This window comes from Phaseolus vulgaris, chromosome 1 (assembly GCF_051622355.1).
Source record: "Phaseolus vulgaris cultivar YP4 chromosome 1, ASM5162235v1, whole genome shotgun sequence".
Lineage (NCBI taxonomy): Eukaryota > Viridiplantae > Streptophyta > Magnoliopsida > Fabales > Fabaceae > Phaseolus > Phaseolus vulgaris.
The window spans coordinates 48572490-48628803 of NC_143498.1; the positions used below are offsets into that span (position 1 = coordinate 48572490).

Here is a 56314-nt window from a genome sequence, read left to right on the forward strand (position 1 = left end):
AGGCACCAACCAATAGAGGATGAAAAACCCTAAACAGAGGGGGAGAGAGAACAGAGAACAGAGAGAGGGAAGAAGTCTGAATTGTGAAACTTAATGGTACAGAAAAAACTAATTATTATTGGATCCATAAGAGTATATATATGTACATGTCAAACAGCAAAACACAGATTACAAAGAGAAAAACAAAAGCCCAAAAAGGAAGGCCCAAAACAAAAGTGTGCAAAGGTGTGCAGTTATTAATAAAGGGTACAATTATTTTATCACTTTGCCTCACTGAATACAAACATGATTAAGGAGGTTGGTCATTGTAGTAGCCATGATATTTAAGAGTTATATTTTATGCTTACAAATATATATAATGGGTCTTGATATAGTAGTAGCATATGCACATGTAAGTGTATTTACTTTAGTCTTGGCTGAGGTTAATAGTCATAAATTGTGCATCTCTTTTTTCGAATTTGTTATCTAATATTTTTGTTTAAGTGATATTATTGTCACTCAAGGAAAATTAGAATTGGGAGTTTGAGTTGATCTCGAGTCAATTTTCTTCAACGATGAAACAAACTTTTGTTATAGTAATAAAATTCTCATTCTAGTGACGAAATTTTCATTTAAGAAACAAAATTTAGCAAAAAAAAATAAAGTATAAAATTATCTTATTCTCTACTTGTTTATTATATCATTAGATGATGTGGTGGGAAAAATAAGGATGTTACAACTTTTATTATTAATAAAATTTATAAATTAATTTTTAAATTGATATCTAATTGAGACTCAAAGTTAAGTCTATTGAGGAATGTCCATAGAAGCTTTAACCATTACACCAATTAAGTTTTGTTGTCATGTTATGATTATTATTATACTTATGAGTATAATGATCAATATTAATATAATTAATAAAATAAAAATTAATAACATTATTCATATATTTAATATCATTATTATTATTAATATTGTTAAATATTCTTAATATTTATAAATATTCTTAATATTATTAAATATTCTTAATATTATTAAATATTCTTAATATTATTAAATATTCTTAATATTATTAAATATTCTTAATATTAATAAATATTCTTAAATTATTATATATTCTTAGTATTATTAAATATTATTACATATTATTAAATATTATAAATATTATTAAATATTATAAATATTATTAAATATTATAAATATTATTAAATATTATTAATGTTATTAAATATAATTAATATTATGAATTATGATTTTATAATTCTTCATATTATATTAATATTTTTAATATTATGTATATAATTATTATGATAACAAGTGGTAGGTAATAGAGATTCGTAGGTGATAGTTCGTAAGTAATAGAGATTCGTAGGTAATAGAGATCCGTAGGTAAAAGTTGGTAGGTAATAGAGATCCGTAGGTAAAAGTTGGTAGGTAATTAGATTCGTGGGTAATAGTTGGTAGGTAATAAAAATTCGTAGGTAAAAGTTGATAGGTAATAAGATCTGTGGGTAATAGTTGGTAGGTAATACTGAATTTACCTACGGATTCAGAATCTGTGGGTAATATCCGTAGGTAATGTTGTTCGTAGGTAATGTTGAATTTACCTACGGACTCAGATCCGTGGATAAAAATCTGTAGATAATACGAATTTTTTTTGCAGTGTTTTGACAACAGTTTGTGATTTACTTCATATCTTCCCTCTCTCCATATAAAGTATAAAAAGTTTTATATATTTTTAAAAATTATTTAATCCTTCATTAAACAAATTTATTTTAATGTATAATATAGTTTTAAAAAACACAAGTAAACATTGAGTAGAAGATGTGGATGTTTAACTTAGGACTTCGATATCTTGAAATCATAACTACTTACAATTAATTATATTAATATTTTAAATATTTTTTTTAACTTAAACTATATGAAAATGTTATTAAAGAGTGTAAAAAGTTTATATTTGTGCATACATTAATTAATTAAAAAAAAATATTTTGACACCAACACATTTTCATAATATAATGATATATATTAATATTTTAAATTAAAAAAATAAAATAAAATATGATCAAAATAGTATTGGTTATCAAACGAGTGTTTTTTTGTTAGAGGGTGTAATTAGTTTTTGTTATTTCCTCTTCTTGATTTCTGTTTCATCCTTACAAGTTTTATATTACTTGATCAATTTTAAAACATGAATTCTTATTACTAGTTTATTTAGAAAGCAACTAAATTAAATGCGAGATATTATGAAAGAAAATAAAACCATATACATTTTTTTTCTTATCTTATGACTGGAATTTGTGTTTTATTTCGAAAATTTGTATGACAAATATTTAAGTTAAATCTAGCGCGTAGGTTTTTAAAGTTGCATTTAATTAGAGAATGGTATTAAAATCATCTAAAAAAACTGCATTAAAGTTTGATATGATATATAGTGAATATATGCATATCAGATTTGCATTATGTTGAAAATACAATTTAAAGTATCTCCATTAATTTAATCAGAAGATGACATTATGGTGATCCAATTTTGGCAAAGATTTTAAAGACATAAATTATTTTATATATTTTTGTTATCATCAATAAAAAAAATAATAAATATAAATTATTTCAGAGATATTCCAATCCTGTAAATAATAATAGAAAACACCTAAACACCTATATTAGAAAACACCCCTGACTCAATAATATATCAAGAAACCATCTACATTAATCAGAAAAACAAAAGAATTCAAGAAACCATCTTCAAAGGTGAAGACATCAATCAGAAAAAAAAAGAAAAAAAAAATTGAGAGAGAGAAACTTGAATGTAATACAATACCAAACCTTCATTTCAACACGTAATCAATTCAAGCACCAACGTTAAACCCTAAACCAAGATCAAATTGATCTCTTGTGAAGAAGAAGAGGGTGTTGTTGTTGTTGTTGGGTACCTTGATCACGAACCTTTACGCGGAGGCCGGAACTTAAAGTGGCAGTGAGGCCAGGGGAGAAACGCGGGGTGCGATGATCTGGTGCCACTAGTTCAATGTGGAACCTCCGAAGAACCGAAATGGCCACACTCTTGAGCTCCAACAGAGCCATTTCTTTGCCCAAACACACTCTCATCCCCGCTTGAAAAACTGGGTACTTGAACGGATTCTCTGGGCAAAACACCCCATTCTTCAACCACCTCTCTGGCCTAAACTCCAAGCAATCCCTTCCCCATAGTTCCTCCAAACGACCCATTGCGTAAGGATGATAACTAACCCTAGTCCCTCTCTTCACAAAAGTCCCATCAGGCAACACATCATCTTCCAAACAAAACTTTGAATCCAATTGAATTGGAGGGTACAGTCTCATGCTCTCATACGCCGCCGCTTCTAAATAGTGCAGTTCTTGAAGCTCCTCGAAGCTCGCTATATCTTTGCTCTTCTCTCGCCCAATTACTCCCTCTGCTTCCACAACAATCTTCGACACCACTTCGGGGTGTTTTGTCAGTAGCCAGAAGAAGGTGGTGAGAGCCGAAGCCACGGTGTCACGACCAGCTAGTAAGAAACTTACGATAATGTCTTTCAAGTACGTGTCGTCGTTCACACAACTCATGAACCGTGACAGCAAGTCCTCGTGAGACCAAAACTCCATTTTTCTTCTTTGTCTTATCACCTCTTTGGCTAAGATGTTGATCGTTTTAACCGCTTCTTGTAGCTTCTTCTCCGAACCCACGTTGAGGAACCTTTTGATCTTCCAAATTAGAGGGGACACTGACATGGCTCTCTCCGCGGACAACTTTGACGCCATGTCAAAGGAACGAGCGAAGTCCGATATAGGCAAAGACTGCTCAAGGCACATAGGGTCCAACCCGAAGGAGAATTTGCAAATGCTGTCGAACGAGAATCTCTTGAAAACGTCCTGCAAATCCAGAACACCGTCGTTTTGTTTCGAGAGAGCAAGGAGAGGGATGAGTCGGTGTTGGATTTCGAATCTGACAACCTCGAAAGCAAAGGATCGTATGGAGGTCTTGCTGAGTTCTAAACTGGCTATCTTCCTCTGGAAGCACCAGGACTCTCCGTCGACGTTGAAGATTCCTCCGCCCAGGAAATCGCCGAGGATGGCGGAGAAGGTTTTCCCCTTGGGGAAGTTGTTGAACCTGGTCTTGAGAACATACTCGACGTTGTCGGGGTTGGCGGTGATGGTGTTTTGGAGGACGTGGATGTGGATGGTTTTGGTGGGAGAGTTTCGGAGGAGATGAGCGTACCAATCACAAAGATTGTGGAAGTTTTTGGACCAGCTTGAAGTGAGATAGGCTTCGCAAGTTTCGCAGTTACAGAAGAAGATGTTTATTATGGGCCAGGCAAAGGAGAGAGATGATAAAAGAGTGAGAGAGAGAAGGGTGATTATGGCGAGGGAAAGACACAGCGTGCCAAAGGACACGCTAGAGAAGAGCTGCATCAGAGAGCAGACATTAAAAGGCTGAAACTCCATTTTTCACTGATAAAGATGAAACAGCAGGGACTGAGAATATAAGTAGGAGTGTGTAAGTGTTCTTGGAAGAAAAAGAAAAATGTTTTGTTGACCACCCTCTATGCCCTCTTTGGCATGACATACGTTTCAGGCTGTGCAGTGGCCAAAGATAAGATAATGATGTGCCAAAGACAATTTTGTAACAATAATATTTTCAGAACTATGTTCGTTTCTCCGAATTCTTGTTTACTATCAACAGGACTCCTTTGGTGACGTCATTCTCTCTATATTTTGGCTTTGCCGCCTCCTCAACGAGTTCTTCTGCTACGAGTTGAAAGTTGTCGTTCTCATGGGTTGTAACCCCAGATCGTCAAATCGCTGCTCAATAAACTCCTCCCCTTTCGTCAACGTCGTCGCTCTCGGCTTCGACGCGGTCAAGAACCTTCAGCACCTCGTTGATATCGTCGTTGCCGTGCTCGACGTGACGGCACATTGACAAACTCTCTGGTTCAACACCATTGTCTTTGAAACAACCTTCTACTTCTTCTAAATATGGGTCATACATTACCGCGGTTAGATGGCTTAACCGATGTAATATGTTATTCTGAGTAAAAAATATATATTACACTGGTTATTTGTTATTAAGAATTAGTGTAATATAGTTCGCATTGTTCATTCGTGCACAATCTCACTTTGCTACGTCTGCAGCGTAATGTGTGTTACTGTCGGAGGATGTCAATATATGAGGACTCAATATGACATAGAGCAATGGCTAATTATTTTTGAAACAACCACATTACAACTCTCAATACTATTATTTTAATATTTTTTCATATAATTTAATTCCAAATCTACCATTTATTATATATATTTATTCTTAAACTCATCACATCAAGAATGGTATACAACTTTATAGTTTGTGAAAATATCATTTTCCTAGAACTATATATACTAACATGTGATCGTATTTTTATTATGATATAATCAAATTTTAATTATCTCAAAAATTTAAATATTTTTAATTAACTTTTAAAAAAAATTGTTTAATTAAATATTTAAAATATTTTTTATTTTAATTTAACTATTGTAATTTTTTATTTTTTGTTGTAAACGTCATCATTATTTCATATTTCCTTCTCTAGTATTATTCAATTAGTAATTACTAAACTTAACTTTACACTAGAGAACAAGAAATAAGCAATTGAAAAGAGAAAAAAGTATTACGAGTTAGAGATAAAAAAACAATAAAATGCTTATATTAAAATAAATATTTGAAGTACTTAATATAACTAAAATTTTTAAATTTAAATAAATATTCAATTAAAAATATTTATAAAATACTTAAAACTTAATTAAACTTTTTATTACTATAGCACTAGAAAAAAATTATAGATGTGTTTTCGCTCAATATACTATATATCAAATTTGTATTTATAATGCAAATTTTGACTTTTAGGTATAACACGGTAACAAAATCATTGAATAAAAGTTAATTTTAAAAATTAAAAATAATTAATTATTATATTAATTAAATTAAATATTATTTTAAAATTAAAAAAAATATTAATACCTAAAATAATTTCTAAATTTATATTTAATTAGTTATCAAAATTTTATTTATTAATTAGTTTAAATTTTAAAGTTGATACTCAAAATAACTGTATTTTTAAAATTCAAATCATATCAATAAAATTAATTTTAATTTAAATATAATGATTTTATATAAATTATAATATATTTTTTAATTAATTTTTTTTATTTATTAAAAAAATTTAAAAATATAATTATTATTTCCTATCTAAATTTATTTAAATTGTGAATTAAATATATTAAATAATCAATTTAAACTACAAATTTATATTTAACCCGATCGATTTTCGGAAATCTTCAAGTTAGTTGATCTGACCAATTTCATTTTTATACTATAATTGAATTTACAAATTTAAAATATGTAATAATTTTTTTAGAAGGCAAAAATCATATAGTAGTTATGATTAAAATTTTCAATATCATTTATTATTTTTAATAAATTAAATTTGTGTCCCATAAAGATTGACTATATTATATGACTAATGATTATATTATAAAATAATTTATCGTGAGAAGAGCTGGCAGTCAAGTCGATAATCATTTTGTTTTAGAAATAATTTGATATATAGGTCGCATTGCATATAAATATCTTTATTTTTACTATTTTGTGTATAAGAATCTTATAAAATATAAATGCTCACTAAAGTTAAAGCCAACTATGTTGTCCACTTTTCGTACTCATAAAATATTATTGATGTTTTTTTAATAAAACATTATCGATGTATACGTGACTGAAATTATTCACGAGTATGTATATGTTACAACTTACAATTTTTACTGGTTCTAGATATTAGTGGGAAAAAATTTTCTGTAAAAAAATATTTCTTTTACTCAAGAGATTCCTTACTAAAAGAATATTTGTTTTAATCAATGTAAAAATGTTAATTTTTTATTATGATAGTGTCGATTTATTGACATTTATGTTTTTAAAGTAATTCATTGAGCTAATGTAAGAAAATTAAATATGTGAAATAATTTTGTATTTCACACTTTTTTTTTATTTAAAATTTCGTTCTTTCTCATTTTTCATTTCTCTCTATTTCTCTTCTCTTCCAAATCTTCATGTCTCTTGCATTTTTAGTATTATTGATTATCTTTTAAGTTTAGATTATTATAAATCAAGAAGTAAGTAAAATTCAAAATTCTCAAAGTTTATATCAGTGAGTAATTGACAAATTCTAACAATTCCTACAGCATGATCATAGCAACAAAAAGAGACACCATTGTTATGTCATATTTAAAATAATGTTGGAAACTTAATTTCAACTTTAATTTTATTACTTAATGTATTATTTTGAAGGGTTGGAGAAGAAAACTTGCTAATAATGATTATTTTTTTCTGATTAAAAAGAAAAAGAAAGTTTTAGAAACAAGTAGAGTTGAAAAAAATTTCATTTTATTTTCAATTTCTCTTATGCATTCTAAAAGATGCAAAAGTTGTATGTTTTTCATCAAATATTACATATTTTTTTTATGTGATATAGGAATATTTATTAGTTAGAGATGCTATTAGTTAAAGATGTTTTTTTATTATTTGAGAGAGTTTTTCTAGTGTTTTTTTTATATACAGGTTAAAACATCTCATAAATATTTTATTTAATTTATTAATTTTTTATCGATCAAATGAAATATTTAAATATTATTGAAACTATAAATTTGAAGTCTAAATCTTAAATATTATAGGTACTATAATCAAAATTATTTTCTGTGGTATGGAAACTTGTGAATGATAATCACATAGATGACATGTAATCCAAAACATATACAGTCATCATCACATGGATTATTGTTTGTGGTGATGATGAATGTTTAGAAAGTGATTATATTATTGTTATGAAACCTGATTTGAATTTAATTCTGTGATTAAGCCAACTTTAAACGTCTCTAAATAATTCTATGAGCATAACGTATTTATCTTCAACATCTATTGCATCTTTTATACTCAATTCAAAATCAACTATAAACTAGTTCTATTTTACTTGATATTATCAATCAAACAAGAAATCGATAATCAACATATATATATATATATAACATCCAATTATTTTTGTTCTCAAATTAAATTATGAGATTTTAATTTTTATCAAGAGATTCTTACATAGAGTATTACTCATAAAAAAATTATTTTGCTATTTAGCAAATGAAAGAAATTATTTAAAAAAAACTGAGATAAAAGAAAGAGGTTATGGGAAAGAATATTTCTTTTAATTTCTTTATCTTATTTAAATTTAAGCAAAAAGTATGAATATTTATCAACAGTATACACATTTTAGGTCTAATTAAAGAAAAAAATGTATTTATTAGTGAAATTAGAATAAGAAAAGACTAAACATATGTAGAAAGAGAAACAACTAAGAATTAAAAAAGATAAAAAAATAATATTAATTTTCTTATAACAACCTTTTATCCTTTCCTTATAACTTTAAATAAATTATAACATGAATATATTTATTGTGAATACATTTCAATGTAGTTTATAGATTATTTTCATACATTTAAATTATAAGATATTCCTTATGAAGTTATTAACTATAACAAAGCAGAATATTACATTAAGATCACACTAAAACTAAAACCAAAGAAAATAGGACTACCAACCAAAGAAAATAGGACTACCAAGATTACATTTTCTAGATTCAAACTAAAATTATATCAGTATCTCAATAAGACAATAAACCATGTGTATAGTGTATAAAGTAAAAGTAACATTTATCAAAAGTACATATCATTTCCTAAAATCATTATTTTTTGGATAAAATTCATCAATCTTCCAATAGTTAACTTATCAACCTATACCTATTTTGATGGCAGATCCCCAGCCACACACAACCACATAATAAGGATGATGAAAATCTAGAAGTTGTTTATTGATTTATTTGTAAAGATGGATCTAATTCGGCTTTTGTTTCTTGTTGTAGGTCCAATCAAAAGGACAACTCTAGGGTGAAAGAATGTACAAACATATCCAAGAAGACCTCCAAGTCATCAAAACATAAACTAAAGTTTTGGTCAGAAGAATATAAGAAGACTGAGTTTTTGCTGACTAGTCAACATTATTTGCGGGTCGAGCTTTAGCTTAAATAAATTGTATAAAGTTGTTTATGATTTCATGGGCCTAGTAGCATAAAATAATGGCAATTGCTTCCTGCACCCAATACTTTTGAACCTGCACCCAACACAATTCCAAAATTCCAAAAATACCCTTTATTTTGGAAATGAAAATCCAGAATTGAAAATAATGCATTCTAAAAAAGTAGATCCGGAAGAGATTATTGTGTTCCGGATATAAAAATCCTTAAAAAAATCAAAATCTCATTCTAGATAAAAAAATCCGGAACTGAAAATAATACATTCTGGAAAAATTTATCCAGAAGAGATTATTGTGTTCCGAAAAAGAGAGTCCAAAATATAATTTTATATGTACCCCATTTTTTTTAAGAGTATTTTTGTCTTTTTTCCTATAATTGGGTGCAGGTATATGGTGCAAGAAGCAATTGACTAAAATAATTAGACCAAATATTTGGGTCAATAGTAAAATATGAATTGTTAGGGTTAAAAGTGACTAGTTAGGGTAACAATTGGGCTTCTTTGAGCCCAATGTAACCCTAAAACGTGTAGAGTATATTGGAGAACGAAAATCCCATTGGCATGAAACACATGGACGTCCACATGGCAACATAGGAGTGGAGAGTATTTAGCATGGAAGGTGTGAGCTAAACATGGAAAGCATGACTCCACATGACACCTTCTAACTGGAGAATTTTATTTTGAATTTTCAAATTTTGGCTCCAAAATGTTCAACCCTCTCTCTTATGAATTGAGGTGCTTGACTCTCATTTTACAAGATTAATGAATGAGTGAATTGTTACCCAAGTTGCTAGCCAATCTCCCTCTCTTGTATTGCCTCCTTAGGATAAACACTTTAATCTTGTTCTTCACCTAACTAAGTGATATGGTCCAACCAATCACTATCCATACTTAGCATGCACATTCAAAAAATCCGTAAACTCCAAGTGAGTCTCCTTACACGCCTCCTCCATTGATGTTTCCACCATTCATCTATAAAAAATTCAAGAATCCAAAACGGAATGAAGACACAAATCCATCGTATTTTTTATTCAATGGTTAAAATTGAAGAAAACAAATTAATTTTACGTATCTTAGATCTTCACTGTGCTTTAAGGTATACGCGTTTTTGAAGGAGGGAATGAAGTAAAAGTATTCGAAAAACTTCTCGATCACCTAAAAGAAAATCTTAACTATTAACACGCATCAAATCAAGTTTTAAATTTCATATAGCCATTTTTCTCAATAACCCTGTGAATCATTCATGACGAACCTTCTATAAAAAAATATAAATAAAATTGAAGAGAGAAGAGAAGATATTACATAAGATTACAATTCAAATGAATGCTTAGACTCTTCCTCTTAGCTAGCCTCTAGTCAACAAAATCAATAAAGGAGGGGAAGATAGTTATGTTTCAGGTTTTTAGAGAGAAGAAATGAGATAGAAGAAAAATGGTGGGTGATTATTTAGAAATTTCTATTCATATTCTACTATCATTAAGCAAAATAGGATTAAAAAATTAAAATTTATAATTAATTATTTAAATAATTAATTTTGAAGATGTGAGATTAATTTGTATGCGAATCTCTTTTTATAAATTAATATTGTAATGTTAAATTAAACTCAAAATCTACTTCCTATGAAAACATAGCACATAATTATTATTTTCTTTAATATTATTTATAATATTATAAAATAAATAAACTTTTAATTATTCAAAATTATAATATAAAAATTAATGTATAGAAAATAATTTATAGGAGCAAAAATAAATTATAAATAATTTTTATTAAAAATAAAATATTAAAAAATAATTCATTCAATAAAATAATATATAATTATCTTATTTATATTAAATGAAAATATATTACTTAATTAAATTACATATTAAAAAGTAAAATTATTTTAATGTTGAAATATTTTATTATCTTAATTATATTAATCATTATTATTTATTTATATTATTATACTAGTCATAATTTATAATAAGGATAAGAAAGGATGGCTAAACAATTTAAATATTTAAAATTAATACTTTTTAGGAAAAAAAAGATAAAATTACATTTAGAGGAACTAAAAATATATTTAAACTAGCTTTTAGTTTTATATTTTGTTGTTTCCACTTTTGAGAAAGTTATTGTGGAACAAAAAGTATCTTTTGCTGCACTAATATTACTTTAATTAGCAATAGATCTAATAGGCACCAAACTTTTAAGAGCAACTAAACAATAATTTGTGTATATATTGTCGGCAGAAATTTCACTTTAATAACGGCATCTGTAAGTGTCAGTAAAAACAATAGTTGTAATTTTCTGTTTTTCTTTAAATTTTCAGTTATAATATATGGTCATACAAATACATTTCCTCGGTTATTGTCAGGAAAAATCATACCATTTTTGTTTAAAATCATTCATAATATTATTTAACAATAATAGATTACATATAAACCTATATGCTTTTACCATATATTTTCTTTACCTCCTCAGGTTTAATTATAGTCAAAATGTATATAGGTTAGTTTTGGCATTAATAATTTTAAAAAAAATAAGAAGTAAAACAAAATATTTTTTTTGTAAGATAAAACTAATTCATACATAAATTTTTCAAAAAATATAATTTTAAAAGTTTAAACAAGATAATTACTATAAATTAGTTTATATATAAACTATTTTTATACAGAAATTTATTTTCTTCTTACATTTTTGTAAAATGGTTACAAATTTTTTATTTAAACATATTTAATTTTTTAATGTTTTAGTCTCTCAATAAAAAAATATATTTTAGTACTAACTTAAATGACATAACAATACACTTTCATCTATGCATATATATAGTTAACCCCTATCAATCGTTTTTTTTAATCGATTTTGATTTAATCTCTTTTTTTATATTTTTTTTAATAATTATGTGATGATCAATGATTATTGTTATTTGAAGTGTCTTGCCTTACCGAGATGTATATGAGTAAGATTACAACTTTTTATAAAAAGAAATTGCCATAACAATAGAGTGAGGTGGGCAAAACTTGTCACTGAAAGCATCAGTTTATGTCGTAAATGGTCGAATTTGGTGGAGAAAATTATATTAAATTAGAAGGAAAACTATATTGCTGTGTATCACTTAATAGATAATTTTTTAACAATACGAATGTATGATAATTTTTCTGTAATATGTTTTTATTATTTTCATTTATCATCTTCCTTTTCTTCTGTATTCGAGTCGCCTCTTTCCTACAATACCTCTGTTTTTGCTGGTTGCCATTCTTAGATCACTCAATTTCTGTTTGATCATTTTTTTTTCTGACATTTTCAAATTTGTATTAGACGTACGTTGGAAGTAAAACCGACCATTTAAACGAAATGGAAAATGCTATCTTGATAATAACACAGTTGAAAGACACCAATTTACTGTATGATTTATTCAATTTTTTTTAGTTGTAAATGATGATGCAGAGTTTTCAACCTATGATCACTTAAACGAAATATTGTTTGGAATGAAAAGAAACAACATTGTATTTGCACATTGCACCCACCCATGAACAACATTGGAATAAACAGAACACAATGAAACACAAAGAAAACAACTAACTATAGAGCTAGCCACAACATTATGAAGCCCTTCCTTTATGGGAGGAGCTAGTCAAGAATCCGATGAAGATCATCCATGGTTCGCAACTTGTTGTACACTGCATGCCATCCAGCTTGTGTAGGGTGCACAAGATCCCAAAAGAAAGCAGATTTTGGGTCATCACATACCCTATATTTCCTAACATTGTTCTCCACACTCCCACACGAGTACTTACTGCTCACACCAACACAACATGGCTTCAACCCGTCCCGAATGTTGTTTGTGGAAGGGTGGTTCAACACCGACATGAAGCTGTCAAAAAGGTTAAGAATTAGAAAGGTGGAACGGTCCTTGGTTTGCTGGTTTAATTTGGTCACTGCTTGGCTCAAGAGGGTGTTGTGGAGAAGCACGAAGGCGTTGTTGGTTTCATTGCAACGTTGGAATGAGGTTGCGGCTGTGATCTCGGGAAGGCATCCAAGGGGTTGCAGAGTACCCACCACTATTTTCTTCACTCCCACCTCTCTCATGCGAATCATATTCATCACTGTTTGATTAACCACTGAGGCCACGAAAGATGCTAAACCCTACACACATTCATGCAAATTAAGACTGCTCATTGGTTAAATAATCACAAACACTGCCAACACAGTCTTTCACAACATAGTATCTTCATAAGAAAGTGGTTATTGGAATTTCTTGTAAGATGTGTTAGAAAGAAAACACCTCTCAACAAAATAAGTAAGACGTTCATATTTCAGTCACGAATAGATCAAACGTCATTGTTGGTCTTATTCATCGAAAACAAAACTCTTCCGTGTGGCTTTGATTTCATACATTTTTGCTTTTTCCTTAGGCTGTTCTTACAATTTGACATCATTGAGCCCAAAGTAAAGGTCGTTTTCTTGTCAAAATAGTATATACCTAACCCACTTAAAGATGTATATTGGACCTAAAAGTAAGCCTAGTATATAGAAAATTTGAGTTTTCTTATTGGAAAGCAACAAACCAACTTGCCCACAATGAAATATTAGCAATCCAAATACTTCTATTATAATTTGAAAGGCACAGAAAACACTATATACAGATACAATGAAAAGTGCATGAATTTGTTTACCTGAGAGCCATTTGTTTGTGTGAAGTGACTGTAGTCATTGCCAGCGACAGAAACAAGGGCAACTGAGTTGGTGAGATCTAAGGCAGAGTAGACTTTGTCTTTGATGAGCTGTTGCAAGAAATCGATTTGGGTTGTCATGTTTGGCAATGGAATCAACGTGTTAAACACACCGGTACCTCCAAACGCAAAGTTCATCCCATATTTTACATGTTGTGGCATCAGTTTTCTATATCTGTAAGGAATTGGTGATTTCACTCTCAAATACTTAGCTGCAACACAACCACACCTACTTTTGTTATAATACGTTTTGGTTTAGCGTTATGCAAATGAATTCCAATATAAAATTATAAAGTTCAATGCATAAATTGAAAATTAAAGGTTTGTTAATGCAGTTATGACTGTGGAATCTCAATCAAGTGTATCACTGACACGAATGGCATGTTGATGCACGTTGAATAATTTAATGTTGTAAATGAATGTTTAAAGAAAATTTGTTAAAAGGCAGTAAATCTTTTTTATTAAAAATTATGATAACATGTATTAACAACACACTTATCTTTTTTAAACTCAAGATTCTTTTCTTAATTGGCTGAGCCAGCAACAACTACTGATAATTAAACAAATGAGAGAAAGTAAAGTTATTAATCAGTATTTGAGCAGCAAATACTGTTTCTAGAGTTGAGGTGTAATCCTGGTAAAGTAACACAATGCTTTTACTTTCTTGACAAAGCTGCAGAAGTCTAGATCAGAACAACTAGTGATGAAAGGCTTTGGTATTTGACCAAAGAAATGATGATGGAATATGCAACTTACACACCATAATAGAGTATCAATATTCAATTTTAGTTCTATGCTTCAAACATGAGAAAGGATCCATAAAATGAATAAAAACATGAAATTAGGAAGATATGAAGAAGGAAACACGTAATTAAAAAGACAATTACTAGGTGATTATTAGACTAGTGGAGCACTGAATGTTGAAGCAATGATTACTAATAGTAAGGATAAGGACAAAAGTGTCTGCATCCAAAGCACGGTGTCACGCGAGAGAGTAAAGAACATGCCACAAATAATTGTGAGATGAAAAAGCGGGATAAAACGCAGTTCCAACGCGACATACAAAGGGCAAAGAGAGTAAAAAAAGGAATTGAGATAAAGTGACAAGTTGCACCATAACATAAGCACAATAAACTGCAACATTTTAATGGCAAAAAAGAAGAGCAAAAGGTCAGAACCAATAGATAGACAATTAGAACGACAAAAGGAAAAGAGCGAGGCCAGCAGAGAAATGAGCCCCACCAGTTCATCTTCTATAAACAATAGTATGGTCAAGCACACTGCTGTTGCATCATACAATAGTATACAATAATTTCATATGAAACCCAACAAAGCAGGTCCAAAAGCAAAAACTTTTATAGAGAAAGAAAAGCTAAAGATAAAAAAAAAAGGTATGGGAGTTGATGAGAGTTGAGTTCACATACCAATGTAATCGGTGAGGACTCTACCGTCGGAAAATCTGCCGGCGGGCTTGCCGGGAAAGGTGATGCCATAAGGGTCTTTCCATGAGTTTGAAACAGCTTTCTGAATGTTGCCTGTGTCAGCATACGAGTCTCCGAAAACGAACAACTTTGTTGGACCATGATCATGATGATGATGATGATGATGATGGTGTTGATGGGCAGCCTCCGTTTGCAACACCCTTTCTCCTGAAATAATCAATTTTTAGTTTCTGATCAATCCTTTAAGGAAAAAAAAAACATGTTTGTTTATGCTTATGTTGTCACCTGAGAGAAATAGAACAGAGAAAAGAGTGAGAAGAAGAAAGAGTTGGTTGGTGAAGTTCATGATGAAGAAGTGTGAGAAAAATTTGAAGAGAAAAGCTTTAGTACGAGGGAAGAAGTTTTTGGTATCTACTATAACAAGAGTTGTGAGAAAAAAAGTGAAGAGAAAATCTAAGACATGCGTTTGTATTTTATAGGGAGTGAGGCCATGCCTAAGCAAGTTTTTTCTTCTTCTTTTCTTTCTTTTTCATTGTCCACATTTACTTTTATAATTATTTATTACTTTTATAATTGTTTATTACTTTTTAAAAAATTGTGCACATGTGTTTAGTTTAGTCATTTTTCATACAATTTTTTTTTTCATTTATGGTTAGTGGAAAAACTTTGGAAGTCAATTAATTAAAGATATTTTAAAGTGCGATTTTTTTAAAAAATAATTATTATAAAATTAATGCATTCGTAAATTAATATATAATCATTTGCAATTGAATGACAGAATACTTACCTTTTGTAAATATTATTTCCTTGCTTTTGTTTAAGCATTTCAAAAAGTGTATAGATTTTGCAAACTTATAAATTCGTAGAAACATAAAAGGGTTGTATTTTATGGATTAGAATTTAAAAACTTTAAAATATAGTAATATGATTATTTCAAATTAATTTTTTAGAAACTAAAATATATACAAGTAAAAGTATTTTTAGATGAATTGTTCCAGTTAAATTTAATTAAAAGTTAAAAAATTAAAGTAGTTATTGACTGTAAATTTTAAATTAACTAAAAGTTTAAGGTGATCAATTTTACTTTTTAATTAGCAATAAAGAAAACGTTATTTTTTAGAGGTGGAAATTGTGTTTATACAGTGCTTTGTGGACCTTTAGAATTAGAAATACTGAGAAATAGGTATAAGAAATAAATATTTGACTGAATTAAATTTAAAAATTAACTAAAAAATAATAATTTTCGTAATTGTTTTAAATTGAGATTGTTTTCTATGAAAAAAAAAGTTTGACAAGAGAAGAATATAACTGTCCTCACGATTTTCAATATTGCTCTCTGAAAATGTGAATATATTAGCTATTTTACTGTGTCAATTTAGAAATAATTTAATCCCCAAAATGTTAACTTGTATAAACTTTTTTTTATAATAAAGACAATATATAAGTTAACATAATTAAAATTATTTACCAAATCCCCTTTTTATTGTTTGTTTGTGGCATGTAAAAAAAAACGCACGTGCCGCGTGGACCGATCCATTTGCAACGACTTTGACTTTCCTTCTTCCATAATCATTTCAAAAGTTTATTCAATTCCTTAGTGGCCATATTCAATGGTGTTAATCACTTAATCCTTAATGTGAAAAGTAATTAAAAAAATAAAGTTAGTGTTAATAAAATATGTAATTATTTCACTCCATGAAATCTTACAACACTAATCAAATAAGGTGATTTAATCACTACAATAAAAAAATTGTTTTAGAGTTGATAAAAAATATACAAATATAAAAAGTCGATGTTAAAAGTATGATTAGTGTTTGTTACATGTTTAAATTGTGAATATTCTGTCTTTGAAAGCTATTGAATATCCACTTATGAAAGAGACGTTAGTAGTGTCGGCTTATGAAGAAACGCTAATAGTGTTGACCTTTGAAGAAAATGCTAGTAACGACAACCTAATAACTTAATGAACACAAATTAAACTACTAATATTTAATAATAAAAGGATACAATTAGTTAAGTCCACATTACTTAAAAAAAATATAAAATATTTGTATCGATCTAGCCAACGTTATAAAAAGATAAAAAGAAATAAAGATTTAGAGTGGTCTAACTCAATCTACTTAAATTAAATATAAAAAAAATTAAAAGATTTGTGTTTTTCTAAATCTTAATACTTAAACTATACCTATACAAATGCATCAAAGTACTTAGATTTTTAATATACAAGTTAATCATTAATACTCTGGTTCATATTGATATTTTTAATGTTCTTTTTTATTATTATTATTATAGTATTTCTTCATCATCATATTTTTTCAATTTATTGATAAGATAATTCTACCTATTCATTTAAGATACTCGGATCTAGATACTCCATCCCATTCAGAACATTTTTGGCTTAATTCTAGTAAAAACATCAATTACTAGAATTTGGCTATTACATCTTCAGCTCAATTAAGGTAAAAATATATATCCTTTCATACTAGAACATATTCTGGTTGCTCTTGACGAAAATTGGTTTAAGATTTAAAATCAATTTAAAAAATATATTTATAACTTAAAATGGATTTAAAACTAAAATAATGTTAAAAGATAAAATGGTTTTAAGGTAAATTTAAAACTTTTAAGCCAAGTTTATGCAATTAAATAAATACAGATTTGAAATCCAATGGATTTAATTGAATTTGGATTATTTTTTTAAAGATCCAACCCATGTACACTCGATGTTGGGCTTTGCCATAAACATTGGCAAATTCTTCCTGCAACCCATGCGATTGGGATGACGAAAATACCCTTTTATCTTTAATGAGAAAATAAATAAACCCTTCAACACTTCCTCTTCATCAACTTCTCAGACAAACTCCCTTCCTAGAGTCGCAGACTAGAGATTGATAAAACATATTAAAAGTTTTCAGAATCTATCGGATTACATAATTACAAATACATTTTGAAAAAATAATATATTTCATAATGTAAAATTTATAATGTAAAAAAAAATCAAAAATATTATCTTCTAGATTCTATAATTTGGATATCTCCAAATTTTATATTCCAAAACTAAAAAACCAAAAAGAATAGTTTTAATATTTAAAAAAAAATTGAAGGTGAAGAAGGAAAACATGGGTACAGGAAGAATTTGCCCTTAAATATTCTTGCGGTCCGAAAATTCCTTCGATTAGAAGGGGAACGTTTCTTTCTACTTTAAGAAAAATTATCAAATTAAATTCCTTTAAACGTGCTATAACATATCCTAAAGTTAAGTTTATAAAATAAATAATTAAGTAAACTGTTTAGTTCAAATATAACCTTATACCAATTAGGAAACAAATTTTTCCTTTTTTATAATAAGTGATTAAATAAACAATTAGTTCAAAATCACTTCTTCCTGTACTTTTAGTATAGAACCGAATAATTAATTCATCTATAAACATTAAACAAACACACACACTCATACATATATATATATATATATTAAAATCTTAACTTTAAAAATATTATAATTGTTTTTATTTATTAAAATAAATAATAAATAATAATAATTATAAGTAATTTAAATGTTTTTACAACTAATTTTGAAAATTGAACTCATATTCTATGTAGCACTATATATGTAAAATTAAAAAAAAATGCATTTTTTTTCTTTAGTTCAATAAATATGTTTTACAAACAAATGAGAAACAAACAAATAATTATTTGTATACATATTTTATTCTAATTTTAATATTTTAGTAATAATTTTTATTGTAATAATACTTATACAAAAAAATTAATTATATGAATTATATTTTATCATCGTAAAAAAAATTATACCTACAACGGTACTACACGTGTTTGCATTAGTTATAACTAAAAAATAGTTAGTTTAGTTAATATTAAATTTGTATGAAATTATATATTAAAATTACTTCTAATATTAAAGGGACGTAATCTTAATTTTTTCAAAATATTAGTTTCAAAAATTTTAATTTCCCTCATTATTGATATATTTGTTGTTTTAGTTTTAAAAAATATATAAATGATTAAATTAAAGTTTAAATTTTTTTTAAAAACATTCTATGTAATTAATTTATTCTATATATAACTCGAAAATAATTTATAATTAAACGTATTTTTAAAATTTGAGTTGGTTGAAAGTTTATAATTCTGCATGACATTTAAGTAAAAATAATATGTTAAATTGGAATTCTCGATCCAGGGAATATTATATTATCATACAATGTATTCTTTTTTTTCTTTTTCTTAGAAGAGGTATATTCGAATATTTTGTTAACTTCATAGACAAACGTAAGCAGTTGGTTAAATTCTAAAGAATCTTGCATAGCCATATGAAAACGATAGCATACGCATAGCCAAAGAAGTTACAGCACGTTTCGTGTCCTTTCATCAGAATTCAGAACTAAGATAGTAATGGAATTACGAAATTTTCTTGCCACACGAGCGAAGAAGTCTTTTGAGCGATACTCACACCGAAATTCTATAATACCAGTGTAAGAAGCAGCACGAGAGTTCAGAAGTAGGAAAAGTAAAGAATGAATGCTATCTTAAGGAAAAGGAGCGAAATTCAAACACAAATAATTTCATTTGAAGAGAACTTCATTGGTCATGAACTTTTTATATAAATGGGTTTAGAATTCATCGGCTTCAGGGTGGAAATGGAAACCATGGTGAATTCTAATATCCAAAGTTTTGATTGCACAGAATGAAAATAAAGAAAATGACCTTATACATAATTTTTTTGATTAAGAAGCTATCCCGTGCTATAACTTTCCAAAGCATTGAAAGCTATGGGAAGGGTAGTACAAAAGTCTATACTTCAGGGTTTCATCACCAGCTCCTTGATATAATCAACAACTCCCTCGACATCCACGGTCCAAACAACTGAAACAGGAGAATAACCTGTCCATGGGTTGCTCATATTCCAACTGCATAAATGAATCCAATTATGTTGAGCCCAATATGAATATTTGTAAAAGAAAATAGTGAAAAATAGTAGTTTTAAATTTGGACAAACTTTTTCAATCCTTGATCCAGAAGTGTATGCCCAACACAGATGCCTTGTGTCTCTACCCTCACAACCCCTTTCTGGTATGTAAAAAGATCTGGACGCACAAGGGCCACAAAACTGACGGGATCGTGGAGGAAAATTCCTGAAAGAAGCCAAATCATCATTCCCAAGGCAACTTCAATAGTTGACTGTATATGTAGGAACCACAACTTGCGGCATCGAAGTAGAATGAAAAATTACCATGGACACCATCAGATTTTGCATGCCAGTCCCTATAGAATTTGCATATGTCACTCAAGAAGGGAGCATACTTTCCTTGAGATTCCTTCAGTTGAATGAGATCAGCATCTGAAATCAGAAGACAATGTTCAACTTATGGTGCCTGACCTAGAATAAAAGTAAATAACTCAATATAACCCGGAAATTGGAACAATCTTCGATTGCAATCCGACCTGTGAATTGGACTTGGGTTGTGATGTTTATTCCGACAACAACAATATCTGCTCCAGAGGTAAACACAACATCTGCAGCTTCTGGGTCTCCATAGATCTGCAAGTAGAATAGTCATAATTTATTGAGATGAATTACTATTACTGGAATTATACTAAAATGGAAATCCATTTATTGGCAGTTATGTCCATTAATTGCTAGCAATATTATTTAAGTAGAACAGTGGCAATCTATTTTGCTAAGTGTGTTAACTGTAAAGAAAACAATGGAAAATTAGGAAATGCACAATTTCAGTAAACGTTTACAAAGAAATTAAGGCTCAGTTTTAAACCGATAACTTGATGAGACTATTAATTAGATACATAACTGCATTGATATTGGATTTATAAGATTTCTGCTCCATATTTTTTTCAAACGTATGAAGCTTACCAAATAAAAAATGGAAATGCCCGTAGAAAATTAATTCGTTTTTTTTCTTATTCCAAGAAGCATAACAAACAGAAATCACCACTTACATTTGCTTCTGCAGCAGGGTTTACATTGCCCAAAGCAAAGAATGAACCACCGAGTATAACTATTCTCTTCACTTTGCTTGCAAAGGATGAATCTCTTTTGATTGCCTAATAATGGAAGTGACACTACTAAATCAATAAATATACACAGCTACAAAATTTGAAATTATCAAAGGACAACCATAGAGTACAAGAATTAGTGAGCAACTTACCAAAGCCACGTTTGTTAGTGGCCCAAGTGCTAGCACAGATACTTCGCCAGGATTTTCAGAGACCTTCTCTACCAAAAACTCACAAGCGCTCTTCTCAATCTTCTTACCTTTAGGTAAGGGTAGGAATGTGTTCCCTAGACCATCTTCACCGTGAACAAAATCAGCAATACGAGGCGTTCCACCCTTTTATAGAAAATAAATCATAATTAATACCAGCAAAACGAGAAGCTCTAAAAAGAGATGTAGCACAAAATAAAGCCCAATTTCAATTAAAACTGAATTTGACCGAATCCACATTAAAGAAGCTCAAAAGTACATATTAAAATACCTTCAATGGCTCAGAGCTGCCCTGTGCAACTGGAACATTTTCACGGCCTGCGATCTCACACTATCCTTTTTGCATATTAAAACAACAATCAAAAACACTTTTACACAAACACTAAAGAAATGAAAAGTTTCTATAAACTAGTGCTTAAACACGTATACAGGAAAAAACAAATCAAAAGATAAAACAAATTGAGGTTCCCTAACAAGCTAAGTCAATGTGTGCATATAGCATCTATATAAATTACTTTTCTTTTAGCTTCTCCGATAATTAAATGCACAAGTTGATTACAGCTCGGAAATGTTCCCGAAAAAGTTGATCCGAACAACGCGATATTAAAATTGACAATGAACACGTACCAACAGCAAAGCATTGCGTGTGGAAACTTCCGTCATTGCATTGCCAAAGATGCTTGTCAAACCCAGAACCTCCACATCAGGACTTTGAAAAGCCATCAAAATGGCCATGCTATCATCTGCAGAATCACAAAAATGCCAGTCCTATTTTAACTAGGAAACAAGTAAATAATAAAAAAAAACACCGTTCAAATACCAATGAAAATTCACCATCCAGATACCAACACAAGGATCTCAAACACCGAATCCCACCAAAACTATCTCAAATCCAAAACACAGCAAATTAAAACTCAAATTTCACATAATTTTTTACGTGTTAATGAAGGAAAGTGCAGAAACATCAGGCTGGGGTTTTCTCAAGCGGTGACGGAGTTTTTTTAGGGAAGAAAATGAATAAATAACGAAACTATTAAAAGCAGAGTTGCGAGACGTGTGAAAAGTGAAAAACTAACCGATCCCAGGGTCGGTATCGATAATAAGCTTCTCGGCGTTTCCGAGAACGCCGTTGACGGCACCGTTAGGGCTGTTCACCTGCGAGGCCATGATCTGATCGGAGAAGAGCTAGGGCTTGAACGAATTACCGGCGACGAAGAGGAATAGGAAAAGTGGAGAGACGTAGGAATTTATATATGTACGTATGAGAATATACGTATGTGTGTATGTATGTATGTAGATACTGGAGGGAGCATACACACATACACACGAGGGGAAAATGCAGGAAGAGGATTAGGAAGATGAAGAAGCTGAAGCGAAGGTTTGAAGGGTGAATAAAAGAGATAGATTCAGGATTATAATATATAATGCCTTGGCTGGCTTCGAGTGCAACCAAGCTTTTCACCCCCTATGTAATTCTCCAATCAAATCCTGCCACGTATCATCCAAATCGCATTTTTTAGAATCCTTTTTCGCATCCTCAGACACAACTTCCAACGCTTAAAGCTACCAATCATACAAAATTTAATACTCATAATAATTTTTTTTCCTTAAAAACATTACACCTTTAAATAAACTTTTTTTTTTCTCATTTACTATTAATTTTTTTTCCTCTTACATATGCTATTTTTTTAAGTTAGGGTTAAGACAAATGTTCAATGATTTATCTCATTTAAAATGCATGTGTGTTTATCGGGGTGACATAATTTCAACATTATATTTAAAAGAAATAACTTATGAATATAACCTTAATACATTTATGTGGTTTACACATGGAGTCCTGTTAAAACTGATGTTATTTGAAAAAGTTATGAACTTTTCGGGTCCTTTTTTATTCTCTTTAAATGCTTTATTCTCCTTAGAGTAGAGTACACCTGGAATAATTTTTAAAAGGTTGATTTGCATGCCATGTACTTATAATGATATGATTCTATTTTCAACCTTTTCTTTAAATAACATAAATTAATATTAATAACTGAAATGATTGAATAAGTGTTAAATTAATTATAAAATTTAACCTTTAAAAATTTATTTAATTTTTAAATTATTTATTAAATAATTTGTTTATTTAAGATAAGTTAGTCATTTATAAATTGTGTAAATTATAGTTTGTTTGAATTATTAAGTGTGAAATAATTTAAAAAATGTAAATATGTTTATGGTAAATATTAACATTATAATTAGAGTAATGTTGATAATTGTAATAGTTCATAAATTAAGCTTGATGATTAGAATTTGAAGAAGATAAATTTGATGTCATTGAATTAAAATTAAGTTATAAAATTGGAAAATTTAAACAGAATGAAAAGACAGCATTAACATTAATAATTAAGACATTATTACATTATTTTAAATGTCGATACTTTCGAGAGAGTGAAAAAAAAACTTACATTTCTTGCAGCCTCGTGTAAGCCTTTTTTCTTCTAAGTGTATCTTTAATAAATACTTGTATTGATTGTTGTTGTGAACAATAAATAATGTTTAATACAAATATTTACAGTGTTGTGTTTTATTATATTGATATAACATTTGGCTAACATATGAAATGGAGCTCATAAGAGAATATCATAACTTCCATAAATATATATATATATATATATTTATTTATTTATTTGTATTAAACATAGAAATATGAGAATTTTGGTTCCTTTCAACCAATTCCATAACATGCACAGTTTAGAAAATAATCCAGCTGATATGTTATTTAGGTAAATAATAAATTAATTTATGTTGTATAATAAAAATCATGATCGTCCTCTACAAATTAATAAAGAAGAATATATTTTATAATTCATATTGATTTTACAATTTATTTAAAATGGCCATTAAGTTAATTTTAATATTTTTAAAAGGGTACCTGATAAAATAGTTCTTTTATTGTCTAAATAAAATGAATTTTGTATTTTTTCTATTTTAATTTAGTTTCTTATGTTTATATTCGAAATATTTTGTTTTTTGTCTTTATAAATTTATTCTATTTAATATTGAGTTTCAATGGCGCTTTATATATGTCATGACAACACAAAGTATGTTTAAGAGAAAAACAATACCGATTTATAAATTTATTGCGATAATCAAAACTTAAACGTAATGAACTATATAGAAATCAAATTTCTTAGACATATAAATAAAAAATAAAACAAATTATGGATATAAAAATATTTTACTTTATCATCCTTATGTAGAAATGTCCAAGAAAACCATCAATTATATTATTTTATTAAGAATCAAGTTTAACTTCTTTCGAAAAAGCTTTTACACAACTCACGTGTCAGAAAATTCCAATTAAAATTAACCTCTGTTTTATAACTTTATAAAGACTAATCTTTGTCAGAAAAATCAACTTTTTAATGTTGTGTTTTCAAACACGGAAATCATTATTTTAATTTGAATTTTCGTCATTTTCAACCTTTTTTCTTTTTAAAAGATAATATAACTGTCTAGAGAATGTTTTGTCCTCAAATCCAACCAAACAACACGAAAGGAACAGAAAGTGAGGTTTATGATGAACTTATTTATTAATCATAATTACTTACAAATTAAAACAACAAACACAACATTACCACGTTCCATTTTTAAGGTTAACTTATGTATTATATTCTAAAAATATTTTTTTTAAAAGTAGTTTAATTTCATATGAAACTAATAATATTTCATTCTCAGAAATTATTTTCCATGTCAAGAAAATAACATAATATTACATTATTTAGTTGGATTATTTTATAATATAAATAATATAAAGTGTAAGATTGAATTAGAATTAAAATTTATAATTAAAATATTATATTTTATTAAAAAAATACAAAATTATTGAAAAAAAAATATCCATTTTTAGAATCTTAATATGTGTTCTATAATATCTTACCAGATCTCATGTTTTATACTATCTGTTAAATTTTATTATTTTATAAATTTGTTGACCTTTTAAATAATCTGTATTTAAATTCCCTAAATTGTTTAAACAAAAAATAATTTGAGAATTTTATATACAAACGAAAAAAAAAAGAATAAAAATGTAATGAAAAGAAGCCATCCCATTACCATTTTAAGGAGTCAATAACTTTTTAACTCTTTCGAATTAAAAAATAATCGTTTTTTTTTGTCTGATATTATACCAGCTAAGGATGACATGGAGGATAAGACTACGAACCAACGTGTGATCCTTCCTTGTTATGAAATTTAAGATATATTTTTTGAAATGAAAGATATATTAATAGGGTTCTCATGCCACCACGTTTATGTTACAATTCTACGATATAATAGAAAATTCATGCTCATATTACAATATATTATAATTATAACTTTTTAACATTTATAATTAATGCGTACTAATAATATATCAAAGAGTTAATTATTACTTATAAAAGCCTCACGTGACCAACGTGTGACCTAACTGATGCAATTTTAAGTCACGAATGATTGTTTTAACTATTTTTTTTCATAAATTACACTATTATGATAAAAAAAAAACCTTTAAACATCTTTATATAGTTCCATATTTCCACAACAATTGTTGCGGCTGCAAATTTCCACATGCTGCCAGGCTTATAACCAGTATGCACCAAAATGCCACTGCATAATTCCAAATAAATTGCTGTATATTTCCAATATTATAGCATGTATTGACATTAAGCATTTAAGGTGGGAGTATCCCTTAGAAAATTATGTAACTTAATTAAATAATGTGAAGTAGATTTTTAGTTTTGTGGTTAAGTACGATTTAATAATATAAAATTTTTTAAAGTTAATGTGGAAGGTTATATGCATCTTTTAAAAATGATAAAAATATAATTTTATGGAGATTGAGAAATACTAAGAAGATAGAGTTTTGTCTTTTCTTTAGGATTTCATTTCCTTCTCCAAGACTAGAAAAATAATACGTATTATAGGGAGAGTTACTCCGTTCTTTCTTCTAACGAGTAATTAAAGTAAGTTGTGCGTTTTCTTGTTATTATTTCATCTTTCTTTCTTTCTTTAAATATTGAGCTGATTTGGTTGTAAGCGGTTTCTACAAGTAAACTTCCTTTGAGCGGAAAAATCAGGTTGTTCATTGTCAAGAAAGAATATAATAAAAAAAATTTGCAAAAGATAAATTGAAAAAAGAATATTGAAGAAACTACTCATATTGGTAAATGTCAATTTTTGTTATAATTGAATGTATAATTATGCATGCTTGGTAATACTTTCAACTACTCCAAGTCTTGAATAAAATTTTGTAACCCATTAAATTGAAGTGTGACCTCAGCATGTTACAAATTAAGCTTCTATGGTGGATACAACAATGATGGATTGTTTTACACTTTTCCATGAAATCACTCGCTAAAAGATACATATAACTAAATGTAGACTTACTTGATTTAACACAAACAACAAAAACTGAATTTGTATATCCAATCACCTTAGGATAATTAGATCTCCTATAAGTAAGCATGTGGTTATTTGTCCATTGTAAGTATCTCAAGACTTTCTTTGAACCTCCATCAAACTTCCAATAATAACAAATTCGTAAGATATATTTTCCATCTGTTTTCATTCCAAATAGTTATTTAGTAATGCATAAGACTAAATTTATCTCCTTTCTATATTGAAGTTAAAAATGTAAAATCATTTTTCCATTCTATTTTTTCTAAAACTTTATTAATATATGTTTTTTTACAATCCTAATAATTCTTGTGATCTATAACATAATATTTATATTTCTATCACAAATAAAAAAAAAACTAGGTTATCATAAATTTGAACCGTAGACATTAAACTTTGTCTGAATTTGTTTAGCGAAGCAAATGGGGTTGTCTTTTATAGTTGTGGAATCAATGATATTTCAAAAAAGATTTAGTTTTACACGTGTGCATTATCTATTCTCGATAAACTTATATGTCAATTATTTAACCTTTTGCTTAGTATTGATTAAGCTTTTCTGAGTCGTCACTGATGTTGTTTTGGGTTTGCCAGTGTTTAAGCATATATGGTTATTAAGAAGTTAAACATTTTTCTGTCTCTCAATTTTTTATGATGTTGGCTGGTCATAGAGTAAGGCACTTAGCTTATTAAGTGTTACTCGATTTGCTTCTGTTAGGTGATTAATCATTTTATTAACTTTCTATGGTTACTATATATTTTGCCTTTCTTAGATGGAAATAATAATGTTATCTGCTATTGTATTTGCTTGACGTGGGTACGATAATTTTTTTTATAATAAAACTAATGAATACGCTATTTTCATAATATTCTATTGATGTAATTACATTTTTTATCAATTGTATTTTCTTTATATTTTTCATTACCTTTTAACTTGCTAATGAGAGTTAAAAAGAAAAAAAATAGTAAAAAACACTATTAAATAAGTGGTATTGTAAGTTCATTTCAACCTTATAAAAACATTAAACCTATTTAGCTGACCACAATAATTCCTCTAAGAGAATATTTAGCCGACCACAATAATTAAGAAATGTATGAAACACATGGAGGCATGCAGCGTGCCCTAAACCTACACAACAACACTTGTCTTTTGCATTATCAACTTAAATCCATTTCAACATGTGCAACCACATGACATATTTATCTTATTTGTACTTCTTTATTCGTGTAATCGTGAAAGCATCAACTATTTAATTTACAAAAGTTTACTAAGTAGACCGACATCACCAACTGATTAATGATTAGTATTTCTTAATTTTTTTATTAGTCCATTAATAAGAATGAACCTACAATAATTATATAAATTAGTATAAGTTCTAAAGAATTAGATATGTAATAATTTTAAATTATGAATGTCTGATTTAAGCGTCTCGGAGTACTTTTTTGTAGGTACTATTTAAGTTCAAAGCAAATGAGAAAGAGAAATTGAAGAACGAGTAAAACTTAAGCTCCGAAGAAATAAGACGAAAAAAATTTGTTTCCATCGTTCTTTTAATTTCAACTTCATTCCAAAATATATTAATTATATTAAAACTACTTATTTAAACTGATTAAGTAATATTTTTATAGTTAATTGACCTGTATAATATATTGTATAATATATTAGTTTGTATTAAAGTGAGTGTAGTATAATACTACATCATCTGCCAGAACAAGAGATGTAATAATATCTACATATAACATTAGCTACATCTACACCTGTCGCACTCTTGAAGAAGCCACCACAAAACATTCACCTGAACCCACTACACGCACCTCCACCAGCCCCTTTCTCTGCGAGCCCCTCCATGAATCCTTTGCCCACTTTCTGCGTTGCCATTATAGCATCCACCAGTGGCATGATTTTTTTTATTTATTTAAAAAAATATTTACACTTCATTAATTTTAAAATTTGAATTTTAAAAATAAAAATTATTTTTTTAGATTTTGGAAGATAAAAAAGAAATAATTGTTTTAGAAAAGTTATTTTATAATATTTTTTATTTCAAAAATTATTTTTAAAACTTATTTTTATGTTATGGAAATTAAATTTTGAAATTTATGAGGAGGTAGAGAAAGAAATTTGATAGTGGTGTTGTATACTAATAAAAAATATAAATTTGTTTTCTCTAATTTTTGTTTTTTATATATATTATAAATAATTTATTTTTTTTAATTTTAATAAAAAAATTATTTTTTATAAAAGCTATCACTTATACAACGTTCAAGTAATTAGCGACATATATATGTCGTTCAAGTAATTAAAAACATTTAAAAATTATAAATGTTATTAAATTTAAATTTTTACTCGTTCCCAAATTATATATTTATATTGTTTTATTATGGATTTGTTATTTGGGGCCTTGTCCATATCTAATATTTCTTTTGACATTACTATTAGACTTATTTATTGATCTAATTTATAATTAAGGCTTGCAAGGTAGACTTTCAATATCAGAATTTGAAATCTTGGTGAACCAACTGTTCTGTTTAGATGATAGACCGAAATGTCTTGGCTGGTATCTCAGTCAACTTAATTCTAAATACTTGAAATGTTGACCGATTCAATAATTATAATTTAATACTTATAATATTAATTATAACTTTGAATTACATTTAGTATTTACGTTATTTTTATTACAAATAAAATAGTTTAAGCTTTAAAATTACATAATTTAAAAAAAAAACACCACGAAAAATTTGGAAATTAACTTAACTTGAAAATATCAAAATATTAGATAGAAAACTGCAAAAAAAGACTATTATAATATTATTATTTTTTGTAGTATATAAAAATCCCTATAGGATCCAATGCACATTGCGAATTGGGGAGACTTAAAACTGAAGAAAAAAAATATTTTTCTATAAGATTTTTTTGTTTTTTTAATATTAAGTACCCAGTTCATATAGTTAGAGGGTGGATTGTGATTCATCTTTGTACTTTAAAAACATAATTTTGGAAGAATTATTATCCCTACTTAAATCAATTATGATCAATAACTAAGAAAGAGTTTTTTTATGTTGTATTCAAGTGGAACATAAGATATATAACCTCAATTTTAGAAACTAACCGATGTAGTGTGTTTACTTGTTAAATTTATTGAGATCCTATATAAACACTTTCTACTCTTTTTTGTCTCAGCTGTGTTTATAATATTCTATGTAAAAGTTTCAAAAATAATAAATGTAAAAACAAAAATTAGTAATGAAAATAATTAAAAGAGAGTATTATTATTACAGTACAAAGTATATTATATATACATATACATATAAAGTTATGTTGTTTTACGCACCAACATAAATATTGATTCCAAATGTTAAAACGTATAGTCATCAAATTCAAAATGAAATTTAGTAATTGTTGAAATGATTTATTTTGCAACGAAAGATTGAGTACATCCAATGAAAGATTGAGTAAATTCGAAGGCTCAATTCACTATCTATCACCATTTACACTTTTATTTTTCTATCTAATACTCTTTTGTTTTTATTTCCCTATTTAACATCCTTTTTTTTATTTCCCTATCTAACACTATTTTATTTTTTATTTCCCTATCTAGCACCATTTCAAAAATAAATAAAAATAATAATATATTAATTTTTTTTTATATAATTTTAATTTTGAATATATTAAAAAATAAGTATTTTTAATGTTTAAAATAGTTAGAAATATAATTCATGAATAAATAAATGAATTTTTACAAAATAAAAATAAAAAAGTAATAAATTAAAAATGTTTAGTTTAATTTTTTTTTAAGAATGAAAAAAATAAAAAATTAAACTCTACAACAACATAAAAGTTGAATCTATAAACATAGATTAATATTTATTTTTATTATTATTTATGATGTAATCATGTTAATTTCAAGTAAAAAATACATGACATAATTATAAAAAAATCAAAGTCAATTAATATTAATTAATATTGAACGCACAAATAATATTGAAGTGTTTATCTACCTAAATGCAAAATCCTAAAAAAAACTAAGGCAATTGCTACACTTAATGCTTAAAAATGAAAAGAAGAAAAATGTAAAAATAAATAAATATAGAAAATAAAAACAACAACATTGCAACAGATCTTTCGTGTTACTAAAAACTATTTGATGGAACTAAAAAATGAAGAATATTGATCTGCATACACTGGTCAAATACTATGCCCAAGTCCTGACATGAAAATAACCTAAGTCAAGTCGAATAAGGACTAATATGAACATAAGAGAACAACATGATCGAACAAAAAAATGTTCATATTGTCAAACACCAGGACACACAAAAAAAAATGTCCCAACATTATTGGATTGTGCACTTCTCGTCATTAATTATGTTATGTTTCATTTCGCACACACTATTTAATGTACCATTGAAAAAAATATTAAATGAATGATCGTATTTAATTTATTTTTCTTTTTATGATCAACATCTACTTATTTAGTATCTTTTTATATCTCTTATCTTTATCTTGTTTGGATTTTTATTTATTTTTATATCTTGTATATTTATCTTATTTTGTTTTGCCTTTATTTTATATCTTATATGTTTTTAGTTATTATTTTTTCCTACCATTGTTTATTTATTTTTGTTTTTTGTTTTTATTTTATTGTTGTTGTTTTTATTTTCTATACTTATTTATTTTTGAATTTTTTTCTTTTAATTTTTAAGCATTAAGTGTAGCATTTGCATTAGTTTTTTTTTTAGGATTTTGCATTTAGGGTAGACACTTCAATATTATTTATGTGTTCACTATTAATTAATACTAACTGACTTTGGTTTTTTATAATTATGTCCTGTATTTTTTACTTCAAATTAACATAATTACATCATGAATAATAATAAAAATAAATACTAATTTATGTTTATAGATTCAACTTTTATGTTGTTGTAAGGTTTAATTTCTTATTTTCTTTATTCTTAAAAAAATAATTTTAAACTAAACATTTTTTATTTTTATTTTGTAAAAACTCATTTCTTTATTCATTAATTATATTTCTAACTATTTTAAACATTAAAAATACTTATTTTTTAATGCATTCAAAATTAAAATTATCAAAAAAATTATAATTTATTATTTTATTTATTTATTTTTGAAATGGTGTTAGATAGGGAAATAAAAAATAAAATGGTGTTAGATAGGGAAATAAAAACAAAAGGGTGCTAGATAGAGAAATAAAAGCAAAAGGGTGTTAGTTAGGGAAATAAAAGTGTAAATGATGCTAGATAGGGAATTTACCCTACATTTCATAGAAAAAAAAAAGAAAAAAAATGAATAAATAGATAAAAAAATGTAAAATGGGCAGAAATGAGAAATAAACTTAAAAAGTAAAAGTGTTATTCTCATTCAACCTCGCAACCAAAATAAATAATTAAAGATACTAAATACTTCTATTCTTAAACAATTAAACAGGTCTTTATAATTTATATTTAATAAAAGTAAAAAATATATATAACGTTATAAATTATATTTACATATATTTAGTTTTTAAAAACCAAATGATTTCATTATCTATACTAGCGGCTTATTTTTTCATTTATATATATATATATATATTTATGTTTAATATTAAAATTTAAATAAATAATATTATTATTTGCACATTTATCTTAACAATATAAATTTATAGTATATTATAAATAAAAAAATGACATTATCATTATTATGTAAAATTATTATACTTTGTGTGAATTGGCTTAACCAATGCAAGTAATTGATCATCATTATAAGTGTTTTATTCTTTACAAATTTTATTTCCTAAGAATGTCACACACATTAACCACTTTTGCAATTCAAAACCGTTCATCTTCTCCATTATTTCCACTAATATTTTTCTTTCTCTCAAATTTGAAGATACATTACTCTTTCTATGCAACTGTTTGAAAAGTAACCACTTTTTCAATTCAAAACCGTCTCCAACGTCTATTTCAATTTAAAATTGTTCCTCCGCATATATTACATATTTTAGAGAAAATAAGAAATGACAACAATGTCCATAATATAATCAAATATTTATATAAGGATAAAATAGGAAAAAAAATTAAGAGCGGTTAAAGAGGAGAATCCCCTTTATATATAGGTGTAGAAGTATATATATATATATATATATATATATATATATATATTTAATTAAATATGTTTAAAATAATTAAATAATTATATTTTTTTATCACAATAAATCAAATGTAATATTATTTTAGTAATGTGATTCTTAATGAGTAAAGAAATTGAAGTTATTAATTTATAAAATAAACTAAACATCTCTATTGGAAAAAATAAAATAAAATGTATACATTAAAGAAATAGGAAAAACAAAATAAGGTAAATAAAAGAGATGAAATATGAAGAAAATTAGCAATACACATTTAAGAATCTAAAAATTAGAGTTTTTGAAGCATTGAGGAGACGGAATACATGGTGAAGTGGCTGTGATGAAATGTGAAGAGGAACAGTTTCAGAATCTCAAAATTAGAATTTTGAGGAGACGGGAGGCATAGTGGCAGCCAAGGAAGACTATGTGCGCTTGCATTTAGATGTTGGAAGGGTCAACAATGAAGGCATTTGCTCACGCTGAGCATCACAGCTTAGAACTTCTCGATTTCTTCTTCTCTATCTCCTTCTTCCTCTTGTGCTTGAGAAATATGAAAGAAAACGCACCAAAATTGAATTTGTTGAAAGAATACCAAAATTGAATTTGCGCGCACTTGGGACTCTGAAGAAAGAACAAATAGCATCAGACAATAGTTTTTAAGATGTTTTTATATTCTTCCTCTCTCATAGTTTTCTTATATATAATTTTTTTTTGCCTAGAAAAAGTAACCGTGCATAAACCGACATTTCACCCCTCTCTTCACTCTTCTCTAATAAAACGTATTAATCTCTTCACTCTCCTGGCCATTAAGTAAGAACAAATAAAATAAAATTTTAAAATTAAAAAACGCTTATTTAATAAAGAAGAATATTAGTTTTAAAACAGAAAAGTAACCAATTTCTCCACACACCCATGAGAACAAATAAAATAAAATTTTAAAATTAAAAAACGCTTATTTAATAAAGAAGAATATTAGTTTAAAACAGAAAAGTAACTCATTAAGTGAGAACAAAAATAAATTAAAGTACCAAACTCTCCACTTTCCTGTTAGTTAAGTAGTGAAAACAAATAAAAAAATTAAAAAACTGTTTTATTAACTTCTAAAATTATAAAATGTCCAAATAACCAAAATAAATTGATAAAACAAAATATTAAGTAAGGATAAAATAGGAAAACAATTTAGAGCAGTTAAAGTGGAAAATCCAAAATGTCTAAATAACCAAAATAAATTGATAAAACAAAATATTAAGCAAGGATAAAGTAAGAAAACAATTTAGAGCAGTTAAAGTGGGGAATCCCCTTTATATATAAGTATAGATATACGTTGAATAAAAGTTTGGTTTAAATATTTCTTTTAATTATATAAAGGGTTTAATGGAAGATCCAATAACTCATAGATAAACCTTTTAATTAAAAAAAAATTATCATACTTTTTTATAACTTACACTATAAAAAAATGGTTTTAACATAAGTTTATTTTATATTATTTAGAGTTAAAATCTTTATTAAGTTATTTATCCAGAATTGTAGTTTTTTTGGCTAAATCATTCATGGGGAACGTGTTCCCCAAGATTTGTTAAACCTCAAGAAAATCCTCCTTTCAGAACTCCTGTTAAATATCATGGGTTTAAGAACTTGTGTAAAAAACTATGGCTTTCAAAATCTCTGTAAAATACAATGGATTTAAAAACATCCGATAAATTTCATGGGTTTAAAAACCTCAATAAAATACTATGAGTTTCAAAATTTTTGTAAAATTACTTGTCGTTTTAAATAACCTTCAAACTCATTTTTCACTATCTCTAATGATCCTCTTGACTTCTCCCTTCCACCGCATACACACTGTTTCTAAAGAATTATTTTCTTGTAACTTTCGTTGTACAAACTAAAATCCCCTATTAATGTTAATTTTTAAAATTTTTAAATATAATTAAGAATATGAAATATGTAAAACATATTTTTGTATATAGTTATAGGTTATTTAAGGCTAATTAATAATGTGATGTGAATAGATATGAGGTATAACAGATTAAATTATTCATTTTATATCTCTAATCTAAATTAAAAACGTATTTACAAGTTTTACATAACAATACATATGGGCAATTTAAAAGTTTACTTATCAATATTTCAATATTATTAAAATTAATAAATTTAAATAGAAGACTTGGTTTTAAATAATTTCCACATACATTTAATACAATAATAGTTATACGTTGCTATCTGCTTACATATTAAAAATATATATGTTTCTAAAACATGTCTCTATAAAAATTTATTAATGTTCTCTCTCTCTATATATATACAAATTTAAATAATGCAGGCAGGCCTAATCTTTAATTTATTAATTGTGATCTTTATTTTGTTTCAGATTATGAGAAAAGTGAGAGAACTATTTTTTTTTCATATTCATATTTTACACTTTGTGACGACTTTTTATTGACATATTTTAAAAAACAGAACATTTGAAAAAAAATAAAAATTTATTTCTAGAGATTAGAAATATGTTTAACAAAAATCATTAAATAAAAATAAATTTTAAAAATAAACAATAATTAGTTATTATATTAACAAAATTATATACCATTTTAGAAAATATATTTTTTTATCTAAATTAGTTTCTATTAGTGATAAATAATTTTTAAATTGGTATCTAATTAGATAACAAAGTTTTAGATAACAACTTTAGTATTTAAATAATTGGTAGATAAAACTTTGATAATTAATTAGATATCAATTGATCTAATTTAGATATAAAAAAAATAGTTTCTAAAAATAGTATATAATTTTGTCAATACAAAAATTAATTACTTTTTGTCTATAGAATTAATTTTTATTTAATAATATTTTTTTTTTTAGATTTTGGATGGTATCCAATTATTTCTTCATCCATAAATCATGATATCAATCACTAGTTAAGCTAAATTTCCAGTACATGAGACATTTTTTTTTTGAATTTAGAAATTGAATCAAGAAATATTTTCATAATATAAAGTATTGCTAAAAAAACATTCAAATCCATTTTTCTCCTAAGAAATTGTGTTTTTTTATAATAAAAAAGTGAGATAAATTAAAGTTATTGAATTAATGCTTAAGTTTTTTATTTATTTAAGAATATGTGTAAGTGTTATATGTACTTTAGGAGGTTTATTGTAGATATATTTGGATGTTTAACTTTAGGAGTGAGGTTGAAAATAAATAAAAAAACAAAGTGTTTTAGACTTGTTTCGGCTTTCGTTTTGGGTTTAATATGAAAATAAATACAATTGAGAGTTAACTTGCTAAACACGGGGTGTAAATAGAATTTACAAAACTTCATATATCTCAGAGAAAATACTTATTAGTCTTCCATTTTAATAGAATTTTTTGAATTTTTAAGTTAAGTAAATGTTTTTTTTTAGAATTTGATGTTTTTTAATAAAGTTGCATTTGATCTTTTTAAATATTTAAATATGATTAAATAAATGAAAATTTGTATAAATTGTTATTTTTTAACTGGTTTCACATAATCATTTATGTTTTATGAATTATTTTTGAATTTTAAGGTAATATAATAATGTAAGAGGAGATAATATATTATATAAAAACTATGTTGATTATTATAGACTTATTTTATTTAAAGAACTTTGATATTTATAGTTTAATTTGTTGTAATAGAATTATGGTTATATTTTACCCATTTTTCTTCATACTGAACATTTTTATAACTTAACTTGTGGTTTAAAAAATAATCGAATCTTATAACTCGTAATAGTTTATCTTATCGCATGAACAAATAATGTTGATTATTTTTGTTGAATGTTGAAGAGAACAATAACGTAACAGATGCAGAATCTCTAGAGTTTAAATTCTACATTTTTGTGTCCATCAAAAGTTCTAAAGTGTTTATGTGATGAGTTGGATGAGGTAGATGTGATGTTTACAGATTTTGACATAAAAGAGTGTAATTGAGGGGTAGGATTGACAGGTTCTAGATTTTAGCATATGAGAGGGATATATACTTGATGTTATAAGTATTTATAAAAAGGATGTTTGATGAAAAAAATTGTTGTTATTAATTTTGAGATTCATCTTAAAAGTATATCTATAGCAAAAATTTATATAACTAATTTGTAAAGAAAATTAATTATCTAAGAAAGTAAATTATCCGTGGAGTGTGAATGCAGAGAATATCTATATTTTTTTTATTGAAAAATGAATTTGGCACGTTGGTTAAGAAGGTATGAGATAAGCTTATTATTTTATTATTTATTTTAAAATAGATAATCTGAGTCTAACTATAACTAAGTCTAACGCATTCTTCTCACCAAACACGCCTCCACTTAATATCCCTGGTTTTTAATTTTTTGAAGGGCGTTTTCATTATTAATCCATTTAACAACTATTTAATTAGCGACCTAATTTATATTTATGGTCTGAACATTGTGAGTTATTTTTTAGTATTTGTCTCTAAATATATGGCGAGGTTCGTTGAACTTGATGTGCCGGTTGCCTTCTTCTCCACCACAACACTGCCGTCAAAGCCAGGCTGTCTGTTTTTCATTCTCACGTTAGATAAAAGAAAATTATCAGAAATCTAATTAACCATAATGCATAATTTTCTCCTCCCAAATCTCCACGACATAACTTCCTTCACTTCCATTAATTAATAATAATCAATAACTAATATCCTTTTCCAAGGAGCACTTCAAAATGATTAACACCAATTTGTCTCCTTTCGCGGTGCCTTCCTCTTTTTCTTTCTTTAATATCCTTTCACAGTTCCGACTCTGTTAATCATTCTCCGTTAAGATTCTTTCATCTTTTCTCTTTCCTCTTTTCTCTACCCACTTTCGTTCTTATCTTCTTCTTCTTATTTTTTTCTTCTTCTTCTTCTTTTTCTTCCCCAACCCACGATCATTCCCTATAAATCAGGTACTAACTCTCTCTCCTTCTTCTCCCATATCAATACCCCTTTATTTTTCAATCTTCTTTTCAACAATTTAAATTAAAAGAATTATTTTCTTGTAACCTTCGTTGTACAAACTAAAATCCCCTATTTTCGGCACTCCCCTGTTCAATTTCCAATCTGTGATTTCTCTATTTATACGTAATAATTCCCAACGCCTGATTCATCACTTTTTCAATTATTCCTCCAATTTTCGCCGAATCATCATCAATCCCACCATTCAAATATTCTGCATCGTTGTAGATTTTTTTTCTCACAGATCCAGACATGGCGGAAGAACACCGGTGCCAAGCTCCCGAGGGTCACAGACTCTGCGCCAACAACTGCGGCTTCTTCGGTAGCCCCGCCACCATGAATCTCTGTTCCAAATGCTACAGAGACATCCGGCTCAAGGAAGAAGAACAAGCCAAAACCAAATCCACCATCGAAACCGCCCTGTCTTCATCCTCCGCCGCAGCAACAGCAACCGTCGCCTCCACCGCTGTGGTTTCCTTGCCTGCGCCGGTTGAATCCCTCCCTCAACCGGCGGTGGTGACCGCGCCGGACGCGTGCGCACCGCTTCAGGCGAACCGGTGCGGCGCGTGTCGGAAGCGCGTGGGGTTGACCGGGTTCAAGTGCAGGTGTGGAACGACGTTCTGTGGGAGCCACAGGTACCCCGAGAAACACGCGTGTGGGTTCGATTTCAAGGCGGTGGGGAGAGAGGAGATAGCTCGGGCGAATCCGGTGATCAAAGGCGAGAAGCTACGGAGGATTTAATCTGCGGCGTTGATTGGACGATTTGATTTGATTTGATTTGAGTGAGTTGATGCGGAGCGTCCGTGGTGGACCTGTGATAGTAGGAATGGATGGAGCGTGTGTAAAAAAATCTATCTATTATTATGACGACACTGGAAGGGTTGAATAAGTCATGTTTTGGTGGCTTTGCTTTGTGTTCATTAAAAATGGTAATGCTTAGGTCCACCCACGTTCGGAATTTGAGGGACCCTTTTCAAATTCAAATGTAAAAAGCTAGTAGCACTCTAGTTTCATATTTTTCTGTGCCAAATTATCCTCTGCATTGTATTCCATTTTCTGCTATTGCACTCTCCACCCACTCCAATATAATTTTTAAAACTCACCATCATAAATAATTTTCTAAATTTTTCATTTATAAAATACGCTAGTTTAGGGAAACATGTTAAACACAATCAATTCTTACACTGCGTGAGTTATTCTATTAATATGTTAGCAAAATAGAAAACAGTATCCTCGGTTGTTATTCGGGACCATTGCTCTAATTCAGTTCTACCCAAACAAACACTTTTTCTTATTCAAATAATAAATATTGGTACAGATGGGGTTCATGTGGCGTATATTTGAATCGTGCATTAAGTTTAAACACGATATTATAACTGCATTGAGCTTCTCACATCATATATCAAAGAGACTTAGTCACATGTTATATTAGAAAAAGTAATATAAAACCATCAAGAATTTATACTACGCGTTTCCAAACTATCATTTTCCTTAGAAAAATTACCTCTTCAACTACGATTTTATAGCTCTTCGTTGGGAGCATCTTGTTGATTCCAACATGCTTTGGAACTGCTTAAAGTCTCTATCCAAACTTCATCAGCTACAACTGCATCAGTGTCGTTGTTTCGGTGCCACGACCAATGTGCATGTGTTTCATTTAGTATTCTCAACCTTCCATGTCCGAAGCTTGGTTCTCGATACAACGAGAGCGGACTTGGAGGGTTCTTAAACCTAGTATCAACAATAAACATACATTAAAACGTAAGTATTGAAAATTATTAATAAAACGTAAGTATTAAAGTATCTCACATTAACGCAAGTCCCTCTCGATTTCCTCCATCTCCAATGGTCACGTACATGGGTCCACATGAGTCAATCTTATTATCGTAAATTCGAGTCTGCAATGGATTTAACTAGTTAGTAAAAACAAAACAAAATAAATACTGAGTTTTATTACAAGTTAAAAAAAATGGAAGTGTGACGTACGAAGCGTTCATATGCATGAACATGACCAGCAAAAACCAAGTCAACACGGGCCTTATAAAGCAACCCTTCCATGGATTGTCTCATGGATTCTCCTTCACCTTGGTGTGCCTCATTTGTGTTATACCAAGGTGCATGCAACACCACAATGACCCAAGGTGTCTTGACCCTGTCAATGTTGGCGAGATCAGATTGAAGCCATGTGTATTGCTGTGATTGGGAGTGAAAGTCGGTGTAGGAAGCTAGCATGATGACATGGGTAGCGACAAGCTGAAAGGAGTAATAGAGGTTTGAGGTGGAAGCACTTTGTTGGAAGGGCATAGGCCAACGAGCATTGTAGGGTTGGAAGGGTTGTGGGTAAATAATGGGGAAAATCTCAATCTCGTGGTTGCCTTCAGTAACCATCCATGGCCTTTTACTAGCATAGGGTTCCACTAAACGACCGAAGGAGTCCCACAGAGGTTGTTGGGAGTCTGCATAGGATAGATCTCCTGGTAACAATGCCACGTCGTACTCCCTACTTTCAACATGTTTCAAGGTTGATGCTGTCCATTCAGTTTGTCCCAAGTCCCCTACATACATACAATCATACACATATTTATGGAAAACATTATTCATAGACACATCTCTTGGTTGCACATGGTACAAATGGTAAAACAACAAATATAAGTGATTCATATGATTCATGATTCATGTTGTTTTTATGATAAAAACAACAGAGAAGTGTAAGAAAAAAGGAGCTAGGGCAACTGCACTACTAGTTCTTAAATAATTAATGCTCTACTTTTTGTTAACAATGGATTCTATTAAGACACATCTCATTAGAAACTAGTCCTACATTTGAAGCTAAAAACCATCACTTGCTTATCTAATCTCTAATGCTTAAAAAACATTATATGATAAAAAGCTCTGTTTAGGAGGTGGTGGGTTGTTTAGCTTTTTTTTAGCATTTTATGTTATGAACATTTTAATAATTTGTAGTGGCATAATCAATGAGATGTACTTTGGCATAATCAATGAGATGTAACTTTCTGTGGCACCCTCTAATAATCACTTCAACAGTACATTTAAAGGCAAGATTTTTTTTGTGTGTGTTTGGTTAACAGCAAGATAATTCGATTCATTCTGAAATGTAAAATTACATTCTAAAATATTCATTTAGGAACGAAATTACTAATCTAAGAAAATTAATTGAAAAGCAAACAAGTATGAACCATGAAAAGTATTATAATTTTTTTTGTGTTATTAAATGCTTTTGAAATACTAAATGAAAAGCAAGTATGGAATAGAGTCTGGGTGGAGCACTGCATGCAGCTTTTGAAAGAATACATACTGCAATTAGCATGCTTGATGGCAGGAATAGAATTACTGAGTATAAGAATCCTATTCTTTACAAGGATGATGAAAAGTTGAAGGCCTTGAATGGGATGAAAAATGCGAAATATGTTACTGATACAAGACCAAAATCTTTGAGAATCTAACAAGAACCACCACAAATAGGGTGCCGCGGGTGATTGAAGAGAGCAGAGAGAGAAAGGTGAAAAGTGTTTAGGGCTTTTTATTTTAAATTTTTTACTGAAGGAAAAAACAGTATTTTCCAATTTGTTATGGGATACCTAAAGAACACATGGGGGGTGCAGGAAGAAGTAGCCATGTGTCTTCCGGCCGATTTCATACTAAGGCCCAAATTTTATTTTCTATTCTTGTATATTAAAATTGAAGTCAGAGCCCAATAGAAAAAAAAGGAAAAGAAGAAAGTGAGTTCTTCTCCGCCACATCAGAATTAAAAAAATAGAAAAATAAAATATTTATAATAAAGAAGAATGTCCCTTTTACGACACCTTAATTAATATTTTATAATAGAAATATTAAAAATAAATCAAGGTCTTGTTTTTTAAAGTTTCGTAAAATGTTTAGACATATCCTAAAAAAATTGAGTGGCAACTGCCAAACAAAGTGGTGTACACTTAAGCCACTCTTGTATCCTTAAAAGATACCTTATCCCTATATTCCTGTCCCACACCATCTTTGCTTTGCCTTCAAGAACACAACAACTCACTCACATTAACGTGAAGATTAACCCAACTATAGAACTAGTTTATGCCAAAGAAGAACCCACACAGAAAAGTAAACAAAATGGTGAAGCAAAAGACTTAATACTCGCTCACAGTAAATGATTTATTATTAGTTTATTCATTTTTTGTGATAAAAAAATTAATTCCAAACGAGAATGACTTACCAACGACGACAAATTCAATAGGGAAGTTGGGTGGAGGTGTCTTGAGAGAAAACTCTTGGCCTGAGCCTCCACACCTGTAGAAGTAAGTGGTGCCTGGTTTCAAAGGACCAATAACAACGTTGTGAATCTTGCCGGAATTGTACAAAAAATATCGGTACGAGGTGTGCTCCCCCGTTGATTTTGCGCTATACTTCCCTGCTTCTGTTCCGTACTCCACCACGGATTCTGCATGCTTCTCCTCCGTTATCCACGAAACCCTCATCTTCTCTTTCCCCACCAATGAAATGTGCACCTACATGACCAAATTGCAAACCTAAACATTAGCATAATTGAGCCATGCATGCATGTCTATGGGAAGTTAATAATCATAACTTGCTATGAACCTGTTGAGGATCAGAATGGGAGCCATGGTGGGGTGTGATGATGAGTTGACCAGCTGGCTGACGAACGAAATTGTTGTCTTCAGAAAGTAGGGACTGTGCGAAGAAAAGGAGGCATAGGGTGTGTATGAGTATTGGGAACTCCATAAGAGAGCTTCTGCATTTCCTCATCATGTTCTTCTGGTTTTGGGTTGCTCTTGTTGATTCATGAAGTTTGTTGATGGAAATGAAGGGAACCCTTTTGAGTTGGGAGGGCCAATCATATAATGGGGTTGCGGAATTTACACTGCATGAGATGGAAAGTACATTTTTGTTCACAACACCTTGCTTTGGAGTTCTGTTTCTGTCTATTGGAGATGCGTGCATGCCTCCATTGAGTAATAAAAAAGAATTGTGTTACCACATAATTGTATGCACATAACCTTCTTCATTTATTTTAATTTTTTTTTAAAATTAGAGTTTAAAGTATTTACAAAACTTTGAGTATGGTGAGAGATTTTGAATATGTAGAATCAATTGTAGTAAATATCAACCGATTATTTGTGTTTATGAATTCACTTGACTTAATTAATCAGCTCCATAAAACTTATAAATCATATTTTCTGTTGCTTACTTTGATTGAGAGATAGTTAAAAACATATAAATATACACTATAAAAAATATGCTTATTAGAATGAGTCAAAAAGGATACTGGTATAATAAATGGACGTAAAAGTGTAGTTATCATTAAAATTTGGAAGTTAAGTGGTGTGTTTTTTTTGCGTACCTCCCCACACAAAATTATATTTTATATTATTTATTTAAAGAAGCGTGTGTTTAGCATGACCACATAATTTTTAAATAGGCTTAGGCTTAACTTATATGTTGCCCACATAAAATCATATTTTATATTGTTTATTCAAAGAAGCGTGGACTTAGTCAACGAATTTACCACACAATTTTTAAATCAGTGTTAACCTTCATAATTTTATTACATATTTAAATTTAATTTAATATATATATATATATATTAATTATGTTTGTGAGGGTCTAACCTACAAAATTTTAAATTTTTATTATTATTTATCTATACCTATATATAAAGGGATTCCCCTCTTAACTGTTCTTAATTTTTTTTCCTGTTTTATCCTTATATTAATATTTAATTTTATTATTGTATTATGGTCATTGTGTCATTTCTTATTCCTCTCTTAACTGCTTTTAATTTTTTTCCCATTTTATCTTTATATTAATATTTAATTTTATTATTGTATTATGGTCATTGTGTCATTTCTTATTTTTTCTACAATATTTGGTATACGTAGTGGGGCGGTTTTGAATTGTAAGAGAGGTGGAAAAGAGGTTTTGAATTGAAAGAGATGTGGAGGAATTAAAAGAGAGGTGGATGAGTGGTTTTGAATTGAAAGAGATAATTTATTTTGAAAATTAATTGCATAATGAGAGGGAGTGTCTGTTTTATGAGAGATAAATAAATATTAGGAAATGTGAGTAGTGACCAAACGTGAACAATTTGATTATTACTGAGCTGTTACCACTTTCTTTAGTAGTTTTCACCGTTACCATTTACATCCACTCTCTTACGAAAGAGTAGTTTTCACCAGTTACATCCACTCCCTTATAAGGAGTAGTTGAGCGGTTACCACTTTCTTCCACTTCCTTATAAGGAGTAGTTTTCACCAGTTGCATCCAAAGAAAAAAAATGCTCATAAATTTTGACACATTTTGAACCCTTTTCCTTCACGCTCCATATTCTTCTCCTACTCTCACCCATCTTAAGCCCTCTTCAATCACCACTGTACAACAACAACCATTGTTTACTCCTTCTTGCGCTTCCCAAAGTGTTTGAAGCAGAGACATGTCTCATTGTTATAGGATTTGAACATTTTTGTTTCTATTGCTTTCTTATTTTTTTTTTATATTTTTGTATGAATCCTAAGCCCAGCTTTGCGGACAAAGTTTTTATGTTTACTGATGCTTTGATCTATTAGATATTACATAAGTTGGAAGTTTGGTAAATTTGTATTTAGTTTATTATTTTATTTTTTTCTACTTCTTTGCCATGGAAGATGTGGATTCAATTGATATGGTGATAGATTCTACAACTTCCAACATACAACCATTTGCATTATGTTTTAACATTGTTTGCTGGTCCATTTTTTTTAAACCTTAATTTTAATCTTGATAACCTTACAAAGTTCAAGATTACACCCAAGTTAAATCAAAATTTAATATTCAAAAACAATAAAATGAAAATATAAAAAAATTAACATAAAATCTTAATAAAACTATTATCAATGGTGCATTTAGATAATTTACATAACTTCTCATATAATTTAATATTTATTAAAATTATATGAATATATAAATAGTAAAAATGAAAAATGCGAAAATACAGGCACTCACGTGCCTGTGTTCCCGCTAGTTATTTATAGTTTCAGTTGTGACCGTTCGACCTATACATTTTTTATTTTTTTTCTTAGTTTATGTCTATATAATTCATGCTTACCCATGTTTTATTTAATTTTTTTTAATAATGAAGGCTTAATGAACACAATTTAGTGTTCACAGCATCACTTTTATTTTGTTTTTCAGCTAATTTTGCTTTTTTTTTTGTGATATGTTTTAGTGGACATTTATTTCTCTGTAAATTTGGTTCAGGACCTAACCTATACAATGATTGTAAGTTTCTAGTCTCTCTTCTGTTCATACCCATGTTCCCCTTTATCACTCCTTTAAGATATAATGATCTTAGAATCTAATAAGATATTAAGTTAAGTAAATATATTTGTTATTTATAATAAGAAAAGAAAAAAAAACAATTTTAACATGATTTTATAAAACAAATATTACAAATTTTCGAACAAACAATTGCAAATACTTTAGTTACAATATATAATACTTATAATTTCGTCATTGAACTGTTAAAACTATCTAATAGTTTTATAAAGAACTTTTTTTTAATTATTTGAAATAATTTATTTATCGTAAATATAAAGGGGTAAAATTGTGTTTTTAAGTTGGAAATAGTTGAATTGGAGTGGTTTGAACTTGTTAATATTATTGGAGTGTCGATGTAATGAAAACTTCTGCAGGTTAATATATTGAGTTGAAACGTGTCTTTAAGTGAGTCTTTCTTTCTCTTTTTGGTTGTATATTTTGAAAATTGGAATAATTTGTTTTGTAATTGGGTTTTAAGTTATTTAGAATAATAGGTGAATAATATGAGTGTTCAACATTAAAAAAAAAACTCAGCATTTTGATCTTTACTATAACGTGAAATTAAGACTGAGAGTTTGAATTTTTGGCCAATTTTTTGCTTTAACAACAAAATTATTTATCAAGTGACAAAATTTTCTTTTAAATGAAGATAAAGCATGAACTTTTGGGAATTACATAGTAGAAAATAATTTCTTTAGTGAAAATACACTCACAAATAAAAGTGTAACACCCTTGATTGATTTTATTTAAGATAAATCATAATTGTTTTTCTAATAAAATAATAAAAATAATGAGTAAATAAATTATAAAAATGGGAGGAATTTCAAAATTTTGATTTCCTTCATCAATTAAAAACTTTAAGTTTTATTTAATTATGACTTTTATTAGATTTCAAACATATCCAAAATATTGTAAAAATTATTTTTTACATTTATGATAATGATGATATAGTATTTTGAAATATACAAGTTGAGTTAGAATATATATGAATAAAAATATATATGAAGTTTTTTGTGATACATGAAATGTATGAGATTAATGTCCCTAATCTAAAATCATATGTGAATCGTTGGTTGAATTTGTGTATTAAATATTATAATCAATAATAAAGATCCTTATAACTTCACTAATGATCTATATAGCTAAGACATAAGGTGATATAAGAAGGTAAATAATTGATCCTCTAACATTCGAAGAGTTATAGATTTTGAATTTTTTAGACTTATCATATACATATGGAAATCATATATGCTTTTATATATATATATATGAGAAATATGTTAGAGTTTGATAGGAGTTACTTAATACACAAAACATCCATAAATATTCTAGTATATGCATCATGTATTGATGAAATGAGGAAAATTTAAGTTGACTTATGAATTTCTTATTGAGATGAATTGAAATAGAATTGTTTTATTATAATAACATGTCTTTAGATAACTTATCTTTGTATTGGTTGGTGTGGTAACGTGGTATGATTTATGTAGACAAGCATATATAATTGTATATCTAAAAAATAACTAAAAGAATATGAAGAGATGATTTTTTTTCCTTTGAAATATATATTATTTTTATTTTTTTGGGAATTTCTAATTGTTTACAGATAAGTATTTTTATTTTTGGGTGTTAAACTTTTTTTAATGCTATTATCTTTTATAATTCTCTTTTCTTAACATGTCAAGGGTGTTTTGTGTATGAAACAAAATTAACTCATTTAATTAATTTATTTAATTAACTCATATAATTGCCAAATTATCACTTATTTTTATTTAATTATTTTAGATTTCAAGATGGTATATTTATATTGGGAAAATCAGAACTAATTATTCCTCTTTGGTGTAAATACAAAATTGACATTTGCAGAAACAATAAGCAAATAATAGAAAATAAAACAATATGAAAGTAGTATTACAATATTTGTTTTTCTCACTCTGTGAGGATAACACTCAATCTCACCTAATAATGATGGAATACAAAGTCTCTCTAGCATCTCACTAGGATTTCTAATATCACGGTGGATATATATTCACTTATTTCTCTTTATGTTGCTCTTTTCTATTGTTTGCATTTCTTCCTCACAAATTCCCTTTATATAGAATATGAGAGGAAGACTTATTCATAAAGAAATAATGTATAATTAATGTTTTAAAGATACCTTAAAAATAGTATTTCAATTTTTTAGACTAAGCTTCAAAGTCTTAAAAAAATATATAATTTCAAGACTTTAGAATGTTATTCATTGAATATACTCAATAGATCAACTATCAATATTTATTTATCATAATCTCCGAGAAATTCCCTATAATTTATACTTCTAAATATTTTCATTTTGTCAAAACATTTACACGTAAAAGGAAAAATTAAGAAATCAAGTTATCAATGTTCTAAATTAAGGGGGAACAACTTGTTTTGACTTTTGACTGCATTCATAACGGTTAAGGCATTAACCAGGATTAACACTTAATTAGCATTTGCATGTCCTTCACGCAGTTCCAATCATAAACTTTATACTCTTCGCCCAAACTAAGGAAAACTAAATCGCAACTCCTATGAAAGCAAAACATATTGCTATCGTTGTGATAAAATTTCTTTCTCACAGAATGCTTTTTTGTAAGTTTTCATGGATCGTTCAAACTACTAATTTAGCCACTTTTGTTTTAGGATTTTACTTACGATTCAATTACTAGTTATTTCCATTTTTGGTTTGTCACAATTAAACATTTGATTTGTTACGCTCAAATGCCATTATTAAAAAAATACATTTTATAGATATTCTTTAAGAAGAGTTTCTTTAATAGCAAATCATTTTTATAATTAGAGACAGAAAAATCTGCAGTCAATGACTCAAAATCAGTAATCTTTGTTATCACCGCCTCTATTTTTTTTAAAGATAAAAAACCACATGTATTGTCAGTTTCTTTTGATATATTTTTCAAAACTGACATTTTTGTCTATAAATAAATAATTTATGTAATTTGAGAAGAAAATACTTTAGTAAATTTATCATTTAATGCATTAATTATTTTATTATATTATTAATTTCGCTCCTCCAAATACGTTAACTATTATTATTATTATTGAAATTAATTTTCCTCTGTACATATTCCTGATTTGAAGCTGTCCATTTTTTATTATTTTTTCCAATTGTTTGAATTGTTTTCTTTCCTTTTCTTAAAACTCACCAGAAATGTATAACTCAGGCTAAAACGATAAAAAAAAGGATTTTTTTTTTTAGGTTTTTAATAACTGGGTAAGGAAAAAACAAACAACAAAATCTAATTTCTCTTTTTTCATCATTGATTCTGTTCCTTAACTGCAACAAGTTATTAAATATTTTTTTCAAAATGGGAAGATTGGAATATCCATAATCCAAATTAAACTTTGGCCAGATTCATAATCCTGTGCGTACAGCTGGAGTTCGAAGACACGTACACACACGGATCAGTTACGTTATGGAAATTTTGAAGTGTGAACGCTATAAAGAACTCAACACACAACCAAATCCATAGTTGGGGGAGGTAGAATCTGCAATAAATATATAAACAGTGTTTTCTGATTTTAATCTACTACCTCCTCTTTCTTCAATTTCAACTTTTCTTTCGTTCTGGTTACAACAACATTCATTATTGGCACCGAAATTTCAAAACGATGTTGGTGCAAAGGATGTGCATGCTAGGGTTCCTGCTAATCGTCGGAATCTTCCAAATCGATGTCGTTTATGGTTACAATCGACCACCACCTCGTAAAAACCTCGTTATTCCGAACTCCGGTCAGAACTCCCAGTCGCCACAACAGGTAACAATTAAGTACAACATTTATGCAAATTCAAATTTTAATTTTCTGCATCGATAATTTATCTGCATTCCAGTGAGCAAAGTGAGAAACGAAAACGGTTCAAGACGCTCAAGTTTTTTAATGATTTGGTGGATATTCAATAGAGTAATTGCTTGCATTTTGAAATTATTCACATTCATTGGGCATTTATTGTTCCTGAACACTGGAGCCAGCGAACGTGCAGTATCAACATCTTATTGATAAACATGTTTGAGGTTCAGATTTCTCATCCGATTAATTGAGTGTGCGATTGTTTCATTATCCATGAAGCATTTTACGGTCTTATGTTTTTAACTGACAAATCATTATTGCATCATAACCTAAGAATTTGTGAAGAAGTTGTGATACTGTTTCAGGAATTCAGTTTTGTTGATTTTTTTTTTTAATTTGCATGTTTGTTTTAAATTAGAATAATTAATTAAATTATTAATTTAACAAATTTGATAAAAAGAAATTCTGTACGCAGGACATAATTTAGTGAAAATTTCATAGAATTGAAGCTTTACATGAGTATTATAATTTTTTCACAATTTTTTTTAAGTCCTGTTTTTGACTCATTAATTTTTTCATAATTTTTTTTAAGTCCTGTTTTTGACTCATGGTTTTATCTATTTTTGTAACATTTTTTTTTACCCATTTTGGATTACACCATTTATTATGTGTTTTTCCTATCTGTGTCGATGCATGTATAGTTAGGGGAAGAAAACAACATGTTTGGTTACCAGAATGAAGGAATTGGCTTAATCTGGTACCAAACCGCGATATGGTAACCAAACACTGGAATTGGTTGCGTGTGTCTTGCTGAAACGTTTCTTCCTGAACCTAATGTTTTGGTGTTCTAAAAAGTTTGTTAACATGGATACGGTCTCACCATGTTGCATCAATAGATTTTTTTTCCAAAATAATAAAGTTTTTTTTTTTTTACAGAAATAGGATATTCTTTTAAACAATTACACAGCACTGTTATTTACTTTAATAAAGAAGAGTAATTCCTTAAAAAAAAACAACCCAAATTTTGAATTGAATTTTAATTTTTTATTTAAAAAATGAAGGAAAGTGAATTTATAATTTTAGGTTTTTGAAAAGTAATTATTTTAAAAAATTTGTTTTGGAAAATATTTTTTGTACAATATAATAATTTAAAAAATAATTATATAAAGAAATAATTATTTTCAAAAATATATATTTTAAGAAATAATTATTTAGAAAATATGTAAAAAAAAATTGTTACAAAAATTAACATTTATTTTTTTAAAATAATTTTATTTTTGTAATTTTGGTTTGGAAATTTCATAGGAAAAAAAAGAAAAAAGTTAAAAATAGTGGAAAGTGTTTTATATAATTTTAGTTATTGATTTCTGAATAATAAATATAATAACTATAATATTTATAAATATAATAATTAAACTATTCATAAATGTAATAATTATTCAAATAAAAGTAATAATTTATAAAAACATTTTTTTTATAAAGAACACCATCCTCACTATTTTTTACCCCTATTGTTTTTACCATAATTATTATTATTTGTATGATTTTTTTTTTTGAAAACTGTATAAATAAAAAAATTGAAAATTGACTTAGAATATTTCTAAATATAAAATTTATTTTTATATTTACACTTACTTAATCTGTATTTTATTTATAAATAAATAGCTATTAATATTGATTTTTTTTAAATTCAATACAAAACTAAATAATTACTTCTCTAAATATTTAATTCTTATACGGAATTTTCGGTAATTTTAATAACATATACATAGATATTTATGTAATTTTATCCAGGTAGTACTTTTCCTTTTTGTAAATTCTCTTAGACAAGTATTTATAAATTAGTTTATCTAAGAGAAACTTTTTTCATGAAAGTGTTTGCATAGGTTATTCTCTTATACATTATTCTAATAAGTTGCCCCAAACAAGTGTTTCTGTAATTTATATATGTTGACAAAGGGTGGATCTTTCTCTTTCAGGTACACATATCTGCAGTTGGGCAAAACATGATGAGGATATCGTGGATCACAGATAGCCCAGCTTCAGCAAAAGTCTCGTATGGTCCATCTCCTTCAGCAAATGCATCATCTGCCACCGGGACTACCTCTTCCTACCGTTTTCTGTTGTACAACTCCGGTTCAATTCATGAAGTCGTAATCGGTCCCCTCAACCCCAACACTGTCTACAACTACAATTTGGGTGACCCACCTTTTTCTCAAACATACAACTTCAAGACTCCACCTTCTCAATTTCCCATCAAGTTTGCAGTAGTTGGTATGTCCTCATATCCTATACTGAAACCTAGTGAATGAAGATTCTCTTTACAACATGTGTATATGTTTTCAAATGATGTCGCAGGAGATCTTGGACAAACGGATTGGACGAAGTCGACATTGGACCATGTGGCTAAGTCAAACTACGACATGTTGATTCTACCCGGTGACCTAGCCTACGCAGACTTTATTCAAAATCTGTGGGACTCCTTTGGTCGATTGGTAGAACCATTAGCCAGCCAGCGTCCTTGGATGGTCACCCAAGGCAACCACGAAGTGGAGAAGCTTCCTCTCATTCACGGAACGCCATTCACAGCATACAACGCCAGATGGCACATGCCCTTCGAAGAAAGTGGATCAACCTCTAACCTTTACTATTCTTTCGATGTGGCTGGCGTTCATGTCATCATGCTTGGCTCCTACGCCCCGTTTGACTCCTCTTCTCCGCAATTCAATTGGCTTAAAACTGACTTGCAAAAGGTTAACAGGACAAACACTCCCTGGGTTGTGGTGCTCATTCACGCCCCTTGGTACAGCTCCAACACTGCTCATCAGGGTGAGTTTGAATCCACTGGAATGAAAGCTTCCATGGAAGACTTGCTCTTCCAAGCCCGGGTTGATGTTGTTTTTGCAGGCCATGTTCATGCTTATGAACGCTTTGTGAGTATAACACATCATTAATCATTGTTTCTATTTCGTCTGTTTTGTTTCTCACGTGTTACTTACCCATTTGTTTGTTTTGTCAGACAAGGGTTTATAAAGACAAAGCTGATAATTGTGGTCCAGTGCATATCACAATCGGAGACGGGGGTAACCGTGAAGGCCTTGCTTCCAAGTAATTCACGTTTGACCTTTTCTTCTTCTTCTGAGCATTGTTTCGAGCACTTGGAATGTTTCACCAAAATTTTGCAGTGTAAATTCATGATCTTACATTTACAATGAATATTAACTGTGTTTGCATGAACAGGTACATAGATCCTAAGCCAGATATATCAATGTTCAGGGAGGCTAGCTTTGGACATGGTACACTGGAAATAGTGAATGCATCTCATGCACAGTGGACCTGGCATCAGAACGATAACGATGAAGCGGTTGTTAGTGATTCTATGTGGCTTACTAGTTTCTCCTCCAATCCTTCTTGTAAACAGTGATATTTGTGAGAGAAAATTATGCTAGATGCTCTCAATGAAATGGCAAGATGGTAGTTGAAAGAATCACTTTGGTTAATAATTTTGAAGAAATATTGCCATGGATATATTTGGATCATCAACCATAACTAGGAAGGCATGACTAATACGTAATAAAAGTGATGTTGTGATCTCACTCGGTTGAAAGAAGCTTCTTAGGTTATAAAGTTAAAAAATTCTAAAAAAATTTTAAAAAAATATTAAATATTATATTTTCATATTAAAATTTACACTTTCCTTTTTTTTTTCCTACCTATTATAAATATAATCTTAAATATGTTTTAGTTGGTTCATCTAAAATGATTAAGTTTTTATTTTGGTTTTCTAAAAATGTTTTATGTTTTTGTATTTAAAATTTGAAAATTATCACTTCTCATTTTTAGTATTACAGGAATATAATTAACTGCTCTTATATTGAATAAAAAGTTAAATAACTATGAGATATACTAATGTTATAATACAATGTCCTTATTTGTTACCTGTACAAAAACTTGTCAAATAAATTAAATTTATTATTATAGACTAAAATTGTTATTTAAAATTTGAAGGGATGAAATTTTTGTAAGGACTAAAACTAAAACTGGCATATTTTATAAGAACTAAAAGGATTAATTTCAAATTTTATAGGGATAAAAAACATATTTTTTTAAAAAGACGAAATTAAAACTCACTAATTTTATATAGATGAAAAATATATTTAAATTTAGAATGTATGATTCTTTATTCTTTTTAAAATAAAGACTAAAACTAAAACTAAAACTTTTTAAGGAATAAAAAAAGGGATTTCAAACTTTATGAGACGAAAAATAAAGATGCTTTTTTTATGAGAACTAAAGTCAAAACTCGCTAATTTTACATTAGTTAAAAGCGTATTCAAGCCTAAAACAATGATATTTTATTGTTTTTACTAAAATTTCATTAACTTTTCAATAAAAAATTATCACTGAATAGTTTCATCCACACTTTTATTTTTATTAAAAATATACTCAAGTTACTTTTGAAATAATTTGATCTTTTTATCAAATTTATCATTTATTAAAGAGGTCTCCAAATAGTCTAACCAATGTTTAGTATTCACAAAAAAAGCTTATATTTAGGGTGTTCCTTTTTTTTCTTGGGATCCTAATAAACCATCCAGAATTTTATAATTTCTAAAAATAAATATAACATTAAGAATTAATATATTTATGTTTGTGGTTTGTAACCTATATCAATGAATAAATTAATTTTTCACATTCTAATAGACTATATTTTAAAATATTTTTAAAATTTATTTTTTCTTGATGCCTTCATTCTTGGTTTCTCAATGTGGCTTTGGCCAGGTAAAGTCAATGTCTACATATTTTCTTCGTTCTTCACTTTCGCTTTTCAGGGTTCAATTGGGACTCTCAATTTCTCTATACATTTGTTTTCATTCGTTTAACTCTATTTCTTCATAAGCTCGCATTCATTTCAATAGATAAAATAGTATTTTTGAAATAGCTCAAGACATATGTAAGTTTTTCACATGAACACAAACAATAATAAATTCACAAACTAATAAAATAATATTTTAATCATATTTAATTTATTTTTTAATTTAAAATATTATTATATTATTATAATATGGTGTCAAATGTATGTTTTTATTGTATATAGTGTCAAAAAAATCTTTTCCTTCTCACATTCTTTGATAGATGCTTTCTTTTCCAACGAGATTGAAGCTTTCCACAATTGCTTGATACTTGACATTTGGACTATTTCTTCCTGCACCTCCATACCTTCTTCACTCACCTCCATATATTTTCAAATTTCCAAAAATGCCCCTCTATACTATTCTGGATTACGTAATCCGGAAGTCATTTTTCAAATTTGTAATTAGCTTCCGAATTATATAATCTGAAAGTCTTTTTTCATATGCATGATTAATTTCTGAATTACATAATCCAAAAGTCTTTTTTAGCTTATGGATTATGTAATCTGGAAGTCTTTTTTCAAATGAGTTTCCGGATTACATAATCCGAAAACTACTATATGGGATGACACAAAAAGGATAAAAATGTATTTTCATGTTGTGTATAGAAGTGGCAGAAGAAGATATGGAGGTGCAGGAAGAAACAGTGTGACATTTGATGTTCCAACATTACGTAATGATATTTTCTGTAAAAAAAATTAGATAGAATGGTTTGATAATGGTGACTAATTACTATTAAAAAAATATTAAATAAAAATTTATGTTTAAAATTAAAAAAAATAGTTTTATATTTATTAAATTAAATATTATTTAAAGAGTAAAAAAATTATTGATATCTAAATTAATTTTTATTATTAAAAATATTTTTTAAATTGATATTTAATTGGTTATTAATATTTTAGTTATCAATTATTTATTGAAGTTGTTTTTTTACAGTTCATTTTTATTTTGTCTTTTATTTTTTTCGCACCCACAATCTTCTCTTACCTCTTCATTGTTGACACAAGTTATGATGTTTAGACACTCCTTTTAAATAGCGTATTCGTGTCGGATATACGTATCGGACACCGACACTCGTACGACCATCGTATGACACGTATCGATGAAATGTCAAATTCAAAAAGTATTTGTTGGATATTTGACAATTATAGCACAGTTCTAACACAAATTTAAACAAGATAAATACATTAATTTTTTTAAAACTTAAACTTATTATATAAATTTTTATTATGATTAGAAAAATAAGGAATAAATCTTTTTGAACCAGCCATAAAAAAAACATATTTCTGGTTCAAACAAAATTTGAAATTGTCCACATAAATCTTTATTATCAATTTATATAATTCATAATTATATAATATATAAATCCGTATTTTTGTGTCATACATTTTAAATATTATATGTATCTTTATGTTCATGTCTGTGTCGTACAAATATGTCTTTATGAGATTCGGTGTTTAAATTGAGGCGTGGATGGAAAGTAACAAAAGAAGCTTAAAACAATGAAATTTATGATTGTTTAGATTAAGAAAAACTGTTAAGATTAAGTAAAAATTGACTGAAAATGAGTAGAAAGTTTATAGAATATTTGATTAGTATGATAGAAAAAAGATAATTAGGTAATATAATAAACTAAAAATATATCCTTAGTTTAATTTGAATAAAAATGGTTAAATAAAAAGTAATTAATTTATAAAATGGAAAAAATATTAATTCTTTTATCAATAACATTTCAGGAAAATACACGAATTTAAAGCAGAATTAAACTTTTTAATATAATTTTATATTTCTCTATAACTTTAAAATATAAAAATACTTACAAGGGAAAAAAATAAAAATACTTATATCAAATTAAGCAGAGTGATTAAAAATTTAAAAATATCACTAATATCAAATTAAACAAAGTGATTAAATTTGAATCAGCAATGAAATACAATAATACTTTAGTATATGTGCTCTCATGAAATAGAATTTATTTGTATGTAATTATAAAATATAATTAATTTGTAATATAAAAAATATATTACAATCTTATAATAAAAGTTATAGTTTTGTAATTTCATTTTTAATCAAATTTTCTATTATTGTAATTATAAATTAATTACATTAAATAATAAAATTGAATTAATCATAAATATAGGTTTACAACCATGTCATGTCTAGATGTATACTGGATTATGCATCTCTCTTCTTATGTATTTATAAATATTTATGATTATATAAATAAAATTAATGACATAATCAATTATACATAATAC

The 56314-nt window shown here is 28.0% G+C and overlaps 6 protein-coding genes across 6 annotated transcripts; 2 read left to right on the top strand and 4 right to left on the bottom strand.

Annotated features, from left to right (window-relative positions):
• Positions 1–2645: 2645 nt before the first annotated feature.
• LOC137814555 (cytochrome P450 94C1) lies at positions 2646–4601 on the bottom strand. Its single transcript, XM_068617360.2, has one exon. It carries the CDS (start codon positions 4441–4443, stop codon positions 2860–2862), a length of 1584 nt encoding a protein of 527 aa, XP_068473461.1. The 5' UTR covers positions 4444–4601; the 3' UTR covers positions 2646–2859.
• Positions 4602–12468: 7867 nt separating this feature from the next.
• Positions 12469–15775, bottom strand: LOC137814556 (GDSL esterase/lipase At5g03610). The gene is made up of 4 exons (XM_068617361.2): positions 15545–15775; positions 15242–15466; positions 13761–14029; positions 12469–13230 (listed from the first exon to the last, which is right to left on the bottom strand). The coding sequence occupies exons 1-4, from the start codon at positions 15603–15605 to the stop codon at positions 12715–12717; spliced, it is 1071 nt and encodes a 356-aa protein (XP_068473462.2). The 5' UTR covers positions 15606–15775; the 3' UTR covers positions 12469–12714.
• Positions 15776–19819: 4044 nt separating this feature from the next.
• On the bottom strand, positions 19820–22909 carry URH1 (uridine-ribohydrolase 1). Its single transcript, XM_068617362.2, has 9 exons — positions 22572–22909; positions 22123–22238; positions 21767–21826; positions 21439–21621; positions 21230–21334; positions 20717–20813; positions 20505–20612; positions 20271–20406; positions 19820–20181 (listed from the first exon to the last, which is right to left on the bottom strand). The coding sequence occupies exons 1-9, from the start codon at positions 22660–22662 to the stop codon at positions 20073–20075; spliced, it is 1005 nt and encodes a 334-aa protein (XP_068473463.1). The 5' UTR covers positions 22663–22909; the 3' UTR covers positions 19820–20072.
• Positions 22910–37816: 14907 nt separating this feature from the next.
• Positions 37817–39025, top strand: LOC137814560 (zinc finger A20 and AN1 domain-containing stress-associated protein 4). The gene is made up of 2 exons (XM_068617364.2): positions 37817–37946; positions 38224–39025. Exon 2 carries the CDS (start codon positions 38248–38250, stop codon positions 38734–38736), a length of 489 nt encoding a protein of 162 aa, XP_068473465.1. The 5' UTR covers positions 37817–37946; positions 38224–38247; the 3' UTR covers positions 38737–39025.
• Positions 39026–39262: 237 nt separating this feature from the next.
• Positions 39263–42891, bottom strand: LOC137814558 (purple acid phosphatase 22). Its single transcript, XM_068617363.2, has 5 exons — positions 42601–42891; positions 42218–42509; positions 39982–40550; positions 39805–39893; positions 39263–39726 (listed from the first exon to the last, which is right to left on the bottom strand). Exons 1-5 carry the CDS (start codon positions 42769–42771, stop codon positions 39516–39518), a joined length of 1332 nt encoding a protein of 443 aa, XP_068473464.2. The 5' UTR covers positions 42772–42891; the 3' UTR covers positions 39263–39515.
• Positions 42892–48825: 5934 nt separating this feature from the next.
• Positions 48826–52671, top strand: LOC137814561 (putative purple acid phosphatase 20). Its single transcript, XM_068617366.1, has 5 exons — positions 48826–49113; positions 51123–51417; positions 51502–52076; positions 52163–52251; positions 52384–52671. The coding sequence occupies exons 1-5, from the start codon at positions 48967–48969 to the stop codon at positions 52565–52567; spliced, it is 1290 nt and encodes a 429-aa protein (XP_068473467.1). The 5' UTR covers positions 48826–48966; the 3' UTR covers positions 52568–52671.
• Positions 52672–56314: the final 3643 nt, after the last annotated feature.

Excerpts from the sequence above, each read along its gene's own strand:
- LOC137814555 (XM_068617360.2), bottom strand. The coding sequence starts at position 4,443 with ATGGAGTTTCAGCCTTTTAATGTCTGCTCTCTGATGCAGCTCTTCTCT.
- LOC137814556 (XM_068617361.2), bottom strand. The coding sequence starts at position 15,605 with ATGAACTTCACCAACCAACTCTTTCTTCTTCTCACTCTTTTCTCTGTT. Across the intron at positions 14,030-15,241 it reads AGTCCTCACCGATTACATTG|CTAAGTATTTGAGAGTGAAA; the intron begins GTATGTGAACTC and ends GTTGTGTTGCAG. Across the intron at positions 13,231-13,760 it reads CACAAACAAATGGCTCTCAG|GGTTTAGCATCTTTCGTGGC; the intron begins GTAAACAAATTC and ends GAATGTGTGTAG.
- URH1 (XM_068617362.2), bottom strand. The coding sequence starts at position 22,662 with ATGGCCTCGCAGGTGAACAGCCCTAACGGTGCCGTCAACGGCGTTCTC. Across the intron at positions 21,827-22,122 it reads CACGCAATGCTTTGCTGTTG|TGTGAGATCGCAGGCCGTGA; the intron begins GTACGTGTTCAT and ends CAAAAAGGATAG. Across the intron at positions 21,335-21,438 it reads CACTAACAAACGTGGCTTTG|GCAATCAAAAGAGATTCATC; the intron begins GTAAGTTGCTCA and ends TTCCATTATTAG.
- LOC137814560 (XM_068617364.2), top strand. The coding sequence starts at position 38,248 with ATGGCGGAAGAACACCGGTGCCAAGCTCCCGAGGGTCACAGACTCTGC.
- LOC137814558 (XM_068617363.2), bottom strand. The coding sequence starts at position 42,771 with ATGATGAGGAAATGCAGAAGCTCTCTTATGGAGTTCCCAATACTCATA. Across the intron at positions 42,510-42,600 it reads CCCATTCTGATCCTCAACAG|GTGCACATTTCATTGGTGGG; the intron begins GTTCATAGCAAG and ends TTGGTCATGTAG. Across the intron at positions 39,894-39,981 it reads TTCATGCATATGAACGCTTC|ACTCGAATTTACGATAATAA; the intron begins GTACGTCACACT and ends AATCCATTGCAG.
- LOC137814561 (XM_068617366.1), top strand. The coding sequence starts at position 48,967 with ATGTTGGTGCAAAGGATGTGCATGCTAGGGTTCCTGCTAATCGTCGGA. Across the intron at positions 51,418-51,501 it reads CATCAAGTTTGCAGTAGTTG|GAGATCTTGGACAAACGGAT; the intron begins GTATGTCCTCAT and ends ATGATGTCGCAG. Across the intron at positions 52,077-52,162 it reads TTCATGCTTATGAACGCTTT|ACAAGGGTTTATAAAGACAA; the intron begins GTGAGTATAACA and ends TTGTTTTGTCAG.